This window comes from Nycticebus coucang, chromosome 9 (assembly GCF_027406575.1).
Source record: "Nycticebus coucang isolate mNycCou1 chromosome 9, mNycCou1.pri, whole genome shotgun sequence".
NCBI lineage: Eukaryota > Metazoa > Chordata > Mammalia > Primates > Lorisidae > Nycticebus > Nycticebus coucang.
Window position 1 is genome coordinate 43340368 of NC_069788.1, and position 71774 is coordinate 43412141.

The 71774-nt window shown below is 44.5% G+C and overlaps 1 protein-coding gene across 1 annotated transcript; it reads right to left on the minus strand.

Annotated features, from left to right (window-relative positions):
• Nucleotides 1-20010: 20010 nt before the first annotated feature.
• On the minus strand, nucleotides 20011-58011 carry BRPF3 (bromodomain and PHD finger containing 3). The gene is made up of 13 exons (XM_053602397.1): nucleotides 57673-58011; nucleotides 52693-54166; nucleotides 49750-49906; nucleotides 46863-46994; nucleotides 44611-44739; nucleotides 44001-44313; nucleotides 42971-43273; nucleotides 40123-40629; nucleotides 36716-36809; nucleotides 32660-32757; nucleotides 28509-28606; nucleotides 24090-24244; nucleotides 20011-22384 (listed from the first exon to the last, which is right to left on the minus strand). The coding sequence occupies exons 2-13, from the start codon at nucleotides 54138-54140 to the stop codon at nucleotides 22201-22203; spliced, it is 3618 nt and encodes a 1205-aa protein (XP_053458372.1). The 5' UTR covers nucleotides 54141-54166; nucleotides 57673-58011; the 3' UTR covers nucleotides 20011-22200.
• Between the last annotated feature and the right edge of the window lie 13763 nt (nucleotides 58012-71774).

Sequence of the window (71774 nt, forward strand, 5' to 3'; positions counted from 1 at the left end):
GTTCCAGTTCTAAGAGGAAAAGCTTTCAGTTTTACTCCATTCAGTAAAATATTGGCTGTGGGTTTGTCATAGATAGCTTCAATCAGTTTTAGAAATGTGCCACCTATGCCTATACTCTTCAGAGTTCTAATTAGAAAAGGATGCTGGATTTTATCAAATGCTTTTTCTGCATCTATTGAGAGGATCATGTGATCTTTATTTTTGCCTCTGTTAATATGGTGGATAACGTTTATAGACTTGCGTATGTTAAACCAGCCTTGCATCCCTGGGATGAAGCCTACTTGATCATGATGAATGACTTTTTTGATGATAAGCTGTAATCTATTGGCTAGGATTTTGTTGAGAATTTTTGCGTCTATGTTCATGAGTGAGATTGGTCTGAAATTCTCCTTTTTGTTTGGGTCTTTTCCTGGTTTTGGTATCAGGGTGATGTTTGCTTCATAGAATGTGTTGGGGAAGATTCCTTCTTCCTCAATTTTTTGGAATAATTTCTGCAGTACAGGAATAAGCTCTTCCTTGAAGATTTGATAGAATTCTGGAGTGAAGCCATCTGGACCAGGGCATTTTTTGGTTGGAAGCTTTTTTATTGTTTCTTTGATCTCAGTGCTTGAAATTGGTCTGTTCAGGAGCTCTATTTCTTCCTGGCTGAGTCTAGGGAGAGGGTGTGATTCCAAATATTGATCCATTTCTTTCACATTGTCAAATTTCTGGGCATAGAGTTTCTGGTAGTATTCAGAGATGATCTCTTGTATCTCTGTGGGATCAGTTGTTATTTCCCCTTTATCATTTCTGATTGAGGTTACTAGAGATTTTACTTTTCTATTCCTCGTTAGTCTGGCCAATGGTTTATCTATTTTATTTATTTTTTCAAAAAACCAACTCCTTGTTTCATTAATTTTCTGAATGATTCTTTTGTTTTCAATTTCATTGATCTCTGATTTGATTTTGGATATTTCTTTTCTTCTACTGAGTTTAGGCTTAGATTGTTCTTCCTTTTCCAATTCCATAAGATCTCTTGTGAGATTGTTGATGTGCTCTCTTTCAGTTTTTCGAATGTAGGCATCTAAAGCGATGAATTTTCCTCTCAAAACTGCTTTTGCAGTATCCCACAGGTTTTGGTAGCTTGTGTCTTCATTGTTGTTATGCTCAAGGAAGTTAATGATTTCCTGTTTTATTTCTTCCTGCACCCATCTGTTATTCAACAGAAGATTGTTTAGTTTCCATGCCTTTGGGTGGGGTCGAGCATTTTTGTTAGAGTTGAGTTCCACCTTTAGTGCCTTATGGTCTGAGAAGATACAAGGTAAAATTTCAATTCTTTTGATTCTGTTGATATTTGTTTTGTGTCCCAGGATATGATCAATTTTGGAGAATGTTCCATGGGGTGATGAGAAGAATGTATATTCTTTATCTTTGGGGTGGAGTGTTCTATATGCGTCTATCAAGCACAGTTGTTCTAGAGTCTCATTTAAGTCTCTTATATCCTTGTTTAATTTCTGTTTAGAGGATCTGTCCAGCTCTGTAAGAGGAGTGTTAAAGTCCCCTGTTATGATGGTATTATCAGATATCATATTGCTCAGACTGAGTAAGGTCTGCTTCAAGAATCTGGGAGCATTTAAATTGGGTGCATAAATATTTAGAATTGAAATGTCTTCTTGTTGTATTTTTCCCTTGACCAATATAAAGTGACCATCTTTGTCTTTTTTGACTTTAGTTGCTTTAAATCCACATGTGTCTGAAAATAAGATTGCAACTCCTCTTTTCTTCTGAATTCCATTTGCCTGAAAAATTGTCTTCCAACCCTTGACTCGGAGCTTTAATTTGTCTTTTGAAGCCAGGTGTGTTTCTTGCAGACAGCAAATGGATGGCTTGTGTTTTTTAATCCAGTCAACCAATCTATGTCTCTTCAGTGGGGAATTCAAGCCATTAACATTTATTGAGATAATTGACAAGTGTGGTAGTATTCTATTCGTCTTATTTTGTGAGAGTCCATTGCTTAGTTTTATCTTTTGCATCAGTGTGGAGGTTAGGTTCTGTCCTTTAATTTCTGAGTTCTTACTTTGCTGCTGATCCATTGTGGTGGTCAGTGTGCAGAACAGGTTGAAGTATTTCCTGTAGAGCTGGTCTTGTTGTGGCGAATTTCCTCAATGTTTGTATATCCGTAAATGATTTGATTTCTCCATCAATTTTGAAGCTTAGCTTAGCAGGGTACAGAATTCTGGGCTGAAAATTGTTCTGTTTAAGTAGATTAAAGGTAGATGACCATTGTCTTCTTGCTTGGAAAGTTTCATTAGAGAAGTCTGCGGTCAATCTGATGGATTTGCCCCTGTAGGTCAACTGGCGCTTACTCCTGGCAGCTTGCAGAATCTTTTCTTTGGTCTTGACTTTGGAGAGGTTCATCACAATGTGTCTTGGAGAAGCTCGGTTAGAGTTGAGGCGACCTGGGGTCCGATATCCCTCTGAAAGCAGTGTGTCAGAATCTTTGGTGATATTTGGGAAATTTTCTTTTATAATATTCTCTAGTATGGCTTCCATTCCTCTGGGGCATTCTTCTTCCCCTTCTGGAATTCCTATAACTCGTATGTTGGAACGCTTCATAAAGTCCCATAATTCTGACAGTGAACGTTCTGCTTTCTCTCTCTTCTTTTCTGCCTCTTTTACTATCTGAGTTATCTCAAAAACTTTGTCTTCTACCTCTGAAATTCTTTCTTCTGCATGGTCTAACCTGTTGCTGATACTTTCCATTGCATCTTTAAGTTCCCTGATTGACTGTTTCATTTCCTTCAGCTCTGCTATATCCTTTTTATATTCTTCATATCGTTCATCTCTTATTTGATTCTGTTTTTGAATTTCCTTTTGGTTATTTTCCACTTTATTAACAGTTTCCTTCATTGTTTCCATCATTTCCTTCATTGTTTTCAACATGTGTATTCTAAATTCCCTTTCTGTCATTCCTAACATTTCTGTATAGGTGGAATCCTCTGCAGTAGCTACCTCATTGTCCCTTGGCGGGGTAGTTCTGGACTGGTTCTTCATGTTGCCTGGAGTTTTCTGCTGATTCTTCCTCATGGGTGATTTCTTTTATCTGTTTACTTGCCCTAATTTTCCTTTCAATTCCTCTTGCTCTTTAAGTTCTTGTGCCTGTGGACTAAGGGTTACAGGACCAGAAGGGTGAGAAGGTTTAAGAGCAAAAAAGCGATGAAGGAAATGAGGACCGAGTGATAAGAAAAAAAAAAATGAAAAAAAAGAAAAATAGAGAAAGGAGAGTGGTTGGGTGAAAGGAATATTGACAAAAAGAAGAGAGGCACAGAAAGAGGGAGACAGAGCAATATAGGTGTACAGTAGGGTACTTTGATACAACCTTAAAAAAAAAAAAAAAACACCTTCTGGGGGTGCCAAGTGGGGTGGTTCCCTTGAGGTCAGCAGCTCTTTGCTAACCTGATCAGACATAGTACCCCACCTCCACCAAGTAGAGAGGAAAGACAAAAATGCTATAAATCAAACCAAAACAAGCAAACAGAAAACTTTACGGGATAAAATTGGCTGGAAAAACCAAATAATAGTGGTAGAAACACTAACAAAAATGAAGTTCTGATTATTGAAATAGGCAGCAATGGGAAATTATAATTAAACTAGAAAAATTGAGAAAGAAAAAGGATCTGTATGGAAAAGGTTGAACTTAAAAAACAAAACAACAATCTATAACGTCAAAATAAACAAAAAAAACAACCAAACCAAAAAAAAACCAAACAAAGAAACAAAAAAAAACACACACGCAACCAAAAACAAAGCAGTATGTATATGGAATTGAATATTGTCTGGGCAACACGTGGTCTTCTGGGGTATGAGATGTTAATCACAGTTCTGATATGACTGGAGGCTGCTAGTTTCTCGAACCCCAGCAGGTAGACACCCTAAATCTCTCTTCAGCCCACTTAAAAGGCACTTTGAACTTGTTCACTTACTGAGCAGAAGCTTTCTCAGGGAAGTGCTTGTTGCTGGAATCACTGCTGAAGTGGCTATCCACTTACCCTGTGTGTCAAAACTCTCTGTGTTTGGTTTTATAGTAGCCATCTTAGCCCATCAGGGGAAACATAGCAGACATGTTAAGTGTATTGGTTATGTATTGCTGTGTAACACATAGCCTCCAAATTTAGCACTTTCAAACAACAAACACATCTCACACAATTTCTGAAGGCCAGGAACCTGAAAATGACTTAGCTGGGTGGTTCTGGCTTCTCTCGTGAGACTGCATTCAAGCTGACAGTCAGGGAGGGTTGCAGTCATCTTAAGGCTCATTGGAGCTGAAGGACTCACTTGCAAGCTCACTGTCATGGTTGTTGGCAGGCGTCTGTTCTTAGTTGGCTATTGGTAGAGACCCTCAGTGCCTCACCACGTGGGCCTCTCCATTGGGCTGCTCATGAGTTGGCAGCTCGCTTTCCCCCAAGTAATGAATGTAAGAGGACACGTTTATCATTCTACTGATGAACGTTTGGTTGTTTACAGTGTTTTGCTGTAACCAACACTGCTGCAGTGAGCGCTTCTGTATACATCTCCCTTTGCATTGTACAGGAATTTCTCGGGTCACAGTGTGGGTGTATCAGTCCTACACACAGGATTTCCAATTATGGGGGTGACTGAGTTGTGACATGGAGAGGCTAATTAGCCATTGAAAGAAAAATTGTGTTACAGGTACTTACATTTCTTGCCAGGCAGGGCCACATAGGGAAACATCAAATTTATTCAGGTGAGAGACGGGGTGAGGGAAGAGCAGGGCACACAGCCTTTGTTGTGAGACAGGCAGGGAAGCAGCTAGGGGTTGGCTAGTTTAAGTAATGTGGGCAGGTTCGAGGTGACTGGTGCCTGGCTCTGGGCGATTAGGGGAGGACTATTGCCTCCTGGAATGTAAGAGTCAGATAAAGGAGGTGGTTCAGAGTAGGGCTCAGGGTTGGTTTATTTGCTCTCAGGGGGCCCTTTCCTGTCTCTAAGAATTAGCTGGCCCTGGGAGGGGCACTCTCTCTCTCACACACACAGTGAGGCCACACATGCCAAGGCATCAAGAACACACAAAATAAGAAAATACGGCTAATACAGAGGGCACTTCAATCTCACTAGGTGTTGCCTAGTTACTCTCTAGAGCCGTCACGCGGGTTTGTACTCCCTCAGAGCGTTTATAAGAGATCCAATTGCCTCATGTCTCTGGTATTACCAGATAAAAAAATGTTGCCAGTCTGAGAGATGTGAAATGATATCTCGCTGTTACTTAATGTGTGTCTTCCTGATTAGTTGTGAAGCCAGCCATCACTTCGTATATTCATTGGTTATTCCAGTTTCCCGTTCTCTGAATTGTAGTTCTCAGCCTTTTCCCATTTGGGGTGGGAGAGTATTTGTCTTTTTGTTAATGATATGTAGACTTTGGTACTAATATTAGCTCCACTGAAGGCATTGTAAATATCCTCTCCCAGTTGGTGGCTTTTCTTTTAACTTTTTATTTATTTATTTATTTATTTTTTTAGACAGAGCCTCAAGCTGTTGCCCTGGGTAGAGTGCTGTGGCATCACAGCTCACAGCAACCTCCAACTCCTGGGCTCAAGTGATTCTCCTGCCTCCACCTCCCAAGTAGCTGGGACTACAGGTGCCCACCACAATGCCCGGCTATTTTTTGGTTGTAGTTGTCATTGTTGTTTGGCAGGCCCAGGCTGGTTTTGAACCCACCAGCTCTGGTGTATGTGGCTGGCACCTTAGCCGCTTGAGCCACAGTTGTCGAGCCTCTTTTAACTTTTTAATGATGTCTTCTACGTTACTAAAGTTTTAAATTTTAATGTAACAAAATGTATCATTATTTCCCTTGTGCGGTTTATATTTTGTGTTTTAAATGCATTAAAATGCTTTCCCATATACAACACAGTTTTGGTTAGTTTAAATGATTTAACTATCAAGTCAGAGCTATTCATTCAGCCTCCACTGAAAAGCTGCAGTTTGGTGGACACTGTTTAAAAATTGATGCTTCCAGGAATTTATCCTGCAGAAATACTCATAGGAGTCTCGAAAAAATATAGTCACAGGGTTGTTAAATACAACATCAGTTGTAATAGCAAAGATCTAGAAATAACCTAAATATCTATCAGTGGCAAGCTAGTTAAATGAATTATAGTCTAGCCACATAACACAATTTTCTATGGCTATTACAAAGAATATTGTTGATCTGGCCGTGCTCATAGGGAACATTCTCTAAGCTACATTGATAAAGAAGAAAAATAAAAACAAGAATCCAAACAGTAAGTATTGTATGCTACCCATTTATGTCTAAAAGGAAAAATAATAGATTCTCTATGTATATATGCACGTACAGTTTCAGAAATACAACTGCCGAGGGTGGTTACTGTGAGGAGGGGACCGGGGTTTGAGGGTGGAGAGAAACTCAATTTTCCACGCCAATTGCTTGTCCTGTTTCCATTGTTACTGCCATTATGGCAAACAAAGAAGGATTGCTGTGGATGGCCACATTTTCTGTGTGTTACTATTTGTTTTGGCATTTGGAATATTCCGAGGTGAGGGGGCTTTTTGTTGCAGTAGCTAAGGAGAAATTGAGGTATTAGAAGTGGGGCAGGAGGTGGCCTCACATATGCTGTGGAGCTAGGTTGAGAGCCAGGCCCGCTGCTGTCTGTGAACAGAGGTCGGGTGGGAGATGTAGGGGAGGTCGTCTGTGGGAGGTAAGTTGGGGCACAGGGGAAAGTGGATAGAAGGTGGGACGGTGGGAGCCAAGAGAACCCAACTATGTTTGAGTCTGGAGACCTGGCCACCCCAAGTGTCTCAGGCTCCTCAGCCTTGGCCATCTGGCTGTGGGGTTGGAAGAGGCTGTGTCCCTGCCCCAGTAGAGGAGGGAGTCCCAACCTCAAAGGTTCTGGAAGGTAATTCTTACAGGGAAGAAAAGCTGTGTTCAACCTAGGAAAATGCCCACTCGGGAAATGAAAGTTAAAGGCACCCAGGGTTACCTTTGTTGAGATTTAAAAAAGAAAGGGATGGGCCCAGCAAACATAGAGCAAGGACAAAATCTGCCGCCAGGGGCAAGTCCAGGGCGTTGCCGCACAGCGGGTAGAGAGTGGGGCTGTCTGGTTCGCGTCACACCTGTGTTAGCTGCACATCTGGCAGGAGATTTAGTATCTCTGTGCCTTAGTTTCCTCTTCTAGAAAATAAGAAAATAATAAAACCTTGTAGAGGGCCGCCCTGGCACATGGTAAGTGCTCACAAAGCGTTAACCACTTTTATTCTTTATTGATTTATCACCTTTGTGAATTCAACACAGCTGGATGCACGTTAGCTAGGCTCACAAGCCTGATGAATAAGCTGTAACCCAACTTGTGAAGATAAATCCATCAACACTTTTCTCTCTTTTCCTCATGTGGGACCCCAGGCTGTACACGGAGGCTCCTTGGGGGTGGTGGGAACACTTCTGTGCCTTATTTATCCCCCTGGCTGTTCCTGCTGCTGGGCTGTAAGCCCCTGAGGAGAAGACACTTTGGTACATAGGAGGATCTCAATTTACAGTTGTCAAATAAACACCTACTGAATGGTACACGGTCATCAGTGTTCTCTGTGACAGCAAAACACTGGAAAAGACTTAAATGTTCAACAGGGAGTTATTAAATTGTCGTCCTGTCACATCACAAATCAAACAGCCATTGAAAAGGATAATTAAAACAATTATATAGAAAGAGAAATGCTTATAATGGAATCTCAGAAAAACAAAAGAAATCAAAATGGTCGGGACATGATGTGGATCTGTCTTTATCTTTTAAGTGAAAAGGCAAGGTTCAGAAGAGGACCTATAATGTGTTACCATTTGTGTGAAAAGGAGGGGCAAAGAACATGACTTTGTTCGCAGATATAAGCACAAACTACCTCTGAAAGGTACAGAAGAGACTGGCAACACTGGGGGCCTCCAGGTAGGGCAGCAGGGAACAAGTCGCTGAAAATACTTCTGTGCCATCTGAATGTTAAACCACATGAATGTGTTTCTGATTCAAAATGAAATAATTTAAAGCACTTTCTGGTACATAGCAAAGTAAAATGTGTTTTTTCAGTATGCTCCTCAATTCTAGGCCACATATCTTTTTCACCCACATTATAAAGTTTCGGATATTGGGATGTACCTTGTAAGCAATGATCATTCTTAACAGGTTCTTGTGGTATATATTTTTTCCTCCTTAAAAACTTTTACCAAATCAATGCCGAGTCTTAAAACTGATAGTTTTTATAATCAAGGAAATATAGGACATAAAATTGTGGGCATAGGGACTGTACAATGAAAACCATTGTGTGGTGGGATTGTGGAGATTTTTCTTTTTCCAAAATAGTCTTTACTAGTGTATTTATATCATATTTTCAACAGTTTTTAAAAATATGTATTTTTAAGATGGGGTCTCACTCTTTTGCCCATGCTGGTCTTGAACTCCTGGACTCCAGGGATCCTTACACTTCCCCCTTCTGAGCAGCTGAGACTATAGGCACGCCACCATGCTTGGCAATAGTTTTTTCTTTAAATATAGTTGTAACTGTTTCTGGAGATAATCAATGGTTTGGGGGAAGTTCCCTAGCACTGGGGTACAGATAATGTACAAAGTAACCCCCATGAAGGTCACCACTTCCTCAGCTTAGTTTAGCTTGAATAATTGACAGAACAAAGGCCCAAGTCCTAAGTGCAGTTGTGACAAGGAAAGGCCTTTGTCCTTGGATTTTTCATGAAATGCTCACCTTCTGAGAACAGATTGTTAAAAACTAAGACAATGTTCACTTGGCTACTAGGAGTGTCTGTTCCAGCCATTGGTTCACCTTGAGTATGGGAGTATGGTCCAAACCACTGCTGTGGTTCACAAAACAAGTGTTGAGTTGGGAACACTGACAGAACCCAGAGCCTGCTGGCCAGATGGCCAGGGTGGTGAAGCTCACTGAGTGTTGTGACCAAGAAGGTGACCTTGAAACCTTGCTGCTTCCAGAAGTTCTGACCAGTCCTGACGCATGCTTTGTGGGTAAAGGCCTTTTCTTTTTTTTTTTTTGTAGAGACAGAGTTTTACTTTATTGCCCTCGGTAGAGTGCCATGGCATCACACAGCTCACAGCAACCTCCAACTCCTGGGCTTAGGCGATTCTCCTGCCTCAGCCTCCTGAGTAGCTGGGACTACAGGCGCCCGCCACAACATCTGGCTATTTTTTTTGTTGTTGCAGTTTGGCCAGGGCTGGGTTTGAACCCGCCGCCCTCGGTATATGGGGCCGGTGCCCTGCTCACTGAGCCACAGGCGCCGCCCAGGACTTTTCTTAATTAAATAAATACATGGTACATTTAAGAAATATTACAGGTTGGGCGGCACCTATGGCTCAAGGAGTAGGGTGCCAGCCCCATATACTGGAGGTGGTGGGTTCAAACCTGGCCCTGGCCAAAAAACTGCAAAAAAAAAAAAAAAAAAAGAAAGAAAAAAAGGAATATTACAGGTGAGATGGGGACAAAGACTTTTGAGAATCACAATGCAAACCTTCATATGAAAGGCACTGAAAAGTCCTCCATAGCAAGTTCCATTGATTTCTGGCCCGGTAGCTTTTTTCAGGGCAACCAAGTCCCTCAGGTCAAGAAGACCCCTAACCAAAGGAGATTAAGAAAGAACAGATGAAAACAATTCTGGCCAATAAAACAAAGAAGAAATCTGCTGGGGACATTCTGAGAAAGATATCTTTGCTCTTTAAAAAGGGATTAATAAAATTTTGCATCTATTAAAGACTAAGTATCTCCCATCTGACCACCAGCCTCCTAAAAGACCAAATTATAAGCGACTATGAAAATACTAAAAAGTGAGCAAAAGACATGAATATTGAAAGAAAGCACTTGAATATTGAAGGGAATAGCACTTCATTTCATTTTTTGTAGGTTTTTTGCCTAAGGGAAGCCCTTCATCAGGTTCACATGAAGTGATTAAAACTAGGTTATAAGCCCACAGTTATACTCTGAAAATCCAGAGTATGGAGTTCTGGTGACCATATAGCTGGAAAGTGAGGAAGGAAATCTTGGAAAGTAGAAGGAGCAATAAATGGGTAGGAGAGAAGAAGGAGCCCACATCTGTGTATAGACTCTGCTCATAACTCTGAATCCTACCTGGGTGGGACAGACTTCAAGCAGCACAGCTAAGGCTAAACGATCTAAGATTTCAGCTCCTATCCCGCAGAGAGATTCAACTGCCTGATAAGACAAATAAATAAAAAGCAATACTTTTTCAGAAGAACAAAAAGAATCTAGAAACTTTGCATCACACGTTCACAAGGTTTGAGATATAATCCAAAGGTTCTTGACATTAGAAGAAATAAGAAACTGTGCCTGCCACAATGCCCAGCTATTCATACAAAAGTCACATCCAAAAAAGGAATCAATGGAAACCAACCTCAAGATAACCTAGATGTAAAAGTTAACAGACAAGGATTTTGTTTTTATTTCATTTTTTTTGAGACGGAGTCTCACTGTGTCACCCTCGGTAGACTGCCATGGCATCACAGCTCACAGCAACCTCAAACTCTTGGACTTAAGCGATTCTCTTGCCTCAGCTTCCCAAGTAGCTGGAATTACAGGCGTCTGCCCCCATGCCTGGCTATTTTGTTGTTGTTGTTGTTATAGTTGTCGTTGTTGTTTGGCAGGCACTGAGCCGGGTTTGAACCCTCCAGCCCTGGGGTACATGGCTGGTGCCCTAGCCACTAAGCTACAGGTGCCGAGCCAAGGATTTTAAAGCAACTATTAGAAACCTGTTCATGAACGTAAGTGAAAATAAGCTCACAATGAGTGAAAAGGTGGGACATCTCAGCAGAGAAACTATAAAAAGACCAGAATGGAAATTCTAACACTGAAAAGTACATCTGAAAGAAAAATACTAACAAGAAGGCTCGGCACCTGTAGCTCAGTGGCTAGGGTGCCAGCCACATACACTGGAACTGGCAGGTTCAAATCCAGCCCGGGCCTGCCAAAAAACAATGACAACTACAACCAAAAAAATAGCTGGGCATTGTGGCAGGCATCTGTATTCCCAACTACTTGGGAGGCTGAGGCAAGAGAATCACTTAAGCCCAATAGTTTGAGGTTGCTGTGAGCTGTGATGCTACAGCACTCTACCGAGGATGACATAGTGAGGCTCTGTCTCAAAAAGAAAAGACTAGCAAGAAGAAATAGCCTATTTTTGCCTTTATTCTTTTCTTTTCTTTTTTGAGACAGAGTCTTACTATGTCACCCTCGGTAGAGTGCACTGGCGTCACAGCTCACAGCAACCTCAAACTCTTAGGCTTAAGCGATTCTCTTGCCTCAGTCTCTCAAGTAGCTGGGACTACAGGTGCCTGCTACAATGCCTAGCTATTCAGTTTTGCTGGGCAACCTTTAACCGTAGTCAGGATATGGTGCTTATTTTTGCCGTATCATCTTCCACTCTTAAGGAAAGTGGACAAGGCATACATGCTGTGCCATATATGGCAGAGCAAGAAGATAGAAAGGATCTGGGTCTTTAAGGATGTCTTTGGCTCGGTGCCTGTAGCACAGTGGTTATGGTGCCAGCCACATGCATCAAGGCTGTAGGGCTCAAGTCCGGCCCAACCAGCTAACCAACAATAACAACTGCAACAAAAAATAGCCAGGCATTATGGCGGGTGCCTGTAGTTCCAGCTACTTGGGAGGCTGAGGCAAGAGAATTGCTTGAGCCTGAGAGTTTGAGGTTGCTGTGAGCTGTGACCCACGGCACTCTATCCAGGGTGACATAGTAAGACTCTGTCTCAAAAAAAAAAAAAGGATGTCTTTGAGCCACTTGATTAACCCAGCAACTTCCTTAGCTGTCAGGCTTCTTATACTGGGAGAAAAATAAAATGTCTTCATTGAAGCAATTTCTGCTTGGATTTTATGTTACTTAGATGAAAAAGAAAGCATTATTAGGGCTCAGAAAATGATGCCTCCAAATGTGCTACTTTGAACTTCAAACTGAGAGAGAACTTTGGGAGCACAAATGTAGGGAGAGGTTTTCTCTGAAGTTGCCCTGTATACCTAAAGCCTGCATCCTCTAGAAGATACTCCACTGTTGTGAATTCCTGCCCCAGATATCTCACCAACTAGGGAAATGATATATATTACAGGAAGGAAGAGGAGACAAATTTTGTCCCAGAATATTATCTGTTCTCGGGGCCCATCCATCTCCCCTAAAGCTCATTTGCTTTTTCTCTAAGATTGCCTACATCTTCCACTTCCCTTGGTTCCTTCTGTCACGTTGGCCTGCCTCTGTTTAGAAACCTTATTTAGTTCACTGATCTTTAAAAAGACAAAATGCCAAACTTGGGGTCTTATGAACAGTTAGGTTAAAAAAAAATGGTATTTGACAGAAGGTTTGGTGAGTTAGAACAGGTTGTTTCTGGTGATAAGTTGCTTCAAACTCTTCACCCATCTCAGTAGACACTCTAGTCTGTATAACGTTTTTCAGTTCTCAGGTAATAAGAGAAAGAATGTAATGGTCAGAGCCTCAGCTGGGAGGTGAGGCATACACTCACTTCACGCCCCAGAAACGCCTTATCTGTGGTGTTTAATCACGTCCCACATAACAAAAGCCTCTTGATGGAGTGGAGAATGTGTGGGTTCCAATCCTACTTTTTCCACGTCCCGGCCGTGGGACTCTGTGAAAACTATGCAGAGGTGACGGGCAAAAGTGCCAGCACCAAACAGACTCAAAGTGTTAGTTCCTGTCCCCTTGTCCCTACTCCTCCTCTGGCCAGCACCAAAGGCAACAGCAATGCCCACCTTGTCCGTGCCTTGTCCTGTGTCAGCATGTCCAGTTCTTGACAGGACTCAAACCTTTGGGGGAAAAATTTTGCTTAAATCGAAAACCCATTGAGTGTAGCATTTAAGACACCTGGAGAGTAAAGATTATAATCAGGAGCTCAATTGAGTCTGTCATTTCCTAGTCACGTGTAACCTCCTTGGATCTCAGCATGATGGGGGACATAACAATAGCGCCTCTCTTCTGGGGCAGCTGGAGGATGAGGCCAGGTGCTGCATGGCCCCGAGAGCTGAGCTGCACACCAGGGAAGCCTGCTGGAGCCTTGTGGGAGCCTCCATCCCTTCCTCAGCATTTCTCAGCTGAATGCCCAGTGTGGGGGTAGGCTAAGCATTTCCTCTGCTTCTCTTAAGGGTGAGGACAATTGCGCAGAAGATTGCATGTACCCGCAGGGTGAGGTGCGAGCAAATGCTCCCAGGACTGCAGGCAGGAGGGCGGCTTCCATCCTGGATCTACCTCCACATCTATGTGGGCCTTAATTCCCTGCTTGTAAAATCCAACATTGAAAGAGGTGATCAGTAATCACAGCCATCCAAACATCTGCTCAAAAACCTTGAGTAAGCAAGGTTGCAGAAAGCAACATCGAGAGAAGGTTCAGAATCCTGTCATTAGGGTTCGGGAGTGAGGACCTGGTCCAAGATCTTCTCCCAAACCAAGAGGAGCTAATGAGGAAGGGAGGGCGGTGTTCTTCTGGGCACATGAGAGGAACCCTGGGCTTGTGTTCCTCCTGCCTCCTGGGCCCTCCTCCAGCTTTTTGGACACAATGAGTCTTCTTCCCTCCACTTTCCCCCAGATACTAACATAGATTTGCTCTCAGATCCTTCTCCACATCCAGAAGGAAATTCGCTCATCAAATATACACGTTCAACAAATGTGCACCCACTGCACGCTAGGCACTCTTGTGGGTGCCACGACAGAGCCATGGAGAAGGACACAGTTCCTGTCCTTGAGAGGCTGGCATTCTCATGTAGGCAGAGAGAAGTAAGAAAATAAGCAAGCACTGGGAGGCAGAGGCAAGAGGATTGCTTGGGGTCACCTGAGTAAGAGCAAAACTCCATCTCTACTAAAAATAGAAAAAGTCAGTCAGGCGTGGTGGCATGCACCTGAAGTCTCAGCTATTTGGGAGGCTGAGGCAGGAGGATCGCTCAGCCCAGGAATTTGAGATGGCAGTGAGCTGTGATGATATCACTGCACTGTAGGTGGGGTGCCAGAGGGAGACACTGTCTCAAAATAAATAAATAAAAAAGAAAGAAAAGAAAAGAAGCAAGCAAGGCAGACAGGAGAGCAGGGGGAGCTGGCAGAGAGCTGGATTTAACCGGGTTGGGGTTTGGTCAGGTGAATACAAGCCAGCAAGCTCACGGGTTGGGGGAGGGTGTAGAAAAGGAATTTAGCCTGGGGAATGGGAGAGTGAGGATTGAAAGGGGCTGTGACCGGGTGGTGAGGTCGGTGTACTGTGGATCACGGAGGGGGTGGAGGATTGACGGAATGAGCTGGAAAGAGAGTTGTTTGTTTTGCTTTTCTTTTCTTCTTTTTGAGTGAGTGTAGTCAAGTGCAGTAGTGAGAAGGGAGAAATGGAGTGTGATGTTAACTGTGAGCAATCAGTTGAGATAACTCACCACCTGTGGAAGAGCATGGAAAAGAGGGATTAGCCTTGATGGTGACACTGAGTAGCTACACCAGGGAGAGGCCTGGGCACCATCAGCCAGTTGGGTAAGTGGAGGGTGAAGCCACCAGGCATCATGTTGAGGCAGGCAGTGTTGGACAGAGGACAGTGAAGTGGCAGCTAAAAATCCTCAGGGAACACAGAGAGCAGTGTCGGCAGTGAGTGTGGCAAGGCTGGCCCTGGGTCTGTGGTGCCGAGGTAGAATTTGTAAAGACGCATTTGAGAGTACAATTTAATTTCACATTTAGAGAGGGAGAGAGCTGGTTGTGTCATGAACAGTAGGCCTGAGCATTTAAAGATTGAGCAGCACCTGGGAGGATCCTGTTTCAATGGGGATCAAAGCTGGAGAGAGCGCCAATTGTGCAACTGAGAGTTATCCTTGGCTGTGGGAGCGTATCTAGCCTTTTATAAGTGAAGGACTTTCCTGTCATCTCTGAAATAATGCCCAGTAGATAACTAGCACTTCAACCAAGGCTTGAAATTATGCTGATGATAATAACTTATCAGCATCTTACACTGAATGCCATAGATTGAGAGGCAATGCAGCAGAGGAGTAAGTCCCAGCTCTGCCCCTTGCTGCTCATTTAACCTCATCTGTGTCACAGAGTAACAATAATAACCCACCCTTCTGTTGCTGGCAAGTCAGTGAGCTCTTACGTGCACAGAGGGTTGCCTGCAGTAGTTCTTAGGACTCAGAAAATGTTGGGTAGATATTCCAATCTTTCTAACATTCGTTGGCAAACTAACAAAAACAGGCTTCCATGGCCTTGTGCCATTAGTATTTCTGTGTGTGTAGAGTAACAAAGTTGAAAGGCGGGTCCTTCCTTGGCTAATTGTCTTTCCACAACCACAGGGAGGCAGTGTGGCTGGGGCAGGTGGTGAGACAGTGCTGGGAGTCAGGGGTCCTGGGTTCCCCCCTCAGCCTGTGAGGTGAAGGGCAAGTATGGCAAAGGGAAAATCAGGAAGTCCCTGAGCCTCAGCTTGCCCGCCTGTACAGTGGGGATGATCATCCTGCCAGGCTCCTGGAAGGCTGTTTTGAGGACCAAATGAGGAAATGTTCCCTGAAGGTAAGTGGCAGCTCTCCTGAAAAGTGTATGCACCTCACCTAAGGTGAGTGCCTACCTTCTGTGCTGGGCACAGGGGAAATGCCACCTGCTGCCCCCTGGAGCAGTACCCAGAAGGCAGGACTGGACACAGATAGCCAGAGTCTGGGGGAGAAAGTGCTGTCGAGGAGTCAGAGCATAGGAAAAAGAAGGATTTTTATGGTTAAGGCTATGAGCAGATTTGAGGAGAGCATAATGAGCAGTTGCCCTTCTAGGGTATTCTGATAGATGTACCTGCTCCTGCACAGGGACCTGAGGTCAAGGCTGTTCACAGAGAGTGGTTTGAAACATTCACCAAATAGGGGATGAGTTGAATATGCAGGGATAAAGCAGAATAAGGAAAAGCTCTTTGTGAACTGACATGGAAAGACTTCCAAGGTGTACTAAATGAAGGAAAGGAAAAGCTAGGTGCAGAACAGTAGATATAGGATGCCACCATTTTTTGGTCCAAAATAGTGAAGAAGAATATCTATGGAATATATGTAAGTATACAGCTTTAGGATATTCTAAATCTATAGCTCGGCGCCTATGGTACAGTGGTTGGTGCCAGCCACATACACGGAGGGTGGTGGGTTCGAACCTGGCCCAGGCCAGCTAAACAACTCCAACAAAAAAATAGCAGGCATTGTGGCAGGTACCTGCAGTCCCAGCTACTTGGGAGGCTGAGGCAAGAGAACTCTCAGGTTTACACTCTCAATCATGTAGACCTGAGAGTTTGAGGTTGTTATGAGCTGTGACGCCATGGCACTCTACCAAGGGTAACATAGTTAGACTCTGTCTCAAAAAAAAAAAAAAAGAAAAAGAAAAGAAAAGAAAAAAGAAAAAAAGAATATTCTAAAACTAGTTATAAGAAAGTAGTATCCGGGCTCGGCGCCTGTAGCACAGAGGTTATGGTACCAGCCCCATACACCGAGCCTGGCAGGTTCGAACCCGGCCCAGGTCTGCTAAACAATGACAACTGCAACAAAAAATAACCGGGCATTGTGGCGGGCACCTGTAGTCCCAGCTACTTGGGAGGCTGAGGCAAGAGAACTCTCAGGTTTACACTCTCAATCATGTAGACCTGAGAGTTTGAGGTTGTTATGAGCTGTGACGCCATGGCACTCTACCAAGGGTAACATAGTTAGACTCTGTCTCAAAAAAAAAAAAAAAGAAAAAGAAAAGAAAAGAAAAAAGAAAAAAAGAATATTCTAAAACTAGTTATAAGAAAGTAGTATCCGGGCTCGGCGCCTGTAGCACAGAGGTTATGGTACCAGCCCCATACACCGAGCCTGGCAGGTTCAAACCCGGCCCAGGTCTGCTAAACAATGACAACTGCAACAAAAAATAACCGGGCATTGTGGCGGGCACCTGTAGTCCCAGCTACTTGGGAGGCTGAGGCAAGAGAATCGCTTAAGCCCAGGAGTTTGAGGTTGCTGTGAGCTGTGACCCCACTTCACTCTACCAAGGGTGACAAAGTGAGATTCGGTCTCAAAAAAAAAAAAAAAAAAAGAAAGGAAGAAAGGAAGTAGTTCCCTTTGTTTCTTTTAGGAAGGAAAACTGGGAAACGGGGGTAGAAAGGAAAATTCACTGTATATATCCTTTTGCACCCTTTGATTTGGGGACCCTGTAAATGTAGTCTAAGAGAGAGGAGGAGGAGGAGCAGAAGAGGGAAAGACAGAGAAACACCGTGTGTGGGCTTTAGAATTCAGACAGCCTGTGAATTCCAGCTCCACTACTTCCCAGCTGTGTGGCCATGCCCATGTCACTCAACCTCTCAGAGGCTCAATGTGGCCTACAAAGGGCATGACATTACATAATGCCCGCAATCTACCTGGACTAGTGGGAGATTGAGACTAATGAATTTAAAGTATTTAACTGAAAATGGCTACTGTAGCCCTGGCTTTCCAATCCCCAGACCAGCTTCCAGACCTCCTGGAGGGCACAAGCAATTCATCTTTTCATTTTACATGTGATGCCCCAGGCACCTGGCCCATGGCAGTCCCTGTGCCGGCAGGACACCAGGTCAAAGCAGAGTACAGGTCAAAGCAGAGTAAAGAGAGGGAGGTGTCCGAGTCAAAGGCAGTACCACCTCCGTGCCCTTTCCCAGAGCAATGGTCCCCAAGATTAGCTGCTGGGCTTTCCGGTAAGGGGGTCCTGTCTACTGAACCCCCAATCCATTTACCCTGGGACACACTTCCTTACTCATATGAAAACAGCAAGTCTCAAACCTGAGTGTGTATCTGAATTGCTGGTGCAGTACAGACTCCTGGGCCCACCCTGGGACCTCAGTTTGTCCACTTAGTTCTCTAAGATGGAGCTCTAACCACATCTAGGGCTCCAAGTCCCACACCCTGTATGTGCCAAGTCTCTCCCCAGATACGGGTTTCAAAACACATCCAAACCTTTCCACTTTCCCCCTCCACTCTTCTGATTTTGTGGATCTCTCCTTTAAGAATGCCTGCCCACCCCCATACATTCATGCACATTTTTCCACTTGCCTGAATGATGTCTATTTTGGCAGAAGCAGCTCAAACATTATCTCCCTAAGGAAGCCCTCCAATTTGGGTGACCTTGCTCCTCCCCCAGGGGCTCTCAGGCTTCTTTGAGTTCAAATTATCCCTGATAACAATGAAAGCTTTGACCAGCAAGTGCACAAATGTGAGCAGTTTGTTAACATTGGCCTTCATCCTCCTCAAGCCCCAGAAAAGTGTTACTGTCCTCAGGAGAGTGCTGTGACAATCACAGTTCACGGCAACCTCCAACTCCTGAGCTTAGGCGATTCGCTGTACACTCCCCTGGATGGTGGTCAGCTTCTTTTTCTCTATTTCAGGGCCAGGCCAAGGCGTCTCAGTGAATACTAATTTGAGTTCTTGAGATGGGGATGTTCATAACAGAGATACCAGGGTAGAGACAAGCCCTTTGGAGTCTATGTGGAGGTAGGAGTGGGGGTAAGGGGCTGACAGGTTGGTTCTGGGCTGACTCATTGGGAAGAGGGAGGAGATGAACACTATTATCTGAAAGAAAAGATGGTGCCACACCTACAGGACAGGGTGGCCCATCTGAGGACAAAGTGGATATGGTTCTCCGGGGCACTAGGGAATTAAGGGAATTTCCTAAAACAGGCAGACACGGCCAGAGAGAAGCAAATGCCATCTTCCATTTTCATCTAAACATGAAACTTCAGGAAGTTCTGTGCAAAACTCTACGTATTTCCCTCCACCCCAGTGCAGATGCCCTTTGCCATCTATACACAGTTACTCCCTGCAGATCTGACTGTAAAAGATGGGTGCCCACTCTGTCTATCCGTAAGGAACTGGTTAAACCAATTAGGAGATTTTCTTTTTTTGTAGAGACAGAGTCTCACTGTACCGCCCTCGGGTAGAGTGCCGTGGCATCACACGGCTCACAGCAACCTCTAACTCTTGGGCTTCCGTGATTCTCCTGCCTCAGCCTCCCAAGCAGCTGGGACTACAGGCGCCCGCCACAACGCCCGGCTATCAATTAGGAGATTTTCATACAATGGAGCACTCCCCAGCCAAGAATGGTATTTCGTATCATTGCCCTGATATGAAATAATTTCCAAGATATATTTTAAGTAAAAAATAACAACATGCATAACCAGGGAAATGAAAATTAAAACCACAGTGAGTTACGATTTACTGTGGAAATTCCAGTTTCCAAAGTAAAATGTTTACATGGAACAGTGTAGAAAATTCAAAAACTGATAATTCCAAGTGCTGGTGAGGAAGTGGGGCAAGGGAACTCTCACATCATTGGTAGGCACGTGAATGGTTTGGCATAATCTACCCAGGTTGACAATGTAATTCCCAAGGGTCCTGTAAACACTCTAGAGAGGTTCTTGCCCAATCTGCCATACACACGCTGGAAGACACAGCTAAAAACATTCACCCCATAGCTGGGTGTTGTGGCGGGTGCCTGTTGTCCCAGCTACTTGAGAGGCTGAGGCAAGAGAATCGCCTAAGCCCAAGAGCTGGAGGTTGCTGTGAGCTGTGACACCATAGTACTCTACTGAGGGTGACAAAGTGAGACTCTATCTCTAAAAAAAAATAATTCACCCCAGTGTTCTTCCTAGAAGCCGAAAATGGAAAGCAACACAACTGTCCTTAGACCAATGAAAAATAAATTGGGGTGTGTCCAAGCAATGAAATTCTACACAATAGTGAAAATGAAGTACCGCTGCGCGTAGCGCCCGCCACAACGCCTGGCTATTTTTTGTTGCAGCCGTCATTGTTGTTTGACAGCCCGGGCTGGATTTGAACCCGCCAGCTCAGTTGTATGTGGCTGGCACTTTAGCTGTTTGAGCCACAGGCGCCCAGCCAGCAACTCCATTCTCAATGGCCCTCGGCCTTTTGAGGAGATGGGCTGTAGGACTTAAGAGATTACACCAAACACAGCACAGCAACTGCTGCCCATTAGAACATTTATTTCTCAGAGAGAAAATAAGTTTCAGACAGTCATTTTATAGTAGGTAAAATTAACTTTTGTATTCTTTACAAGCATAGATTTTTCTCTGTTTATTACCTCTCTTATACCATCTGTTATAAACAATTCTAGAAAGCAAATAAAGTCACTTTCTACAATAAATAGAGCATCATGTGCTTCACAGCAGACGCGACAGAGACACGTAGGCCCCATGCCACAGCAGGATCTGAGCCGTTTCCCATTCTAAAAGAGCATTTTAAAAAATGAGACTCAGAGAAAGACTGATTTGAAGAGATTGAAAAACAAAGAGATTAAGAAGAGAAAGTGGTGGAGGGGGTAGAAAGAGATAGACAAAAAAGAGAGAGAGGGAGAAAGCCTCAAGATCTTACAACACAGGTTTAGACAAAGGTCACAGAGTCCACACTGACCAACTACCTGGGGAGAGGGAAGCATTGGCTCCTTTAAATAAAACACACTGTGTGGCCACACAATGGAGGGCTCTGATAATGGAAACTATAGGCCTGAATAATTTAGAACAGTATTTTACAATTATATACACTGTGTCCTTCTCTAGCCATATGCTGTATTGTGTTTTGTTACTGTACAAAATCCAAAACCCCATCCTTTATGTTATAGTGTTTTGTTGGTTCCCTTTTAAACTCTGGCTCATGTCCCAAATGTATAAGAAATAGTGGTGGTTGGTTGGTTGTATTTTTAAAAAGTTGAGTGTGTAAAAATGGCAGTGATCTCCCCAGTGACTTTGTTTTGTCCAAAACTCCCCTATGAAAATTTAAAACAATTAAAAAGAACATCAGGTTAAAAATCAACATGGCAATCAGTAGCCTGCAACCTGGCCCTGCGACTTTGGTGCTTAGAAGTTTAACAAGCAACGTCCAGGAAACAGACACTGAAGCCTCTGAAAGTTGTGTTGGTTTGTCAGTCAGCATTCCCCATTCACAGTTTTTTTCCTTCCATTTTTGTGAAGGCGAAGGTGGGGAGGGAGTTAAAGAGAAAGAGGGAAGGAGACAGAGAATTTCAAATAAAAGTGTTACATTCCCTGGAGTGGGGAAGTGGGAGCAGCAGAGGCTGGGCAGGTCAGAACACAGACCAGGAAGATGTTTGGCAGCAGGGGCCACACTGTCCACATGGTGGAGAGTAAGATTTTAAGACTGCAATTGCAGAAAAAGCTCTCAAGGAGAGGATAGATGGGGGAAGGAGACAGACCCAGCTGGGCACAGCTCCATTTCAACTACCCTCAACAGCAGATGGACAGATGGGACACTCTCATACCTGGCCTGGTCAGCTGACAGGAATCCACCCTCAAGCCTTGGCCCACCTTGTGGCTACATAGGAACAGGGCAAGAGGGGCCCTGCCTCAACCCACGGGGCACATTCACAAAGCAGGGCCTCAGCTGTGTTGGCAGCAGAAGTGAGTCTGTATGTGTGGGTGTCCTTGGGTAGGAGTCACTGGGTGGTGGGCTGGCCTCTGTCTGGGCCCTGAGGAGCCTGGCGGAGATACCCACCTGGCATAGCAGCTGGCCTCAAGGGGAATGAGACATTAAAGAAAAAGAGCAGTTTGGTGATAGTTTCTGTCAGTTTGGCACAAGAGAAAAAGTAAGAAAAGGATCATGGGAAAGAGAAAGCTAGACTGGGCATGGGTGCAGAAGATAGGACAAAGAAGTGTGAGAATGGGAGATGAGTGGGAGAGAGTGAGCTTGAGGAAATGCCCCTCGGGACCCTGGTGTATCCACAGCATCTCTGGGATCAGTGTCAGAACCTCACCCGCCCTGAGGTGTAGTTAGTGAGAGTGGGATGCAGGGGGCCAGACAGGGAGCTCGAGAAGGAGCCCAGGCCTTCTTGCCTTCTAGGCCATATCCATCTCCTTGGCTGGGCCCAATCCCCACAGCTGTTTCTACTTCTAACTGGTTCTTCAGTGGAATATCCCCTGAGGGACCCTGGGTGGGAGTTTTTGGCACACAGCAGGCCCTCCAGGGGAACCATGCAATTGGTCAAAATTGGGACTTTTCCCTTGGTAGGGACACAGACCAGTAGTTAGCCTGCCATGAGAAGGGGAAGCTGACAGCCATACATCTGGCTAGGGCAGAAGAGGCTTCTCTTTGCCCCATGGGATGGAGGCAGGGCGAGAAAACGTAGGCCTGGCCTTAGCCTCACCCTCATAGGTAGCTGGAGGTGACAAAGGAATGGGGCCCCCGGACTCGGCTCAGGTGAATCATTGCACGATCATAGGCCACCTGCACTGACTTGCGGATGCTGGTCTTGCGGCCTTCCAGCATCTTCAGCTTGTCCACAGTGTCTTCTACACCCAGGGGCAGGACTTTGTCCCTCGGAAGCCACTGCCTGAAATGCAAGCACAGTAAGAGGCTGTGCTGTGGTAGGTCCCACAGGGGACTTCTCTGGGCCCACTTCCCCTGGACCAGCAAGACCAGCAGAAGGAGACACTCCATTCAGGAGACCACAAATAACCTGACAGGTTAGGGCAGTAGGGTGTGCAGGGCTAGGGAAGTAACATGGGGCTACGCAGCTAGGTCCTTTCCTGGACCTTCACTTGGCTTGGAGGGTTCTCAGGGCCCATGAGCCAAGAGAAGTCCATCTGCTGCTTTTTGAGACCAAATGAGCCACCCAGGAGGGCTCTGAAGCTCACAGCCTTGGGCAATTAGAGAGCTATGGCTGGGAAGCAGAGCTGGTGCAGGAATTGATGAACTCATCTCTGGTGGGGCCTGTACCCTGTGTTTTTTTTGTTTGTTTGTTTTTGGCCGGGGCTGGGCTTGAACCTGCCACCTCCAGCATATGGGCCGGCACCCTACTCCTTTGAGCCACAGGCGCCGCCCCACCCTGTGTGTTTTTAAAGTTCCCCAGGTGACTTTAACACATGGCTAAAAGCATAGTGTTCAGAGCCAGATCTTAGTTTGTATCCCAATTCTGGTGATAGGGTCTTGGCTTTCTGAGGCTCACCTTCCTCACCTGCAAAATGGATTGTGAGGAGATTAGTGAAGATTTAAATGAAGATTAAATGAGATCATATATGTAAATCCATCTGCATAAGTACACTGAGTAAGCACTCAACAAATGGCAGCTATTATTATCACTATTTTTACTAGCTAGTTTTACCTCTTCATTACACAGAAATAAGGTTGAAAGCACTCCGCTGCTAGTGCTAAGATAAACCTTAGGGCAGGGATGTCCAACCTATAGCCTATGGGCCACATGCTGATTTTGTGAGGACTCTGTTGCTTATCTGTGGTGTCAGATATCATGAAAAGTATGCATGGACTTTCTTTTTTTTTGCTAATCAGCTTTCATAACTGTTTGTATATTTAATATGTGGCTCAAGACAGCACTTATTTTTCCAATGTGCAGCAGGAAATAAAAAAGTTTGGACACCCCTGCCTTAAAGTGTTACAAAGCCAAAACTGTCCACAGGACTGAGACGGGCTTCCCCACAGCTACTAGGGTGTTGGCAGCCAATAGGCTCTCAGTTGAGTTCTTCTATGGGAATCACCCTCCACCAAAAAATGCCTGGCCCAAGGTAAGAGCCATCCCCAGGGGCTGTGGCATTCAATGACTAGCTGGTATACAAGTACAAAGGCATACCCCAATTTACTTCTGACAGCTTTATTAAGCCACCTAGCTCCAGTTCTCCCCAGATAATGAGCTGAGGTCTCTCTTGCAAGTATGCGGCGGTTTTAACTTCCTTCCCCACCCAATGCTGCACCATTCACCTCCACAGCTCTCCTCAGTAACCTCATGATACAACTCTCCATCTCAGAGTGTTTCCCAGGGAATCTGATCTGCAACACCCTTCATTACTATTAACACTATTCATCTGTATTATTAGTAACACTAAGTTACTATTAACATGGCAAATGCAGGCCAGCTGCTGGCAGGTAATGACTCCCCTTCATAGGCAGAGCCCTGGGTAGCTGAGTTCATAGCCCCTCTCTATGCTTTATGAACACAGCAACAGAGGCACAGCCCCTTGGCAGCCTCCCTATCCCTGGCAGCAGCACCCTGGAGTGGGCACTCTGCAGCAGCAGTCACTCACCAGGTGCGCTTGTTGTCAAAGAAGAGGACAAGGAAGAGCTTCTCTCCAGCCTCTGCCTGTTTCTGCTCTCCCAGCTTCAGCACGTCCAGTGGAGGGACAGGGATTGGAACGCCATTGTGTAGGAGGCCTTCCCGGGGCATCTTGGGATCGATGATCTAGAGGCAGAATAAAAGACAGGCATTCAGTGGGAGAGGGTGAGCAGGACCTCCTGCCATGGGACCAACTGAAGTCCCCCCTCACCCCCATTACCAAAATCATGCAAAGGCTTGGCCTTGCCCACAACCAAGTGATGGAGGGGCTAAACTCTCCCACGACCCCCAGCAGTCCAAAAACTAGAAATCTTGATTCTGTTTCCCTAGTTCATTGTCTTAATCTCTGGTCCTGCCCAACTAGTTCTTCTAATGAGGGAATTTGCTCCATGAACTTTTAGGCCCCAGAGCTGAAACAGCAGTGGGAAGCCTATATGTGGGGTGTCAGCCCTGAGTGGGGTATCTTTGATGTCCAGGCCAGATAAGGCAACACCTTCCTCCCAATGTTCCTTCAGGGAGAAGAGTAGAGGCCATGTTTTTCCTGATAATTTATCTAGGCACGATGGCCATGAAGAAGGCACTGCATCAGCAGGAGGGCCGTCCCTTCCATTCACTGTAACAGAGCCCCTGGTTGCCACCACTTTCCTGTGTGACTACAATCCTTCCTTGTGTGTGGACCTGATACATTTTTGACATTCCATGGTAAGATTGGAGAGGAGGCTCTAGGCATAGCTAGAACACTGAGCTTGGAGGGTCATTAGGGAGGGGTGAATGATATAGTTGGAAACAAGGGCCACTGGAGGCACTAATCCTTAAGCAGCTAGCTCCACATGGCAGGGACTAGGCCTGTCTTGTTCAGGTTTGTTTCTGGCACCCAGTCCCCACCCTGCCTAGCTCAGAGCAGGTGCTCAGCAAAATGCCTGGCGGCACCAACACAACAATAACTCTCCAGGTCTGTGCAGCACTTTCAAAGTTTCTAAAGCTCTTAATTATTCACAATTACCACATTTCAATCCTTTGCTGACAGGTTTAAGCAGACACAGAAAAACACCAAGCACAGAAGGAGTATGCAGCTGCTTGCAGCCATGGTGGAATTAAAACCAGATGCCCAGACAAGGCTTGGGTCTCTCTGCCACCCACTGCCTCTTACACAGCACCTGCTTCCAGGGCAGTTGCTAGCATTGCCATGCACACAGGCCAGATAGACTTGGAAACTTACTGAAGAAGCAGCCTTCTCCAGAAACAGAGTAATCTTAATTCCTATGTCCTGTCCCAGTGGACTCTTCATAATAAACTGTTCTCATTATTTACCGTTGGGTTTCTGCCAGCTTCCCTGCATCACTCTCAAGATAAGCAGCTGAAAGCAGGTGTTCTGGTTAGGAGTTTACTCCAAGGATGAACCACTTCTACTCCTACCCATCAGGTGTGTAACTTGATCAAAACTCTAATTCCCAGCTTGTCTGTCCGTCTGTGGTTTCCCCCATCATTGAAGCTAAAGGTATGAGAACTACCACACAATCCCTTCTCAGCTTCCTTGATTACCAAATGAGACAGAGTGGCTACTCTAATGTTGCCTCTTAACTAAGGCATGCTGGTTCCTGCCTTGGAACCTAGTGTGCTTGCACAGGGTAGACTGTGAAAAATTTCCCCTGAGGGCAAAGGCAAGGTGGGTAAGTCAGCCATCTAAGGAGAGCTTGTGTCCCAAAATAATAAATAATGGTCTATTCACTCAATGAATGCTCTGAGATGTAAAACAGCATGGCAATAAAGCTTATGATAACATATAATAAATGTGTATATACACTGTGATTACAATTATAATATGTGAATAATAAACAGAGGAATGATACAAAATACTTGGAGTCAACATATTAGAATAGTAAGATTTTTTCTCTATTTTTCCAAAACTCTTATAATGTGGTATATTAATTGTACAAAAACACAAGCAAAAACATTTGTTTAAAAGAGTCAAAAAAAGATGAGAAATTGTTTATTTACAATAGATGCCAATACATATTGAAGTATGCATAGGAGAAAGATTAGGAGAACATACACCAAAATTAAAATAAAGGTTGTGTTTAGGTGGTGGCTGAATTTCTTTAATCATAAGAGAAAATGTATGGTTAAAAAGAAAACTGGGGCTCAGCACCTGTAGCTCAAGCAGCTAAGGTGCCAGCTACATACACTGGAGCTGGCGGGTTCGAATCCAGCTTGTGCCCGCCAAACAACAACTACAAACAAAAAATAGCCGAGTGTTGTGGCGGGAGCCTGTAATCCCAGCTACTTGGGAGGGTGAGGCAAGAGAATCGCTTAAGCTCAAGAGTTTGAGTTTGTTCAAGAGTTTGAGGTTGTTGTGAGCTGTGATGCCACAGCACTCTACCCAGGGTGACAGCTTAAGGCTCTGTCTAAAAAAAAAAAAACTGGAAAAAAAAGACTAGTTTTAGATTGGCTTTTTTTGTGTTGTGGGTTTAAAACTCCCCAAACCTATACAGCTTAATCACTTCTTTGATAACTAAGCTGGGGGTCCCCCAGTTTCTCTGCTAGCAGGGCAGAGCTCTTTGTGAAGGCAGCCCCAGGCCCAAGCTCTTTGACTACTAGATCACAGTGTGGATTTTCCATACTTGCCACTGGCTAGGAAAGAATAAGGTAGGCAATGTGGGTTCCAATGTGGCTCTGGCAAAATTTATAACCTCTTTGAGTTATAGTTTCCCTATAGAATCAGAATCCCTATCCTCTTTATCTTAAGAGTCTACTGACAGATATGAAAGGACTAGGAGAAGCCCAGAGCCTCCCCTATATGCATGTAAAAGCCCGTGTGCACGTAAGAAGCCTGGCTACACATCACCAGAAAGACTTGGAAACTTACTAAGGAAGCAGCCTTCTCCAGAGACAGAGTAATCTTAATTCCTACGTCCTCCCTGTCCCTTTTTAAAAAGGAACCTTTTTAACCAGGAGAAAGTGTCATGACAAAAAAAGAAAAGGGAACCTTTTTAAAAAATATTCATGCCTTGAGCCAGCCTCAGAGAGTCTAATTTGGTGGTACTGGTGTGGGAGCTCTGCATTGTTTTAAAAAATTACCCCTGATGGTTCTGACATACCCCAAAGATACCACTGATGTATTAGTGGTATCTTCCAGGACCAGGAAGACATTACCTCCCCAACTGAGAAAGAGCTCTAAGAAATAACTGGGTCACTACAAAAGCTTTGAGACAGACTATGTTATGGTCCATTATTTCACTTCCAAGAAACACAGTCAACAGCATCCTTCCTGATTCGCCTGTGCAAGTTTCACCTTGCTCAGCTTACCAATGTTGCCAGGAAGGCTTCATTTGTTCCCATCCAAACAGATGTTACATTTCTTGATTTTTATGTATCTCAAAACTTTCATAATGACCCACAAAAATCAAGGTGGTAAAACTATTGCTACTATGAAAGAAATGGAAATTTTAGCTACTGCTAGGGGGAGTGTAAATTGAACTAACTTTCTGGACACTTATGTCAGAATTTTTGTATAGATTTTGCCCCAAGAAGGCATTCCTAAGAATTTAATGCAAGGAAATAATCATGGATATGCACAAAGGTAATGCTACAATGGTGTTTATTGCCAACTGTTTATCATAGTGAAAAATTCAAAACAATCTAAATGACCAACTAGGGAATGGTTAAAATATGGGACATGCATACAACTGAAGACAATACAATCATTAAAAGTGATGTTGACAAAGAATGTTTAATGGCATAAGACACTCACATTCATGATATACTATTAAGTGTAAGGGAGGTTAAAAACAGTTATGTTCTCATATATAGACATATTCACGAATTTTAAAAAAAGGTTGAGCGGATATACACCAAGGTATTCCTGAATAGACAGGATTGTGGATGATCCTGAACTCAGTGGCTTAGAACACAGGCTTTACATCACACATTTTGAGCCCTGGGCTCAGAGTCCAACCCTGTTACTTATTAGCTGGATGACCATGGGTAACAATCCTCAGTTTTCTTCCCTACAAAATGGAATGACCATACCTTCCTCAGTATTTTAAAGACTCGGTATGACAAATGTTTAAAAAACATATAAGCATTTTTATCTAAAATAGACACGTTACTTTTATGCATAAACAAATAACAAATGCTACTAAGGCCCTAAGAATGCTACTCTTAGTCTGCATACTTTTAGCCTATTTTAAGTGCTTTAAGCTGGGATCTTACTGGTTTGACCCACTCAGGCTGGGGTAAAACCCTCCATCCCTTCTGCAGCTAAAGGCACCGTGACTCCCACTGGATTCTGTTGGCTTAATCCAATCAGATAAGCCCCCAAGGCAAGGCAGGGGCCAGAATAGTCCAGGTTAGGGTGTAGGTAGGAGGGTGGTGTCTGGGGCAGACTCACCAAGGCAGGGTAGGAAGGGTAGCCTCGGCACTTGGCCCACACCAGCTCCAGGGGCTCCAGGTCTCCGCGATCTTCAAAGGGCATCAGGAGGCTTCTGCCTGGGGGTGGGGGAGGGGAGGAGACAGTGCCCAAGGGGACTTGGAATGATGCCCACAAGGCCTGCCTATGGCTTCCAGTTGACTAGGGCAGCCCAAGAATGAGTCAGCAACATCCCCTCCACCCTTCCTTTCCCTGCCCTTTCCTTAGAAGTTCTTAGGCAGGATCAGGGGTCAGTAAACTAATTCTGTAAAGGGCCAAATAGTAAACATTTTACATTTTGTGAGCTATGTGGTATCTGTTACAAATATTCAATTCTGCCATTGTAGCATGAAAGTAGCCAATCTATAAATGAATGACCATGGCTGTGTCCCAATAAAACTTTATTTTTAGACACTGAAATTTGAATTTCATATAATTTTCACACATTATAGAATATCATTCTTTTGATTTTCTTTTCAATCATTTAAAAATGTATAAACCATTCTTGACTCTGGGGCCATTCAAAATTAGGCAGCAATCCATAGTTTACTGACCTCTGAACTAGAATCCTAAAATGGCTTTCCCTGGAAAAATGTAACTACTTCATCCCCAGTGCCTCAGGTAGAAGGACTATAACTCAGCTCAGGCCAAAGCCATATACTGCTCTCTGGGCCTCCTTGCATGGGGAGTCCTTATGATAGAGGCTTCATGCAAAAAAGATCTTGGGAAAGACATTCGAGTTAAAGCACTTGCTAAAGTTATTTTCTGACAGGGTCACATCTGGCCATCCAGTTCACCTGGATGCACTGCACTCAGCAGAGCCAAGTAGGTCTGCAAGTTCTTCCCTTGACTACTTCTGTCAGAACCTTATACATGGACTGGGTGTCCCAGAGCCGGCACATCTCTTCATCTTACTTTGTTCTGTACCCAATGCACTAGCACATGGGAGCTTCACAGATGCTTTTCAACACACAAAGAAACCTCTTTCCCTCCTCACATCTATAAACTGTAAGGGGAACGTAACCATACTCAACCAAGGAAAAAAGTACAAATTTAATAGAGTGAAAATTATATTTCTAAGGAAACATTACCAACTTCACTTACAATTTTTAAAACGTACTAAAATAATAGGTACTTTTTGAGGTACTTATTGAGGGAATAGTAATAACTATAAAAAGATAAACTTCAATACTAAAGCGGTAGGCTGAGTGGAAACTGGTACAATCATTCTCCGCTGATGTAATTGCAGATCAGTCCAATCCTTTTGGAATGTAATTTGGCAAGATGTCTCAAGAGCCATTTAAAAAACTTATGAACCACCTGCTCCAGTAAAATTCCCTCCTTGGGAATTTATTCTTCTATAACACTGGGTACAGAAGAAAAATAACTTTGAATATGAATAAAAGAATTTTGAACAAAAACGTGAGCGCATAGTATGTATAATATTAAAAGTTGGAAACAGCTCAAATGTATAATAGAATGGTTAAGTAAATTATAATTTAGGTACATTGTTCTAATAATATGAGATATATAAAGATTATGTATCAACATGAAAAAAGTGTAACACTGAAAAAAATAGAATGCAAAAGTACATGTGTTTTGGACTAGCATTGTGTTAATGCGTGTAAAATAAACAGAAGGCAACACAGAGAAATGAAGACAATTGTGTTACAATGATGGAACTATGGGAGGTTAATTTCCTTTTTAAATTTCCTATAATTTTAGCAAGTACATGGTTTTTAAAGTAATAATAAAATGCCATCACTAGAAGCACAAAAAGTGCCAATATACATCTGTGTTAGATGCTATACAAATTCACATAGACACAAGCCCTGACATCTGGGTGTTGACAGTTACAGAAAGTAATGAAACACACAGGCATGCATTCATCAACACACATACAGGAAAGAAACTGATGCTAAGGGAAAATAAAGCAGTTGGGAAAGGAAATAGGGGAAGAGAAGCCCTGCAGCCTGTGTGTTAGATGGAAATGTCAAAGATCCAGAGAATGTATACCCCACTACTACAGAGTTGGTCAGGCCTGTAAGCTCAGAAAACAACCTGCTCTGTACCTGCTCCATCAGAGCACCACCCCTCAGTCTCTCATGTTGGCCCTGCACTGGCCTTTATTCTCTTGGTCCAAGGAAACAAGACCCATAAAACTATACGATTATGTGTGAAATTCAGCGATAAAGGTCATCATCACTGAAAAGTGAGCAAAGACAATGCCCATCAAAATTATAAATGCACACTTTCCTTCAATTCAGCAATCCCACTTCTATAGATATGCTCTCCAAGGATATGAAATGATCTATGCACAAGGTTGCTCACTGCAACACTGATTATGATTACGATAACAAATAAGTGAAAACAATCATTCTCTACCTTTTGAGAGCTGGCTAAGCCAGTGATGGCCCTCCTATACAATGGGACACTAGGCAACCAGTGAAAAGCACAGTAAGATCTTCAAGATCATTATAAACTGGAAAAAAAGAATGATTGCAGGGGCATCCAATTGTTGAGGATTGTTTTGCTTATCTATAGTGTTGGATATCATGAAACATATACATGGGCTTTGTCTTTGCCAATCAGCTTTAATTAGTGTTTGTGCATTTAATGTGTGGCCCAAGACAACTTTTTTTTTTGAGACAGTTTTACTTTGTCACCCTCAGTAGAGTGCCATGGTGTCATATCTCACAGCAACCTCAAACTCTTGGGCTCAAGTGATCCTTTTGCCTCAGCCTCCCAAGTAGCTGAGACTACAGGCATCCTCCACATGCCCAACTATTTTTAAAGACAGGGGTCTTACTTTTGCTCAGGCTGGTCTCAAACTCCTGAGCTTAAGCAATCCACCTGGCTCAGCCTCCCAAAGTGGTAAGATTACAGGTGTGAGACACAGTGCCCAGTCACCAAGACAACTCTTATTCTTCTAAAGTGCAGCACAGAGAAAAATGCTTGGATACCCATGGTTTGGAGCAGTGATTTTCAATCGTGTGCCACCATGAGAAGATCTTAGGTGTGCCATGAAAATTTTTAAAGATCATTAATTAGGCCAGGTGCAATGGCTTACCCCTGTAATCCTAGCTGGAAACCAGCCTAAGCAAAAAAAAAAAAGACCCCATCTCTACTAAAAATAGAAAAACTAGCCAGGTGTTGTGGTGGGTGCCTGTAGTCCCAGCTACTCAGAAGGCTGAGGCAAGAGGACTGCTTGAGCCTAAAAGTTTGAGGTTGCTGTGAGCTATGACCTGAGGTGACAAAGTAAGTCTGTCTCAAAACAAACAAAAAGATCATTTATTAGATTATTTTTGAAAGAAGTTCAAAACATAGTAAGTATATTCTTTTTTTTATTCTCGAGAGAGTCTCATTTTGTCATCTTCAGTAGTGTTGTGGCGTCACAGCTCACAGCAACCTCCAGCTCTTGGGCTTAGGCGATTCTCTTGCCTCAGCCTCCTGAGTAGCTGGGACCACAGGCACCCACCATAACCCCAGCTATTTTTTGTTGCAGTTTGGCTGGGGCCGGGTTTGAACCCGCCACCCTTGGTATATGGGGCCAGCGCCCTACTCACTGAGCCACAGGTGCCGCCCCCTTTACTCTCTCTTTTGATCAACATAATTTAAGTGTGCCGTGGAAGTTTAACTATAAGTTCAAGTGTGCCTGAGATTAAAAAGGTTGAAAACACTAGTTTAGAGGAACATGTACATACTAAGCTTCTCTACTCACGCTTTTAAATATAGACGCAAATTTTGGCTTGTGTGTGTGTATATATATATATAATCCATATATATGTATATGGATTACATCTGGAAAGATCAAACGAAACTCGCTAACAGTGGATGTTCCAAGGAAGGGAGTAAGAGTTTTCATTACATACCCTTTGTACCATTTTCATTTTTGTTACCATGGGCATGTGTTACCTATTTAAATATAAGATGATTTAAAAAACAAAACAAAAACGAAGAGTCTGATTACCCTGGGAACAAGGACCATTTTGCTGCCCAGGGCCTGAGGGTTTAGGGGGAGCTCAGGGACTGGCTGCCAGGTTCTAAGCCCCAACAGTGCAGCAGCCTAAAGAGCTGACTCTTCCTCAGAAGACCTTCCCCCCCACTCCTGTGCCTGAACACTTTCTTCTCACCTGAGCCATTGTAGTCAGAATCTCCATTCACACCTTCCAAGAAGGGCACTCGAGAGAGGGCTGGTTTCCCACGGCTCCGTTTTGGGGGCGTCAGACCACTGCATACAGAGAAGGTAGAGGGGGTGAAATGAGCAACTTCAATGACTGACATGTCCACTCCCCTCCCACCTCTGATAATAGTAGAGTTATAAAAACCCTCTGGAAGAATGTTTTCTCACCTGTCCCTAAACGCTCACATTAACCCATGACACTGAACCTGTATGGAGATGCCTATACTTCTTTACTCTGTGGTTCATACAGCTTCTTCTTTATAAACCAATTTATATTTGACATAAAAAAATTGCCCCTTTCCTAAATTTTCAATAATGGACATGTCATACCTCCTTAATTAGAAAAGACATTTTTAACTTGGAAAAAAAATCCACTTCTCACAAATGGTTTATGTATGAAGTTTTTTTTAAAGGGAAATGAATTTTTTTTTTTTTTTTATTGTTAGGGATTCATTGAGGGTACAATAAGCCAGGTGAATTTTTGTTTTTTTTTTAAACTAAAAAGTAGACCAATTTTTTTAAACATGGCTACTGCAAAGAGATAAAATACATATTAGACAAGGTGTGCCTGTGGCTCAGTGGGTAGGGCGCCAGCCCCATATACCGAGAGTGGCAGGTTTGAACCTGGCCCTAGCCAGCTAAAACAGCAATGAGAATTGCAACAAAAAATAGCTGGGCATTGTGGTGGGCACCTGTAGTCCCAGCTACTCGGGAGGCTGAGGTAAGAGAATCACTTAAGTCCAAGAGTTGGAGGTTGCTGTGAGCTGTGATGCCCTGGCACTCTATGGGGGCGACAAAATGAGACTCTGTCTCAAAAAAAGAAAAAAATTATATATATATATATATATATATGTATATATGACAAAGACTAGAAAGTAAAAAGCAAAAATGAGAAAAGCAATCACACAATAGAGGCCTGCCCAGGCATCAGCATTTTTAAAAAGCTCCCCATGTAATTCTAATGTACAACCACAATTGTGACCCTTTGGGCAAAAAAGATGTGGCTAGGGCTATTTTCTATCCACACTTTAAAAAATAATACCATTATGTACTTTTTTCTTTTAACTAAAAAGTGCTTAAAAGATAACAATATACAGAAAAGAAGGAATGCTTAAGAAACTCCTGTTGGGGTTCAGTACCCACAGTCCAGTGGTTAGGGCACCGGCCACATACACTGGGGCTGGTGGGTTCCAACCCGGCCCAGGACTGCTAAACAATGACAACTGCAACAAAAAAAATAGCCAGGTGTTGTGGTGGGCACCTGTAGGCCCAGCTACTTGGGAGGCTGAGGCAAGAGAATTGCTTAAGCCTAAGAGTTTGAGGTTGCTGTGAGCTGTGATGCTACAGCACTCCAAAGGGGGTGACTCTGTCTCAAAAAAAAAAAAAAAAAAAGAAAAGAAAAGAAAAGAAACGAAACTCCTCTTGGGATAAGAAGCAACCACAGGTAGGATCAGTTAGGAGAGTAGGGCACTCCTGTTTTACTCAGTCAGAACTAACTTTATCATGACCTTATACTAAGAAAACTTTGCTTCACTGAAACCCAATGAATCATAATCCTTCAGTAACCAGCAGTTAAGCTGGGTATTTTTTTCTTGCTAGTCAAAATTAGGATCTGTTTGGAAAAAAACAAAAATATCCAGTTCACATTTAGGATTCAGTTCCTACTCACCCAATAAAAATCTGTCAATAGGATTAGAGACCCTGAAGCCTTGTACATATGTAAAGTGCCAGTAATTTTGTTAGGAAAGCCTCTCAAAGTTCATAATCTTGTGTCTGGGGAAACATGGTCAAATTCAACAGAACAGAACAGAACACAGCAAAGTGGTTAAGAGATTAAACCCTGGAGCCAAACTATCTGGGTTCAAAACTCAGCTCTTTTCATTAGTTCTATGACCTTGAACAAGTTATTCAACCTTTCTGAGGCTTGTGTTCCCCATGTGTTTTTATGAGGATTAATGAATGAATAATCATAATATATTCAAAACAGCACATACGACACACTCAGTAAATGGCAACTGGTGGTTATTATCATATGAAGGGAAATAAATTTTAATGTCTTACTTACTTATTAGAAACTACTAAGTTGCACTGGAATGATGAGCTCTGACAAACATGAACTGAATAAAATAGGATACAGCCTCAAAACTAGGTCTGTGCACTTCTGATGCATAGAAAAAAGTACAACTGACTCAATCACAGCCTGCATTTCAGTCCCCTCTCCAAATTACCCAGGCCTAAGCTAACAACTTAATCTATAATTATCTTGTTTACTGGTTTAACATCTCTCTCCCCTTCTAGAAGACAAGCTCCGTAACACATTAGTTACTCAGAACAGTGCCTGGCATATAGTAGGTATCCAATTATCAACAGAAGAATGAGTGACCTACAGAAAGATGACACAGTCCCAATCAGTTCAGAAAATCATCAGAAAAGATAAACCAAGAGGCAGGTTAAGGAAGAGGGAATGGGAGAAGGGTCGGTTCTTTCCAGGTTATTTCTAATTCTGGGATCATATGATTCCAGTCTAATAAATAAGATCTCCCTTTATGTACTTACTACCACAGGAGGGAGAAAGAAAGAAAAAGGAAAAAACCTTGCAGTTAGAACCCCAGAATCTCCTATTTTAAACTTTGAAATTCCACTGAGAATCATTGAGTTAAAGTGGAAATGCCTTCCACAGGCATTGTTCCTACATCGAGCAGGGACAGAAATCAATGACATTAGACTGGAGTTCTGCAGAAAGGCAAACAAACCAAAGCCTGGCTAGCTTGCCCCTTGTGGCTCATAGGTGGGAAGAGCACCCTTCATAGAGAAAGAGATCAACACACTTTCCACCTTTAGTTAAGGACTGGACCAAAGGGACAGTTTGATGACTCTACTCCTACCCCAACCCCAATGAACCAGGCCTTATTTGTGAAGGGGATCAGGAACTTCAACCTGGGAGTAAGAGTTTGAAATCTGTCTCTTCCTTATATCTGGTAACTAAATGTGTTTTCTCCCATCTACTCCCCCCTATATCTCTCGATACTATAATAAAGAGGGGAAAAAAGCTAGGGCAACTTTGAGGTTTGGTGGAAACATCTCAAAGAAATCACAGCAGGGAACCAGTTCAAGGCTGAGGGGTGGTTGGGGAGCCTCCAAAGCCTCACAAGGAGCTCAGCAGCCCAGGGAGAGTGAGTACCTAACAGAACACACACCTAACCTACCTTGGAAGTGCTTCAAACACAGATATGCAGTCTTTTGGTACTGACATGGGACTTTACCTCCCCTACTCTGAATCTAGGATCCATTCAGCAGCCATGTGATGGGGCCACAATGTCAGCCTTCAGGACAAGTCCTTTTTCGTGTGTGGCACTAAGGGTTTCTCATTTCCAACACTCTCCCTGGAGTCTTGTAGAACACAGAACACAGAGCAGTGGCTAAATAAATGCCTGAATTTGGAAGAAACTTTGAGGTTCTGGTTTCAGAAATCCTCCTTTCGGGTAAAAGAAACACATGCCCTTTCAGCTCAAGGATAGTGAAAGAGCTGAGACTTTTGACTGAATAAAAGCAATTCCAAATTTCCTACCTGTTCACATTACCTCTCTAAAGAGGCCATTGCTACAATGCCCTAAAAGGCAAAGGGCAAAACCATGTTTGTAACAAGCTGGATTATGCAAGTATGTGTGTAGGGGCAGTGTGAGGGTGATGGGGGACATTGGCTCAAATGTTAATCTTACTGGGCAATAGGAGATTAAGTTCTCCCCACCTGTAGAGCCCAAATTTAGCCCCACAAACCCCATAAGGATCAGCATCCCTCCTCCTCTCTTAGATTCTCAGACCTGAAAATCAAGGGTCACTCCATTTCCCAGGAGCTCTCCGAGTTATAGACCAAAGGCCTCAGGAAATAGCAGGGGTGAGGTTAGAAACTGAGATAAGCAGGAGGAGGTTCAATTCATAACTGAATGGAGAATAAAAGGAGAGGAGGCAGAGGTGCTGACAAAGCTCTGGGGACAAGTGTTCTTACCTGCAAGCTTCAAATGCCAGTCCACCACTGAGACCCAAACTACACTCGGAGTCAGACCCACTTTCAGTGTGTTTTCCAAAGCCGTTGGTCATGCCTGCCAAGGATACACAGAGTGAGGCTGAGCACAGAAGCCCCCTTTCCCCTGACACATGCTGCAGCATGAGGCAGCTGCCTCAGGGGGAGCTCAGTGAGGAGGAGTGGAGAGGATGGCTGTTCCTTCTCCTATGAGAAATGGGTCTGGAGTGGTAAAGAAAACCTAATAAAGACAAAAGTTTAGGGGGAAATACTGTTGGCTGAGGCAAAAAGCAGACACTGTATTTTCCTTCCCATCCTTCTGTTTTTACTAAGGAAAACAGCAAACACAGCTTACTCTGCCACTGTCATCTGGCTACAATGGGATATACCAAGACTTCCCCACCCTGGCTGGCTCCCTAAATCCCTGGATCTGCTTCTAATTCCAAACTTCATTTAACAGGGAGTCTTCTGTGCCTCTTGAGGAGCCCACCAACCTTGCCTCTTCAGATACTTACACACCCTATCCATCGCATGCTGGCAACAGCTAGCTTCAATATTTGGGGACAATGTCAGGACAGGCTGGAGAAGGATAAGGACTCTTTGGGAATCGCACCCTGAGATAACTAGTAGGGCTAGTCAGAAATAAGGATGGAGGGTACTTTTCAGCAGAACTAATGCAGTCCAGACCTTCCTGGAATGAGGAGTCAGAATCCTGGGAAAAGGGTTCATTTTCTTCTTCTTTGAGGTTGCTTAACCTCTCTTATGTGAAAATAATGCGTTCTCTCTTTTTTTTAGACATGGGTCTCAACTCTGTCACTCAGAGTGAAGGGGCATGATCATAGCTCACTGTAGCCTCGAACTCCTGGTCTGTGGAGATTATCACACCTCAGCCTCTCTAGTAGCTAGGACTATAGTTGTACACCACCACAGCCCGCTAAATTTTTAATTTTTTGTAGAGATGAGGTTTCACTATTTTGCCCAACCTGGTCTTAAACTCCTGGCCTCAAGTGATCCTCCTGCCTCAGCCTCCCAAAGTGGTGGGATTACAGGCATGAGCCACCACACTCTTCTTCCTCATAGAGGATGTTTTTCGTTATGAATGAGAGGTCAGTTTACAGCAAAGAGCCTTTCAGAGGCAAATGAAGACTGGCCATCCAAGGGACATGATCTTGCTGTGAAGGCTTCAATTCTCCTGTCAGTCCAATTTCTAACCACACTCCAGAGTCCTATAACTCTAACAGCTGAGCCAAGAGAGGTGTAGAGATGGACTAGGCACCTGATTTGAGAGCTGTTAAGTTATAGACACCAGAACTGTGAGGCAAGTCACACCTATAAAAGCAGGTATCTGAGCCGAGATATCTATATTCTGACATGCCTTTGCCTCCATCATGACCTCAACTTAAATCACCAAAGTCAGCTCTGCCTCATGTAGTACTGCCTCACCTATTACAGATCAAAACCTGTATTTGTGAGATTCCACTAAGGCTGCGTATAAGTAAGTATTCCTGGATGCCAGGCACCTGAGACGGTAGGGGAGGACCAGATTCTAGCAGTATCACCAATTAGCTGGCCTTCTCAGGCTGGATGAGCTTGAGGTCCAGAGCTACTTCCCAGTACGAGACTCTTTCACTCCTAGTGCAGTGTTTGGAGCTGAGCGTGACAGAGCTGAGAGGATGATAACAATAACTGCTACCATCTACTGTTATATACCAAGTGCATACTTTTAGAGCTCTACAAGGCAAATATCAGAAGGCTCATATTAGAAATAAGGAAATACAGGCGGCGCCTGTGGCTCAGGGTGCCAGTCCCATATACGGAGGGTGGCGGGTTTGAACCTGGCCCCGGCCAAAACTAGAAAAAAATAAAATAAATAAATAAAAATAGAAATAAGGAAATACACTCAAAGGGGTTAATGCATTTTCTCCATGTTATAAGCTGGTAAGAAGTCTGGGGATTTGCATTCAGGGATGCCTAACTCCATGCCTCAAGCTTTAGCTACTATATACCAACCTATTGTCCAAACTTAAGAAAGCCTAGACCAGACAGGATGGGAAGGTATTGTTGAAATAAAATGTTAAGCAACAAGAAAGAAAAGCAGAAAAGAGTATTGGCCATACAGTCTAAAGCCACCACATGAAAGGACACGACAAACACAAACAGCAAAAGCCAAGAGCAGCCCCTTCCTGCCAAGCAAGCCAGTCTTCCCTATCCCACTGAGACCTACTAACTATGTCTGGCATTCCAGGCCCTCCACGTCCATGCCCACCTCATCCATACAGTCTTGGTTCCAGATGCTCTCCAAATTGTCCCTCACAGACTCTGTCCTCCTTGTTGCCACATACCCAGGCATGAGCCCTTCACCCCATCTATTTCTTTCCATTCAGCCCTGATCCCTTGGGGCCAGCTGAGGTACCACTTCCTCAGGAAGCTTCCAACTTCCTCAGTTCAAATTCCCTGACACGTCTGGCAGTACCTTTCACCTGACATACAGCCACATACTATTCAGCACTGTGATTTCTCTGTACCTTGAGAGACTACTTCACTTCCCCATTGGAATGTAAACATTTCCAGAGCTGGAACTGAGTCTGACTTATTTTATTAACCTCCTCCCCTCTAATAACCAACTCATGGTAAACATGTATTAAGAACTCTTCAGTGATGGGGCCCCCATTACCTATCTCTGGGACCTCATCTCTTACCACCCCATCCCCACCCACATTTGCTACAGCCACACTGATTCCCTCACTGTTCCTCAAACACTCAGGCATGTTCCCACCTCCAGGGCCTGTGCCCTTACTTATGTATCTTTTTAGGATAGATACACAAATAGTATATGCCTTTGACTCCTTTAGATCTTAACTCAACTGTCATTCCCTGGAGAAGACCTCCTGGCTACCTTCTTCACTATCACCCCAGCATTTCCTATCCCCTTTCCCTGCTGAGTCTTTCTCCAAAGTTTCTAATACAAGATACAATTTACTTACTTGCTTTGAGTCTATGTTATTTCCCCTATAAGGAGAATTTTGATTATCTTGTTCAATGATTTCCACACACCCCCTCCCCCAGTGCTTAGAATAGTAGCTGATACAAATACTTAATGAATGAACTGAAATGAAGGTAGGAATCATTTTACCTTATACAACTTTGCATCCCCCTTGGGGCCAAAGACAGCCTCAGACACAATCTGGCCCTCTAAAAATACTTGCTCAAAGCCTGTTTCCCCAGGCCACTACTCATGTGCCGGGCCCAACGGTGAGCTAGGGAGTCCTCAATGCTACTATTGGCATCTACAGAGGCTATTAAGGAGAAGGCCAACTGGGGAAGGTGCTGGCTGGCAAAGCAAAGCAGGAAAGCAGGTGAGAAGTAGCGAGAGAAGTCACAGGCAGTGTCACCTGTCTCTTCCTCCTGCTGGGGGGACCTCTCCCCTTCACTCTCACTACAGCTCCTGCTCCTTGGCCGCTTCCGAGAGTGGCGCTCATCCTCAATGCTGGCTGGAGAGGCAGGAGAGCCTGTCAAACCATGGTCCTCGCCATTCTCCAAGGACCTGTCTGGGCTCCTCTGTGGCTTAACCCCATTCTTGGCCTTCTTGAAGAGGACTGATGTGCGGCGCCCCACACCACTAAATGGGGCACCAGCAGGGGTGTCGGGGGCTGTGTGGGACAGTCTATTAATGCCATTGTCACCAAGCAGGCGTTGGAAGGGCTCATTCCCTAGCTGCATAGGAGATTTTTCCAAGAGCTCATCTTCTTCCACCTTTCTAGGCTTTAGTAATCGGCTTGGAGGTTTGCTATCATCGATGGGTTTCAGAGTAGGGGGATCCGGGGGGGTTTCTTGCTCAGACAAGGAAGGTGCAGGCCCAGTGGGCTCCAGAGTTGGTGGGGGAGGCAGTTTGGAGTCATCTGTTAGAAAAAAAGAGAACCTGCTTGAACATTTAGAAAAAGTCTCCCTCTAGAAGTTATACACTGACACAGATAACCAATAACCAAAAAGCATGGGCTATTATAAGGCTTGAGATGCATCCCAGGTCTTGGACCTGAGGCAAAAAGAAGGAATAAGTTTTACCTGTACTAGTAGTTCACAACCCTGGCTATGTAGTCACCTAAGAAGTTTCTTAAAAATTCTAGTGCCCCCCCCTCCCCAAAAATCAAAAAACAAAAAAACAAAACAAAACAAGACAGGCACGGTGGCTCATGCCTGCAATCCTAGCACTTGGGTTTGCGCTCACAAGTTCAAGACCAGCCTGAGCCAGATCGAGACTTCATCTCTAAAAATTGTCAAGCCCTGGAGCAGCGCCTGTGGCTCAGTGGGTAAGGCGCCAGTCCCATTGACTGAGGGTGGCAGGTTTAAACCTGGCCCCAGCCAAACTGCAAGAAAAAAAATAGCCAAGCCTTGTGATGGGTGCCTGTAGTCCCAGCTATTTGGGAAGCTGAAGCAAGAGAATCACTTGAGCCCAAGAGTTTGAAGTTGCTGTGAGCTGTGACACCATGGCATTCTACCGAGGGCGACAAAGTGAAACTCAGACTCAAAAAATAAATAAATAAATAAATAAATTCCATTGCTCAGGCCCCATCCCAGACCAACTGAAACTAAATATAAGATGGGGTATTTAAAAAAAAAAAAAGAAAAGCTTACCAGGTGAATCTAATGAAGTAAGGGTTGGTTGCAAACCATTGCTCTAAGAAAGCCAATCAACAATTAGGTTAAGTCTCAGTTTGGGAGACTGGAGTACAATTCCCACTGGACTCAAGTATTTTCTCACCTGTCAATTGATTTTATTTCACATCACCCAAGTGACAGCAACTACAGCGGGCAGAAAGAATAAGTTTACAGACGAAAAAAACTGAGACCAAGTAAATCAAATCAGTGGTTCCCAAATATGTCTGCTCACTTACCCCCTTTAAACTTAAAAATTGGGACTTCCAAGCCAAAGCCCAGACCACCCTAGTTGAATCTACAGGAAGTGAAGCTGGAAATTTTTTTTTTTTAAAAATCCTCTAGGTGATGCTGTTGCAGCTGGTCCACTGGGCACAACTATACTGCCAGAGCCCAGGAGTAGGAAACAAGCGGCTTCTGACTGCCACATGGGGAGTCAGGAAGAGTCACAATGGACACCGAGCCCTCTAATGCCAATGTGATGTTTCAGTCATGTCCCACTCTCTGCCAGCCTAAAATAAAATGGGTCATTTCCTGCAATTTGGGCCCCTACCCAACCTTTTAGACTGTGTGAGTGACAGCCCTTCCCAGGGTATAGGCTCAGATCCAAGGGCAGGTATGAGGAAGGCACTTCGGTACCCAGTAAAAAGGAAGAATGGGGAAGCAGCTCAGCTTATAAGGCTCCTAGGTTTCTGAAAATTACTTCCCCAGCTTCTTTTATAATCTGACTTCTCTGCTAGAATAGGCCTACACACTCAGCCAGCTGGGATCAAAACCATAAGGTAGTTTAAGAGCCCAGACTCTTTTCTTTGCTGCTATCCCCTCAAACTACAACTTAACCTGTTCTAAGCCCTCTCTGCACGATAGTATAAAGTAGGCTGATTTTTTTTTTTTTTTGAGACAGAGTTTCATTGTGTTGCCCTCGGTAGAGTGCCATGGTGTCACAGCTTATGGCAACCTCCAACTCTTGGGCTCAAGTGATTCTCTTGCCTCAGCCTCCCGAGTAGCTGAGACTACAGGCGCCTGCCACAACACCCGGCTACCCGGCTATTTTTTTGATGCAGTTGTCATTGTTGTTTAGCTGGCTTGGGTTGGGCTCAAACCCACCAGCCTGGGTGCATGTGGCTGGTGCCATAACCACTATGCTACGGGTGCCAAGCCTAAAGTAGGCTGATATTTAATTGGTATGTACAATACAGCCACATTAGCTGATACTAGTATATTAGCAAGATACTAACATACTTCTTAACTGTCTAGTGTACATACAGCTGCTGGGCTCCAGCACCTGAAACTTCCCTAACCTCCCCACAATCCAGTAACAAAATATCCATATCAGGGGCCCTCAGGAGCCATTCCAATATTAAACCCAACATCTATCATAACAGATAAATTTTGGTTTCTACTGATTGTTAAATAAATATTTTGAATACGATTTCTGACTATACATGAAAGTGCGACCCTTCTAAGGGCTTTTGCTTGCCCATAAGGGTCAGATCTAAACTCAGAGAAAGATACTCCTATAAGGAGATTTCAGCTTAGCCCTTGTCCCCACCACCCAACCCTTTCTCACCCATGACTTTCTCTCACCTCTGTCCACATCTTCTTCTGGTTCCTCCTGCAAGGCCTGCTCCAGCACTGCTGCATCCGCCCGAGGCCCTGCTGGCAGGTCCCCATTGGACACTGTCTTGTTCAGTGATGTTGGCTGTAGTGGTGGTGGCTGAGCCAACTTCTGCCGAAGGGCATTGATCTCCCGGCGTAGCAGGCGGACACGGCGAGTGCGGGCCCCGCTAGACCGCATGGCACTCACCAGGTCCAGTTTCTCCAGCAGCTCCTTCAGCTGCACCTCTGGGGACAAATGGGCCCGGTTCTCTGGGATGAGGATGTTGTCCACTGCCAGGAAGAAGGGAGGACAGAAGGGGCTGAAGGATCTGCCCAGCCCAGGGCAAGGGGAAGAGGCCAAATCCTTTGGATGCAAAATACTCTCCTGGAATGCCTGGGCCAGTGGCTTCCAACAGCATCACTGTGGAGCCTTAGCCTTGCAACACTGCTGCTGGGAAGGCAGCCACAGGGACAAAGGTCAAAATCTGGGAAACATCTGCAGGAAGCAGTTCACAGTCATGATTATAGACTCCATGTGGCAGGCACGAGGCACCTTGGCAATTCCCTGGCCTGAATAACTATTTGGCTGCTGCCATTGAGAAGCAGAGAACAGGGACATGCAGAGTACGGGTCTCAGAGGCAATTCCATTTTTCTGGTTCTCCACCTGTGCTCTTCTGAATCAGCCAGAAACACCACCATTGCACGCCCCCTGCCCTACGCTCCAATACCACACATAAGGGATCCAGGAGAGGAAGACCCAGATGAGGCTTTACTTTTTCAAACACCTAGCACCTGATGCTCTTTTCTACCACTCAAGCAGTGCTCAATGCATTACACTTTAACCCTGAGAACTACTCTAGCCACAAGGAGGTATGGCTAGAGTCTGTGTTAACCCCCAGCTTGGCTCCAGGAAATCTATCCTATAGCCCCAAGGCCTACCCTGATCCCTGGCACTGTGTGCTCTGTTCGTGTGCCACCTCCTGGCCCCTCTCCATCCCACCCATCCAGGCTTCTCACCGTCTTCCCAGGAGAAGCGGTAAAAGTCCTCCAACTTGGGTGACTCAGGAAGGTGGGTACCCCTGTCGGGGTCATAGCCGATGTTCTCTGCCTGCCGCCGCGCATGCCGTAGGATGGCCCCTCCCAGGTCCCGCAGGCGGACAGCTGCTCGGTGGAAAATTGTGTCTTTAGCATTATACTTCATGCAGTTGGTAACTATTAGGTTAAAGTCCTCCTCAAACTCCTCCAAGGTGCGATACAGGTGGGATTCCAGCTTCCGCCTCATGGTAGAAAAGTCCATTGGCTTGGATATGAATTCCAGGTAATCTGGAACCTAAACATATAAAGCCTGCACAATTACAACAACCATTTACTAGCCAAGCAGGCGCTCCCTGCACCGGCACTCCTGGCCTCCCCATTTTTTGACTGGGCTACGCTGGGCTCACTCAGAGCCCCAGGGCCTGGTCCATCCTGGCCTGCTGACTCCTCATCACAGATAAGGCTATCAACTTTGCCAGACCCACCTCCCACCTCCAGTTTTGCACACCTGGTGGCCCAACCTCCTACTAGCCTACTCAGGTTCTGTTCCAGTTCAGGAAGGATTACTGTTTGGGAAGTGGGGGGAACTTGCCTCACTTAGGTTGACTGGTTCGGAGAAGATGTGTGCAGGATCCTTCTCCTGCAGCAGGTCCAGTGTTGTCCTCAGCAGAACATTGAATGGCATCAGCTCTAGCTCCATGGCAGCCTGCTGGACCTTGACCTGTGGGAAAGGTGGGGAGAGATTAGGATAGCCCCTACAAAGAGGCACTGAAACTTTTTCTTGGTAACCTGACTTTCACCAATCATGTACAACAAATTCTCATAGGATATTAAGCTGACCAATATATTAAGAGCTATCACCCAGCCCTCAGCCTAGGAATAATGTCAACAACAGCCACCATTTTATGAATGTTTCCTATGTATCAAGCATGATACCAAAACTTACTGACAATAATAATTATTATTACTATAATTATAATAATTAACACTCTATAGTCCTCACTAGGTGCCAGGTAATGTTCTAAGCATTTTATGTAATAAAGATGAGTATAAGTGGTAAGTATAGACAAGGTATTTTACAAAGAGGAAATAAGGCACAGAAAGACTAAGTGACTAGCCTATGGTCACCTAGCTAATAAAGGACAGAACTAGGATCTAGTGCCAGAAGTCTGATTCTACAGTGAGTGCTCTTGACCTTATGCGACACTACTTCAGTGTCTCTTGGTAGGGGCTCTCTACTTGTATTACCTTAATTAATCACCACAATAACCCTTAAGGAGAAATTATTATCTCCATTTTACAAACATAGAATCTGAGGTTTAAAGAGAATATAATGAAAAAGTCACTAGTCTAAGGTCATCTGGCTAGAAAAGAAGAGACAGAGTTTGAACTCAGGGTCTGACTTGGTCTAAGGAGCACAGTGATGATATAAAATGTGTGTTTGACCGAAACTTCTCATTTAGTGTGCTGAGATACTAATCCCCTCAGCCCTTAGGAGCATCTGGATTAGCATGGGATAAACAAAGTCTCTACGCTCACCCCCAAAGTGACAAGCAGCTTCATATACCTACAGTAGTATGCTGTGCAAACATTATTTTCTATGCGTGCTCTAATGTGAAAAGGTTGGGAAGCCACAAATTAAGACCATGGAAAGTTCCTGCCTCTTGGCTAAATCCAACCAGGCCTGCCTGCTTCCCTGAGGGTAGGGCCTCTTCCTCTTCCTCATTTTTTTGAACCAGAGGAGGCAAGAGAAGATCAGTTGTGAGACCAAGCCTGGGATGGCACAGTTTGAACTTGTGCAAAAAGTACTGTGATGCTTTCCATGGCTACTTATGCCAAGTACAGCAAAAACTCCCTAGGCTTCAAGGTGGAAACTCAGGCTATTGGCCTGTTCGAGAAGGGCCTATGCCAGGTTAGAACAGTGATGTAGAGTCTGAAGAAAGAAAAAGGAACATTTTTAACTTAGGCCTCTGAGCCATGTGAGTAACACTGCACGCTACTGCTAGACCAGAAAGAATACTTTTGGTTTGTCATCCATTCAATTAGTACTTGCTCTCTGCCACATGAAGAGAACTGCAATAGACACTTCAGGGAAGCAAAAGACTATCAGTGACAATAATAATGATAGCAGCTGACACTATGTGCCAAGCACTATTCTAAGTTCTTTACATATACTAAGTCATCTAATCTTCACCATAACCTTATGACATAGGCTCTATTATTACCTCCATATTACAGGTTAGGAAACTGAGGTATTAAAGAGATTAAGCAACTGGTTTAATGTCACAAGGTAATAAATATCAGAATGAGGATTTAAACCCAGGCAGTGTATTACTATAGCTTGTGTTCTTTAACCATTATGCTATGCCATCCACCTCAACATTTCCCATGCTAAGGGGCTTAGAATCTCCTTGAATAGAGGAAGAAAATTTAAAAATTTTAAGACCACAAGTGTTTAAGGGCCAATTGAGGACCCTCAAAAGCTCCCAGGCCAGAGGCTCTCAACTGCTAATGTCCCTTAGGATGGCCTGAAAAGCTTTTTAAGATCCTCGAGGCCAGGCTCTCCTGAGATTTCCTGATTCAGAAACTTCAGGGATGGGTCTAGACATATATGAAGCTTATGCTTAAGGCCACCATGAACTGAACCCCAAAGCACAGAAACATCAGTAGCACCACACCAGTACAAAGTAGGCAGATCTTGAAGCCCATAGCACTGGGCAGGAATAAGGAAGAAAAGAAAGAAATCTGGCATCAAGTAGGGGATCCCAGGTCTCCTAATGCCAGATTAATAGTTGGAGAAAAAGATCCTGAAGTAGGGCCCTGAGGCTCAGAGCTCCTCCTTACCTGCTCCCGCTTGAGCTTCTCTCTCTTCCGAATCAACTCAATCAGCAGCCGTGCCCGCTCCAAATCGTGCCGGAGCTTCTGCCAGTATTTCAGTTCTTCCTTTACTGCACTTGTCTTCTCATCCTGTTCTCGCTGTAGGAGAAAAGAGAAGGAGGAGCTGGGAGCCTCCTTCCTGCCCAAAGTCTTCTCCCTATTCAGGCCTCATGGAGCTTCAGAAGTAGGCGTCCTGCCCCCTTTCTTGACTCAGTTTCAAGAGCCCTTTTACCCTTCTCTACCCACTGCCTAACTCAAAGGCTTTCCTGGCCTTATAACAATGTTTTGGCAAGGCACAGTGCTCACGCCTATAATTCTAGTACTCTGGAAGGTTGAGATGGACAGACTGCTTAAGCTCAGGAGTTCAAGACCAGCCTGAGCAAAGTGAGACCCTGTTTCTACTAAAATGAGAAAAATTATCCAGGCTCGGCGCTTGTAGCTCAAGCGGCTATGGCACCAGCCACATACACCAGAGCTGGCAGATTCAAATCCAGCCCAGGCCTGCCAAACAACAATGACAACTACAACCAAAATATAGCCAGGCATTGTGGCAGGTGCTTGTAGTTCCAGCTACTCGGGAGGCTGAGGCAAGAGAATCGCTTAAGCCCAGGAGTTGGAGGTTGCTGTGAGTTGTGAAGTCACAGCACTCTACCTAGGGTGACAGCTTAAGGCTGTCTCAAAAAAACAAAAAAGTGAAATTCTTACTATAAGCGTGAACATACTTTGATAAAACAGCAACAAAAATGTGATTCCTACCCTAGAAGAGATTATAGTTGTAGTTGGGAGAATGAAGAGACCCAAAGTTTAAAGCACAGAGCATATTAACATAATGAAAACAAAAAATAATATAAACTGAATATAAAATGGTGACAGAATACAAATAGAGGATCTGAGTATGTGGGAGTTAGGTTAGGAAAGGCTTCATGGAGCAAGCAATCTGATTACTGTTTCACATATAGTTACGGACATGGATGGGCAAAGCAATAAGGAAGGCCTCTTCCAGAACTGGACCAGAGGGACGGAAATGTGCAATCAGTGATTCCTTGTTTGGTGAGCAAAATGAGACGTCAGAGGAGAGCCACAAAACCCAAGGAAGATCCAAAATCCAGCTTGACATGAAGTCTCAAAAGAGGCTGGACTTGGCCTGCCTGGAGAAATGAATACATATATTCTATAAAGGGAAATAACATAATGCAAAATGGTATGCGAGTGAGACAGTATCAGTTGTAGGGCAAAGAAATATTTACAAACTGGAGACCATGTAGGAAGCCATTACTGAGATTAAAGGGGCATGGGTGAGAAGGATAGCTATAGAATGAAGATAAATGGCCACTAATCGATAAATCTCCTTAAACAGTTTAAAGGATGGTTAACTGTGGCTAGTTATGGGAAAGAGTCAAAGGTAACTCCAACAGGGGGAACTCTTCCCATGAGGTCAGAAGGGAGGAGGGTTCCATGACAATAATGGAAATAAGTTTACAGAGAAGAAAAGGAAAATAGGCTCGGTGCCTGTAGCATAGTGGTCCCCCTAGGCTGGTGGGTTTGGACTCAGCCTGGGCCAGCTAAACGACGACAACTGCAAAAAAAAAATAGTCAGGCATTGTGGTAGGCATCTGTAGTCTCAGCTACTTGGGAGGTTGAGGCAAGAGAATCGCTTAAGCCCAAGAGTTGAGGTTGTTGTGAGCTGTGATGCTACAGCACTCTACCCAGGATGACATAGTGAGACTCTGTCTCAAAAAAAAAAAAAAGAAAGAAAGAAAAGGAAAATAATTCAGCTTCCAATTTTGAGTTACAACACTCACAAGGAAGCATCCCAGAGGGACTGATGACAGAAATAAAGGGATAAGGATAAGAAAAATCTGGAGCTGCTGCCACACAGTTATTTTCAATTACAAGAGTGGACACGTTCTCCAAGCAAACAAGCATGTGGAAGAGCCACTGAGAATGTTACCATTAGAGAGCAAGAAACAGGATCAGCACAGTCAGAGGGTCAAAGAGATGGGAAATGGTGTTACAGAAAGCTCTTAGACAAGGTGATCTGTGGTATCAAATACAGTTTAATGGTCAAATCGGTAAGAAAATAAGGAAACATTTGCTGGAAGAAGGTTGCTTTAAGGGGAGGCTTCAAAGGAGCAGGTAGACCAAAAAGTTGAAAGGAGGCTGGATATAGACTTACACTTCAGGAGTTTGATCACAAAAGGCAATTGTGAGATTAGATAGAATGTGGAAGGTACTAGTCACGCAAAACATTGCTTTCTCTCTAGAGCTACAGCATAGGAATACTGAAAGGCAGAAGTAGTGGAAGAGGTAAAGCAGCCAAGAGAACTACAGATGTTTAGAATGTAAGAGAAATAATGGGCAGAAACATTAAACATGCAGTATCTCCAGTTGTTAACAGTGAACAGCCACCACAATTGGACAGGCTGTGTGCTACAACTTAGATTACAAATCTGTATATTTATTATGAAAGATTTTTTTGGTAGATGGCAGTATAGTCTCTTAAGGAAAAGGCACCTTTTCCTAACTCACACAATGTGGCCACCCTGGGTCTCATTCAGCTCACCTCTTCTCACTTTCTGCCACATCTAGATTTTCTCCACATATACACGTATATGGAAAGTCCAGTTTGCTCGCCACTCTACCCTAGAAATTGCTCTGAAGTCAAGCCTCTCCCAACCAGGAGGGGCTGCTGTCTGGTCTGAAGATCTCTGCAGTACTGGAGAGATCTTACAGGGGTGGTCCCCTTTTGGCAAAGGCTTCATGGAGGGCTAGTGTACCAACCCCACACTAACCACTGTTCCTTCTTCTTCACTCTCACCTCCCTCTACCAGTTTCAAATCACCACTGCACCTACCTGCTCCGCATTTCTTTGGGACTGCAGGTGGGAATGCAGCCGCCGGATAAGGGGGACACCATTCCGCGACTGCCGCTTCAACAGCCAATAGTTGTGAAGCCGCTGCATGAACTGGTTTTTCCTCTGAAAGGAGAGACCACTACAGATCTTGTTCAACCTTGAGTAAAGTCACAGGGAAGTGAAAGACAGGGTCAGTAGGCAGCCCAGATTACAGCCCATGCATCCTATTCAGACCCTGGTTAATTTCTGAACCTTACAGAAGAAGGTTCAACCAAACACCTCACCTCAGAAAAAGACTTGAAAAGATCAGCAGAGTTAAGCAGCTCAGATTTAGCATGAGGTATTTAGCTTGCTTTTCTACCTCTTGCCTTGCAGTCTTGATCCTCCAAAAGAACCATCTCTTACGAACCCTGTTTCCTATAGTCCTGGACTTCTTTGTTTCAGATATGGACTGAGAAATAAGCCTGTGCCTCAACACCCCCACCTTCCTTTTGATAAAAGCAGCAAAAGGGAATAGAAACTTGATCAAGCTATGAGGAATATGGCCACTATTGGCCTCAGCCTCCTGAAGCTGTAGATCTCCCACCAAATCAGGGGGTAGTCCACAACCAAGCTGGAAAGAAAGCCAGTAGGAGTGTATCAAGTTACTGCTTTCTGAGCCCAAATGCAATCCTTTACAGTTGTCTAACCTCTGGTTTTCCATTAAAAAATCTCAGCAGCCAAAAAATGTCTAATTTTGAACCAAATTTTAAAAAAAATGGCTCTAAAGAAGAGAATGGAGAATCTGAAAACTTAGCTGGCTAAACTACTCCAAAGGAGAATCTTATTAACATCTAGGGGTGGGGAGGGGTAGCAAAGGAACTAATGCCCATACCATAGGGGGGTAACTTCATTCCCATGTTACAAAAGATGTTAAGACAGCTTAGCAACAAAGGCTAAATATATTGTCAAAGTAACTAATGCCGCTAATAAGATGGTAGATATGAATGGGATTTGAATTCTCTGCTATTCTGTGGCGTGTACCCACATTGATTATCCACAGGGCCTCAGTGCTCCTGGGGTATTTCCTCTGCTTTTTATCTTCATCCTACTCTACTGAAAGATAAGCATGGCTAAACAAAGGTGAAACCTAAGAAGGATGGACATGTTGGAGAGGACACAGCTCACCTAGGTCTTGCTCCTCTTCGCAGTCAGACATTCCTGCTTATAAAATAAAAACCTAAGCCTTTCCCCAAACGACAGAACCCCACCAATGTCCATGCCAAGCACACCTGCCCAGATGTAGGCAGCACCCTCCCTCCACAACCTCTTGGCTATGGAGGGTCCCAACAGCATTTGTGCAGGTAAGGAAAATAATAATAAAATAGCAACAGCAGCAGCAGCCACCATTTATCGAGCACTTACTATCTGCCAGACACTGTGCTAAGTGCTTTACTTATTATATTATCTCATTTATTTCTCACAATAGTTCTATGGGGTGGGTTCATTTACCAATAAATAAACTATTAGAACAATTAAGCAACTTGCCAAAGGTCACACAGGTGTAGGTCTGTCCAGTTCTTAGCTAGTGTGCTATGCTCGCCCCTGCTAAAGGCATCTAGAAGAACACATCCCAGGGCATTACCACTCTATAATTGGGGACTACCCTCACCTTAGGAAAGAGGGTAGCCTAGAACTCTGTGATAGAAGACATATTCAGAGTAGCTGAAATTCTTACTTGGGCCATGGCTGGCAACAAGAGCCTCCCTTCCTGATCTTGCCCTTAGGACTTCTTCCCAGCCTGGCAAGTCTGGGTGCCTACTCCTTTCACACAATTTATCCCCACTATTCTCCAGTACTCCTTTTTCCCTACCCTCCTCATCAAGACAGATGGGCAGTAGAAACACAACCTAGACGCATCATGAGCCCCAGCTGCGGTCCAGGGTCTGTCACTTTCCACTTGATCCCATCCCTTAGAACAGGACATGGCATGTAGCAAGTGCTCAATAAATAAATATCTCATTAAATAAAAAAGGAGTACAACTTTACCTCCTGTGCCTGCGATTTCTTCATCTGGGGGTATGGGAGAAGGTGCAAGGACTACATTAGATGAACAATCTCCAAGATTCCTTCTTGCTCTAACACTGTACACTTTTTAATGGACATCACCCTTGAGATAAGCCTCTGCTGGAAAATATTCCCTGTTTCTTGCTCTCTGCCAAGCTCCCATCCCTCCAATAGCTCCAGCTATCTCTTTGGCAGTTTAAAACAGGTACAATGGTCTCTCAACATACTTGCGGGGGGGTGAGGGGGGAAGGTAGCTTAGTTACACAGCTGAACTGAGTAATTCTCTTTCCTCTAAATCTAATGCTTCTCAAGAGAAGAAACAGCATGTTCTCCCCACACCACCACCTTCTCATACAAAGTCCCCACCATACCAGGACAGACCTTGCTGGATAATAGACACACACCACTTGAAACAGTAGTTCTTCATAGGGAATAAAATAAACCGTCCAAGGGTTTTTGAAAGCATGCATGGGGAGTGTTTGAGGTTGTCACAAAAACCAGGCAATGAGGAAGGTGAAGCAACTGGTACATACAAAGACCAAGGATACGAAACAGCTAGAAATACTTCGGACAGTTCTAACAATTAAGAATTATCCTGCCCAAAATGCCATTTAGTGGCCCTATTGAAAAATACAGTTTTAGATATCCTGGTCACCTGAGTTTCTAAGCAACGTAAATGTCTCATTTCACTTTTAACCAAAGAAAATACATTACTCTGAGGGCACATTCAAAACCACAAACCAGGCCAGGTGAGCACAGGGTCCAAAGAAGTTTAAATGTGGAGGCACAGAAGAGAACAGATGACTACCCAATGTGTTTGGGGAAGGCCTGATCCATTGCCAACACCAGCCCAAGTAGAACCATGAGTCCCTCAGGAGCCCTTCTGGGCAGGCTCACCTGTAAGAGGGTATCTGTGGGACAGTAACCAGAGGGATGGTGGAGGGTGTATCTCGGCCTGCTTCCTCTGGCTCCTTCTTAATCTTTTGCTTCAAACTCATCTTGTTCTTCTTGGGCACTCCCTTGAGGAGGCCGCCCACCCCACCTTGGACTTCCTGCTCTTCCTCCTCCATTTCTTCTTCTTCTTCTTCCTCCCCACCACCCTCCTTCAGCCCTTCCTCATCTCCAGTCTCACTGAAGCTTCTGGGGGAGTCACCCTTCCTCCTAGCAGTGGCAGCACCTGGCGGTGAGTGGGCCTCACAGTAGGCAGTCTTGCGCACTGTAAAGATGGTGCCATTGAGGCTGGTTTCACGCATAGGCTCAATTTTCATGAAGAGCCCGGCCCGCTGGGCACATGTCACATGGAAGGCTGTGTAGCAATTCACCTTATGGCATTGGATGGCTGCACCCAGACCCTTCTGCTTGCAGATATAGCACGTTAGTTTCCAGCGGGCAGGTGGAATGTTGTCGATGCCCTCGATAGGTTCCAGAAACACAGTGTTAGCAAAACAGACTTCAGGGATCCAGATAGCACACACCACATGGGCCCAGTGCCCATCACTGGTCTGTTTGAAGGCGCCACCCTTATTGGGGCAGAGTGCACAGTCCACAGGCCGGGAGGGAGACTGCAGACAGCAGCGGCATAGCCACTGGCCTTCAGGGATGTAGGGAACACCATAGCACTCCTGGTGTACTGCCAGGTTGCAGATGTCACAGAAGAGAATGACATTGCTGTTGTGGCATTCATCATCTAGGCATACACAACAGAAAGCATCTTCATCAATAAGTGACTGCTGAGCCACACTGCTGCGACTCTCCAAGTATGACTCCTTCTCAAGCCGGTCTACCAGCAGCTCAAAAGTGTCTGCTGACACCAAACTGTGCCCATCTATTCGTCGCTTCTCATTCACCATGTCCAGCCAGGCAAGGTCCTCCTCATCCATGTCATATTCTACCTCGGCATCCAGGTCTTCAGGTGGCTTCTCCATGTAGCGATAGTAGGCAGCAGGCAGTGCGGGTGCTTCAGGCTGGCTGCCTGAGTCCACCACACGGAAGCTGGGCTGTGGGAGGTGGAAGGAGGTGCTAGATGCATGCTTGGAGCAGGACTCCTTCTTTTTGCCCTTGGATGAGGGTTTCTTAGACTTGCCAGGGAACTGAGGCTGCTCACTGTTTTCCTTGTTACTGTTGCATTCAGTGATATCCTGGGCAGTCAGTTCATCCTCAGTAATGATCTTGAGTGGGTCATATATGCTGATACGATGCAGGCGTCCATCAATGTCCACCTCAACAATCCGCTGGGCCTGGGCATATGTCAGGGTTTCCCGGGTTGGTGAGCACTTGAGACTGTAGGGAGATGGGGAACGCCGGCCTTCGGCATTCTGCCGCAACTTCCGACGAGGTTTCCTCATGGCACCTGGGAACCAATGGCACAGGCCTAAGGAAAGAAGCCCAAGAGACTATGAGTTGGATGTTCACACACTCAGACCCCTATTCACACATTCGTTAGATCAAATGGCCACCAAGAGGACCTATAGGTCCCTCTGAATGGCTTACTCCTTCACCTCCTTCAGGTATTTCACTTCAATTCGACTATTTGACTATTCAATCTAAAATTGCCAATCCTTCTCCTCCACCAGCAATCTACCTTTCATCTTGATTTATTTTGCCCTTTAACATTCACCATTTTGTACCATGCTATGTAATGCTATAACTTATTATGCTTACTGTTTGCGTCTTTCCAATATAATGTAAACTACATGGAGGGGAGATTTTGCCTGTCTTGTTCCTTGTTTTATCTCCAGTGTTTGGAGCAGTGTCTACCTCCCAAGTAAGCACTCAATTAAGTATTAGTTGAATGAAAGCAGAAATCAAACACTCATGATCCCTGCCTTCAAAGACCTCTGTCTGAAAGGACAGAAAAGCAAACAGATCATTACAACATGACATGGGGAAAGATCTAATGTTTTAGTGATGTACATAGGCTGTAAGACCACTAACTGTGGAAAAGGAGAAGGTAATTAAGGGTTTAGAAAAGAAAAAAACAATAGCATCCATGTAAGTAAGGTCGAGGGCACAACACTCTAGCCCGAAACAGAGTGAGACTCTGTCTCAAAAAAAAAAAAAAAAAAAAAAGAATAGCATCTATCTTCAACCTCTGTATAAGAACACCGGGCCTTAACAAAAGATCAAAACTTCATAGAGCTCTCTCCCAAACCACCTTACCATGATCAGAAACCCTATTCCTTGACCCACAGGTGAAGAGAAAGCATCCAAAATGCGTATCACATGTAGTCTAAGAACTACAGTATAAAAGGTATTCTCTACAAACCCAGGGTATTCTTTGCAAAAGACAGCATCCAAAATATACGGGCTAATATATTTCCAAGCAGAAACCCTGGAAGCTCTGGGAGTGGCTCCCAGAGAACTCTGACATTTTAAGTGACCTATCTGGGACCATTCTTGTACTCAAGGAGAAGTGATCTGGGCAGTAGCTAAGGTAAACTCTCCATGCAGTGTTACTTTAAAAGTCCTTCTCTCCCAAATTACTGCTATCTAGTTTGCCTTTGTATAGCAAAGAGAAAGCTTTAGGTTTCCAGCATCATGCTCTGGATGGAGGGAACAGCGACAAGCTCATAAAGAGCTATAGTAGTCAGTTATTGAGGCCATCACTACCAGGAAAGCCCTTTGGGGATATGGTGTTCCACTGAATGGGCAGACTTGGAAAGATATAAACAGGGAGATTTCAAGGAAGAAAAGATGGTGATAATTTAGCACATTTTTAGACTGCAAAGCCCTCTTACTTTTAACATACCTCACAACTACCTTGGGAGACAGGAGATAGAAAGATGTCACTCAAGCAAAAGCTAGTAAGTGATAAACTCCAATCTGAACCCAGATTCTGATCTGTTCACCTCATCTCACTGGGAGGTAAGAACACCAAAGAGATACAATGGTCTGGTACAAAAAGAGGCTCTGGGACAATCTTGGCCCTACATGACCTGGAAAAAGTCAATCTCTTTGTGCCTCCACACTCCATCAGTAAAATAGGGGCAAACTACCTATTAAGGGTTGCTATTTATTTTATTTTTTTTAGAGACACAGTCTCACTTTCTCCCCCTTGATAGAGTACCGCGGTGTCATAGCTCACAGCAACCTCCAGTTCTTGTGCTTAGGCGATTCTCTTGCCTCAGCCTCCTGAGTTGCTGGGACTACAGGCGCCTGCCACAACACCCAGCTATTTTTTGCTGCAGTTTGGCAGGGGCCGGGTTTGAACCACCACTCTCCGTACATGGGGCCGGCGCCCTACTCACTGAGCCACAGGTACTGCTCAGGTTGCTATTTATTAATAAAGTATTATTAATTAATTAATAAAGTATTAAAAAGGCCTTCCAGGTCAGTGCCTGTGGCTCAAGTGGCTAAGGCGCCAGCCACATACACCTGAGCTGGCGGGTTCAAATTCAGCCTGGGCCCGCCAAACAAAAGGACAGCTGCAACCAAAAAATAGCCGGGTGTTGTGGCGGGCGCCTGTAGTCCCAGCTACTTGGGAGGCTGAGGCAGGAGAATCGCTTGAGCCCAGGAGTTGGAAGGTTGCTGTGAGCTGTGATGTCACGGCACTCTACCCAGGGTGACAGCTTGAAGCTCTGTCTCAAAAAAAAAAAAAAGAAAAGGCCTTCCAATCCCAAAATGTAACTGAACCAACAAAACAAAACGAATATGGCTGAGGAACAGTGCCAGCCAGGCAGGCATACACCCCATTTGGAGCCAAAGGAAACAGTATCATCATAGCAACTCACCATCTTCTACCCTGGGTTCCAGAGGCCCTTGGCCGCTAAATTCCTAACAAAGTTGAGTCCCTAGGGTCAGCAGGGACCCAAAGACCTGCTTTATAACCCACTTTCCAAAGGTATGGAGGCCATAGGAAAGGTGAGGCTATCTACCTCAGTATAACTTGAACGCGGTGCGGCCCCTGCTTTCATTAAAGCCGCTTTGTAGTCTTCCTCCCCACCCGCTGCCTTCTCTGCAGCTCAGGTATCTCAACTAAGCAGCAAGTACCTATTGTAGAGGCGCCTAGACACCAGAGAGAAACCCGAGGGAGGAAGGGCTGCTGCTGAGGAAGATGAAGAGAGTTTCGCCCACAAAGAGCTTACAGTCTTCTACAAAGAGATTTTTGGCGGGAGTTTCTCAACCTACACAGCCCTTCCCCACATAGTCCACCTTCAAGGTATCTCCGACACCCACCCCCTCCTCCGAGACTCCCTCAGCGCTCGGAGCCCCGACCCGCCCACCCCACTCCACCCCCCAGGTCCCCGAAGAATGAGGCGTTTCTGCAATTAGAGCGTATCCCCTGCGACCCACACGAGATGCTCGTAAGACAAGGGAGGACCCCAGCCAATGCTCCTGCCCCTTTAAGGGGGCACCTCTTCCAGAAGAATCTTGACCCCACGAAGAAAGGAGGCAAATAACATCTCCTCAGAGAAAAAGGGGCAAGCACACCGGAGACAGACTGACGCGGAGTCCGACCCTCAGACAGAGAAAGCAAGCGCCGCGAAGGAGCGGGGCAGAGAAGCGAGAGCCCATTGGCCGCCTCACCTGCCCGTCAGGAACAGAAGGGGGGCGAAGCGATGCCCTGAGGGCGGAACGCTCCTCTACCCTGGCCAATTGGAAGGCGTGGAGGGGGTGGGGCTTAGCGGCTCGTCTTCCACAGCCGGGGGGAGACAAGATGGCGGCTGCGGGAGGGGGTCCTCGCTTTTCAGCTCCCCCCTCACCCGCCTTCTCCTTCCCTGCCGCCGCCTCCGCTCCAGGGGACAGTTTTCGCACGGTCCCCGCCCCGCTCAAGAAGCCCCCAGCTTCTTCGGTTCCTCCCCCGTGTAGTCCGTGGTCCCCGTAGGCCCCGCTGCCCCCGCCCCCGCTCTGTCCGGCCCCGCTGCCGCCCCCCATTACCTCAGCCGCCGGCCCGGCCCCACCGTTCGGGGCCCCTGGCGCGGGCGGGCCGGCCGCCGAGTAGGTCAGCGCGGACCGGAGAGCAGAGCGCGGTCTCCTCCCGCGCCGGCCTCCGCGGCTTCTGCCGTGCCCCTCCCGGCCCGCGCTGGGGCCCCAGCCCGGCCGCCGCCGCCGCTCCCGGGGGAGGAGGGGGAATGGAGCCGCCGCCGCTGCCGCTGCCGCCACGGAGCCGGCCGAGGGGAGGGAGGGATCAGCCCCCAGGCAGGATCCGCCCCTCCGGCCTCCCCCCGCCACCTCCACCCCTTCCCTCGCTCCCTCCCTGGCTCCGCGGGCTCTCCCGCTGAACAGGAGAGAGAGCGCGAAAGGGGGAAACGGGAAAAAAATCCCCCCGCCCGTGCCCGGCGCGGCGGCGGCCGGGGCGGTGCGAAGAACGCGGAGCCGCCGCCGCCGCCGCCGCCACAGGGCACCGTCCCCGGCTCGGCCTCACGGTGGCGGTGCGGGCCCGGCGGGGGCGCCGAGCAGCGACCGGCTCTGCGCTCGCCGTGGCTCCGGCTCCCCACGGCCGTTCCCGCCCCGGGACGAGCCTTGCGAGAGAGCTGGGGTCGTTTGGGTCTGGTTAGGAGACGCGAGTCCCCGACTCTTTAGAGTGGTCACTCATGGCCTCCCCGCATCTCTGTGGGGGGAGGTGGCTGATTTTGGGGCCGGCAAGCCCCCTCCCTGAGCTGGAGGGCCAGTCCAAAGGGTAAGCTAGGACGGTCCTCGGGATCAAAAGCGGTCTGTAGTTTCTTAGGTTCGGGTGCCTACGATGCTTTCAGAAAGTCGCCCCCCACCCCTTATGCCCAGGTCCCAAGGACAAAGGTACACCAATGTCCATCCCTTCCCCCAGTGAGGACAGCCTGGAAGGACGTGCCTTTGTTGTGTACAGGTGAGCTTCTTGCTCTGCACAAGACATCCTTTTTAAGAAACGGACCTGACTTTTCGTTAGGTGTCATCCTTTCCTTTTTAAAAAGAGTAAACATAAAAGTTTAACAGTCTGCTTAAGTACATCTGATAACTCATCTGTCTCTGGAGGCATGGGAAACACTTTCTCCTTAAACCTGATTTGGCTACGAGTTGGCTAATTTATTGCGCTAGGCAGCTTTGTAAAAGATGCTTGAGAAATGGCCACCTCAGACTTTAAGATGTAATCAAATTGGCTGCTGCTGCTGCTTTTTTTTTTTTTTTTTTTGAGACAGAGCCTCACTTTCTCGCCCTTGGTAGAGTAGAGTGCGGTGGCATCACAGCTCACAGCAACCTCAAACTCTTGCGCTTAGGCGATTCTCTTGCCTCAGCCTCCTGAGTAGCTGGGACTACAGGCACCTGCCACAAGGGCCGGCTATTTTTTTTTTGTTGTTGCAGTTTGGCGGGGGCCGGGTTTGAACCTGCCACCCTCGGTATATGGGGCCTGCGCCCTACTCACTGAGCCACAGGCACCGCCCTTGGCTTTCGTTTTGATTTAAAAAATAAATTTAAGAAGAGAAAAGGGCTCCTTTGCGACAATCCTTTGCCTGTAATTTAGAAAGCTTACCTCATTTGACTGAAGTCTTAAGCAGCAATATTTAATGATTTTTATAAAGGATGTATAGATAAGCTGCCTTTAAATGTGAAGATGAATGGCATATTTTGAAAATGTTTCTTCTGCCAGTACTTGTGGTGTAGATGGTGAGACACAAAAAATTTCTTACTTCCTTCTGATTAACAAGGAAATGGACTCTGGAATCAGGAAGATGAAGATAAAGTGTTAGAATGCTAGTCTATCAAACATCTGAACTGAACATATTGCTATTTTCGAAGTATAGATGTTTGTTATCCTAAGGAATTTAAATTATATAGGGTTTTAAATTTAAACATTTGATTAAAGTGAGGAAGCTAATTTGTTTAGACATTTTCCCAGTAGATAGGAAAACTACTGTGGCAAAGAAGTAGTGCAGAAATACTGTTAACCAATTTTTTAAAAGAAAGGGGACTGGCTTGTGGAGCTAAGCAAGGAACAGGGCAATGTTTTGAAAGCTATAAAGATGAAATAGCATGAATTAATGTCAAATGTTCTAAAGCTAAGGGGAATAATCATTTGGAGGGAAGGTGTAGAAGAAAAAGTGATTAATTGTGGAAGAGAAAGCCCCAGAGGCAAGGGAATTGCAATAACAGTACTTTCAGTTAAGGGAAAAATAACATTTGAAGACTAACAGAAATAAGAATGCTGAATTTTTTCTTCTTTTAAAACATGAAATATAATAACCATTTATGCATATGACTAGTAATTTACTTCTTGATGGATGTTCTCAAATTTTGTTTACCACAATTCCCATCTGTGTGATTGTGAGCTATTTTTTTTTTTCACTGAAATGAATGAATAAATACCTTGAGAAAAATGCATTGGTCTCCACTTGTAAGTAAAATAAGAATTTAAATGCTGTTGAAAATGCATTAAATCAACCTAATGTATGTGATTTTTTTCAGGTTTTTCTATTCAAAGCTTTCCTGTTAAGATCTTATTCAACCTAGTATTTCTCTTTCATTTTCAACTTCTGCTTTTTAATGGTAAGATTACAGTTGTCCTCACTTTCATTTTTGACATTTGGAATTGGTTTCTGTTGGTGTAACTGCACACATAACCAGTTTCCTATGATGTAATCTTAATGTAACATGGAACAATTATGTCATTAAAAACAAATTTGGAACATGTATCAAAAATCCCAGAGGCACTAAATTTAATTCACTTTAATCTTTAGCTCTTTTAAAGAGCTTAAATTCAGCAGCTCTTGCCCTTTCCATTAAACCGTACAACAATAAAGTTCAAAATACAGGGGCATGGACCTTTGAGCCCAAATGGTTGTTTTTAAAAACCATCCATCTCTAAGTAGAAACTAACCTGTTTGAAATAAGAAAATGTTTTACCATTTAAAACTAAGAGGATATGGAAACAAAAAAGCTCCATTCCATCCCCCAACACATTTTTTTTTTTTTTTTTTTTTAGCATCTCAATATACCTTTGTTGGCAGCACCCATGGCTCAGTGGGTAGGGCACTGGCCACATACACTGGGGCTGGTGGGTTCAAGCTCCATCTCAGCCTGCTAAACAACAATGACAACTGCAACCAAAAAATTGCCGGGCGTTGTGGTGGGCACCTGTCGTCCCAGCTACTTGGGAAGCTGAGGCAAGAGAATCTCTTAAGCCCAAAGGTTTGAGGTTGCTGTGAGCTGTGATGCCACAGCACTCTACTGAGGGCAACATAGTGAGACTCCGTCTCAAAAAAAAAAAAAGATACCTTTGTTAATACTTTACTATTATTATTAGTTTACCAAGCCAAGAAACCTCTGAAGGGTCAGATGGAATATCTACTGGATTAATAAAATATGTATGATAAGAAAAAAATAGGCCTTGGCTGATTGTTAAATTATTTTAAATAAAATATTCCTCCCTTAGGTGGTTGACTAAAAGAATTCTGAAACCACAGTTGGGAGGAATGGCAGAGGTCAGAATCATTGTGATATTTTTATGCTGTAGTGAAAATGGTTTAAGACTATAAAGTTTTCAGGGTGGTGCCTGCGGCTCAAAGGAGGAGGGTGCCAGCCCCATAACTAGAGGTGGCAGATTCAAACCCAGCCCTGGCCAAAAACTGCAAAAAAAAAAAAAAAAATTATAAAGTTTTCTTAGAAAATGGAGAAGGGGGCGGTGCCTGTGGCTCAGTCGGTAAGGCGCTGGCCCCATATACTGAGGGTGACGGGTTCAAACCCGGCCCCGGCCAAACTGCAACCAAAAAAAATAGCCGGGTGTTGTGGCGGGCGCCTATAGTCCCAGCTACTCTGGAGGCTGAGGCAGGAGAATCGCTTAAGCCCAGGAGTTGGAGGTTGCTGTGAGCTGTGTGAGGCCACAGCACTCTACCAAGGGCCATAAAGTGAGACTCTGTCTCTACAAAAAAAAAAGGAAATGGAGGTTTAGGTTAACAACAGGTCTTAAGGTCAGGCAGTGGTTCATGCCTGTAATCCTACCACTTGGGAGGCTGAGGCAGGTGGATTGCCTGAACTCACAGATTTGAGACCAGCCTGAGCCAGAGCTAGACCTCTTTTCAGGAAAAAAAAAAAAAGAAATAGCCGGACATTGTGGTGGGTGCCTGTAGTCCCAGCTACTTGGGAGGCTGAGACAAGAGAATCGCTTGAGCCCAAGAGTTTGAGATTTCTGTGAGCTGTGATGCCACAGCATGCTATGGAGGGTGACAAGTGAGACTCCGTCTCAAAAAAAAGGAAAAAGTCGGCTCGGCACCTGTGGCTCAAATGGCTAAGGCGCCAGCCACATACACCTGAGCTGGTGAGTTCAAATCCAGCCCGGGCCCAGCAAACAACAATGACTGCTGCAACCAAAAAATAGCAGGGCGTTGTGGCGGGCACCTGTAGTCCCAGCTACTTGGGAGGTGGAGGCAGGAGAATGGCTTAAGCCCAGAAGTTGGAGGTTGCTGTGAGCTGTGATGTCATAGCACTCTACCCAGGGCGACAGCTTGAGGGCTCTGTCTCAAAAAAAAAAAAAAAAAAAGGAAAAAGTCTTAACTGAAATACCACACCCTCTAAATTTTAATTCCATTCATTTATTCCTAAAACAAATACTTATTGTCCACTTAGTGTATGTCTAACACTGTTCAAGTTTCTTTGGAAAATAATGCCAAAATCTCAAACTACAAAGAACAATTCCAAATAATTGTGTGTAAAGGCTCAGCGCCTGTGGCTCAAGCGGCTAAGGCGCTAGCCACATACACCCAACTGGTGGGTTCGAATCCAGCTGGGGCCTGCCAAACAACAATGACGGCTGCAACCAAAAAATAGCCGGGCATTGTGGGGGGATGCCTATAGTCCCAGCTACTTGGGAGATGGAGACAGGAGAATCACTTAAGCCCAGGAGTTGGAGGTTGCTGTGAGCTGTGATGCCACAGCACTCTACCCAGAGCGACAGCTTGAGGCTGTGTCTCAAAAAAAAAAAAAATTGTATGTAAAGATAAAATTTATTTTTCCCTGCCTTGAGTAGTGAGCAATCAAGAAGAAAGGTAGAAATAAGTAGAAAATACATACGGGAGAAATTAGGGTAGTGAAAAGGATAGAGCCATCATTATTCAAGGAAATCTTCTCAAAGAATGGGAGGCTTCTTTAGCCACGTTCTAAATAGTGATGGATGTGAATTGATGAAGAAAGTATAGAATGACATTAGTGGGTTGGTGACTGGGCAGCCCAGGCCAAGGAACAATATGTAAAGAATCAGAATGAAAGTATCTTAGCTGGTGAATGGACAGACAATAAAAAAGAAAAGGTTGAAGGTGGCGTCTATGGCTCAGTGAGTAGGGTGCCAGCCCCATATACCTAGGGTGGCGGGTTCGAACCCAGCCCCAGCCAAACCGCAACAAAAAAATAGTTGGGCATTGTGGCAGGCACCTGCAGTCCCAGCTACTTGGGAGGCTGAGGGAAGAAAATTGCTTACGCCCAAGAGTTTGAGGTTGCTATGAGCTGTGATATCATGGCACTCTACCCAGGGCGATATAGAGAGACTCTGTCTCAAAAAAAAAAAAAAAAAAGAAAAAGAAAAGGTTGAATTGCTTGGGAGTAATGGCAAGGGGACAGAGATAGTAAAAATAATACCTGACACATGCAAGGCACTATGCTTAGTGGGTTTTTTGTTTGTTTTTTGAGACAGAGTCTCATTCAGTCGCCTGGGATAGAGTGCTAAGAGTACCATGGCATCACAGCTTACAGCAACCTCAAACTCTTGGCCTCAAGAGATCTTCATGCCTCAGCCTCCTGAGTTGCTGGAACTACAGGTGCCTGCCACAATGCCTGGCTTTTTTTTTTTTTTTAGTGATAGGGTCTTACTCTGGCTCAGGCTAGTCTTGAACTCCTGAGCTCAGGCAATCCGCCTGCCTCCGCCTCCAATATGCTTAGTGTTTTACATACCATTTATCAAAGATCTTTGTGGGACTTAACAGAAAGGCAACTCAAATTAGTTTAATGAAGGAAGTCAACTCTGACAACCAGGAAGTCCAGGGGTACAACTGGCTATAGGTAAGATCAAATCAAGGGACTCAAATTATGTCATCAAAACATTGTATCTTCCAGCCTCTCAGCCATCCTGAACTAAGCTAAGGCCAGAGGGTCATGCTACTGTGGTGAAGTCTGGTCATGTATTCACTTCTAGAACCAGAAGACATGGGCAGGAGGTGATTCTCCAAACAGAGTGTATGTATATACCAAATAGGTCCAATATGCATACTATATCTCATTTATCAGTTTATTAGCTCCATGAAATAAGTATTATTGTTATCCCCATTATGTATTGGATAAAGTAGAGTGAGAGATCTGGTAAACCAGTAAGAATTTACTATTGGTAAATTGGTTAGACATTAACCAGCATGTTGGAAGAGGTTGTAGAAAACAAGGGACAAATTAGAAATCAGAAGACAAAGTGGGGCGGTGCCTGTGGCTTAGTGAGTAGGGTGCCAGCCCCATATGCCGAGGGTGGCTGGTTCAAACCCAGCCCCGGCCAAACTGCAACAAAAAAATAGCCGGGCGTTGTGGCAGGCGCCTGTAGTCCCAGCTGCTCAGGAGGCTGAGGCAAGAGAATCACGTAAGTCCAAGAGTTAGAGGTTGCTGTGAGCCGTGTGACGTCATGGCACTCTACCCCAGGGTGGTACAGTGAGACTCTGTCTCTACAAAAAAAAAAAAAAAGAAGAAGAGGACAAAGCAACACTTTGATGACTGCTTGGACATAATAAAGGAGAAGATTGGAGATGGATCTAAGTCAAACTTGGGAGGTTTTCACAATGCTAGTACAATCATTGCAAATTATTAGGTGACCAAGGATTACTTAGGAGCGCCTCAGAGCTTGGGGTCCTAAAGATTATGGAAATGATATCAGCTCCAGTTCTCTGGAGCCTGCTTTAGCCACACTAACTTGTTACTTATTAAGTAATGAATTTTGAGCTGCTGGTAAGTTTCTATTTTACTTCTGTAAAGGCCACAAAAGTGAAAGGGGTATGTTCTCAGACTTGAAGGCACTTACAATGTAACTACAGAGTAAAACAAGTCTATTAATGACTAGAACATGACACAAAATATAAGCACCTCAAGCAAGATGCAAACAAAGTAGCAAAGTTTGGCGAACAGGGAAGGCTCTGTGAAGAAGGCCTCTGAACTCCACCTTAAAGCTCAGGGAGGCTGTCAGCTAGAAACATGGTAGGTACCCACTAACATGAGCAAAGAGAAATATGTGTCAAATTTACAAATTCAATTCCAAAGATACAACTGTCTTTTATTATAGTAACAGTTTACAAACTGGGCAGCATCCAGGCTGCAAAATAGAAAGGAGCATCACCATTAACTAAGATAGACTCACACTGGATTAACGATTTAAACTTAAGACATGAAACTATAAAAATACTAGAAGAAAGTGCAGGGGAAACTCTTGAAGAAATTGGCCTGGGTGAATATTTTATGAGGATGCCCCAGGCAATTGAAGCAGCATCAAATTTTTACACTACTGGGACCTGATCAAACTAAAAAGCTTCTGCATAGCCAAGAATAAGTAAAGCAAGCAGACGGCATCCAGAATGGGAGAAGATATTTGCAGGTTATGTCTCTGACAAAGGTTTAATAGCCAGAATCCACAGAGAACTCAAACGTATTAGCAAGAAAAGAACAAGTGATTCCATCTTAGGGTGGGCAAGGGACATGAAGAGAAACTTCTCTGAACTTCTTCAGAGAAGAAGCCTACAGATATATGGAAAAATGCTCATCATCCTTAATCATCAGAGAAATACAAATCAAAGCTACTTTGAGATATCATCTAACTCCAGTAAGATTAGCCCACACCACAAAATCCCAAGACCAGAGATGTTGGTGTGGATGTGGAGAAAAGGGAACACTTCTACACTGCTGGTGGGAATGCAAACTAATACGTTCCTTTTGGAAAGATGTTGGGAGAAAACTTAGAGATCAAAAAATAGACCTGCCATTCAATCCTACAATTCCTTTACAAAGTATATACCCAGAAGACCAAAAATCACATAACTAAGATATTTGTACTAGAATGTTTATTGCAGCCCAATTCATAATTGCTAAGTCATGGAAGAAGCCCAAGTGCCCATTGACCCACTAATGGATTAATAAATTGTGGTATATGTATACCATGGAATATTATGCAGCCTTAAAGAAAGATGGAGACTTTACCTCTTTAATGTTTACACGGATGGAGCTGGAACATCTTCTTCTTAGCAAAGTATCTCCAGAATGGAAGAAAAAGTATCCAGTGTACTCAGCCTACTATGAAACTAATTTATAGCTTTAATATGAAAGCTATAACCCAATTATAGCCCAAGAATATGGGGAAAAGGGAAAGGGAGGATGGGTGGAGGGAGGGTAATTGGTGGGACCACACCTATGGTGCATCTTACAAGGGTACATGTGAAATTTACTAAATGTAGAATATAAATGTCTTTTTTTTTTTTGGCCGGGGCTGGGTTTGAACCCGCCATGTCTGGCATATGGGGCTGGCACCCTACCCCTTTGAGCCACAGGCGCCACCAGAATATAAATGAAATGATGGCAGACTTAATCACAATTTATAATCTACATTCTGCACTATAAGAAAAGTAGTCCACAATGGGAGGGACGTTTTCCTGGAAAAGTTTAACAATACATGTTTAAAATATATATGTGGCTTGAGCACATGAATTTGTTCCCACTTCTTCCCCAACTTCACTTGTATGTTAGTAAAGGATAAGAAATCCACAAGAACAAAGAGAATGAAGAAAAGTAACAACAGATGAAATTCACCAACTTAAGAAGATGAACTAAAGAGGTTCTGGACTTGGGGACACCAGGCAATGAGGGCAGAGAGAACATACCAGACTGAGAAAGGAAAAATTTTTGAATTTTTGACACAGAGTCTCAAGCTGTTGCCCTGGATAGGGTGTTGTGGCATCATAACTCCCAGCAACCTCCAAATCTTGGGTTCAAGCGATCCTCTTACTTCAGTTTTTCTGTTTTTAGTAGAGATGGAGGTCTCCCTTTTGCTTAGGCTGGTCTCGAACTCATGAGCTCAAGCTATCTACCCGTCTTGGCCTCCCAGAGCGCTAGAATTACAGGCGTGAGCCACTACGCCTAGCCAAAAATGGAAATTTAAGTGAAACTCTGCTTATCTGCTTCTTCCCCCACCTTCCTCACCCCCAACATTACCATCATATTTCCCTTCCCAGCCTGATAAGGAGGGATAAGAAGACTGATACAAAGTGCTGGGATCTGATAGTCTCTATGAACTGAGAGAAAATACCATGAAAATATTTCTAGTCCATTCTTTTAGCGGAGAGTTGGAAAAAAAAATGTTTTTATGGATCAAAATCCCTGATGGTCCTGTGCATTTCCTCAATCACAGAACACTGGAAGCCAGGCTTCTATTAGAAAGTTGCTGCTCAGGCTTGGTGCCTGTGGCTCAAGCGGCTAAGGCACCAGCCACCCGCCCCTGAGGTGGCGGGTTCGAATCCAGCCCAGGGCCTGCCAAACAACGACGGCTGTAACCAAAAAAAATAAGCGGGCGTTGTGGCGGGTGCCTGTAGTCCCAGCTACTTGGGAGGCTGAGGCAAGAGAATCGCTTAAGCCCAGGAGTTGGAGGTTCTGTGAGCTAAGATGCCATGGCACTCTACCCAGGGTGACAGCTTGAGGCTCTGTCTCAAAAAAAGAAAAAAAAAAAGAAAGTTGCTGCTCAGATTGTTGTCCAAGAACCAGAACATTAGTATCTGAGAATTGCTTAAAAAACGCAGAATCACCAGGTACTACCCTTGACCTCCCAAACCAGAATCTGCACTTTAACAAGCTCTCCCTAGGTGATTCATTTGCATATTAAAGTTTGAGAAGCAATGGATTAATGGATGTTATAGAATACAAGGATTCCTCTCTGAAGATAGGGAAAAGACCTGTTTATGAATACCAATGATGGAAATGTTCAATAAAAAAATCCACTTTGGCCTGATATGGTGGTTCACGACTGTAATCCTAGCATTTTGGTAGGCTTGAAAATTGCTTGAAGCCAGAACTTTGAGACCAGCTTAAGCAACATAGTCGACAGACCCAGTCTCTACAAAAATTTTAAAAAATTAGTTGGGCATAGAGGCATGCTGCATCTGTAGTCCCAGCTACTCAGGAGGGTGAGGCAGGAGGATCTCTTGAGCCCTCCTGCCTCAGCTGCCTGAGTAGCTCCTCCTCATTAAGTGAGAGACGAAGGAGTTTGAGATTATAGTGAGCTATGATGATGCCCCTGCACTCTAGCATGCAACAGAGCACTGTCTTAAAAAAAAAAAATCCAACTTGTTACTTTTTGTCTTATACAGAATGAGAAGGGACACTAAGAAAGGGTCTATAAAAGGAGGTGGGGAGGAACCTACAGGCCTGCAGGACCAGGAAATCTAGAAGGCCCATAAGAATGCAGCAAATTTTTCTATTTTTAGTAGAGACAGGGTCTCACTCTTGCTCAGGCTAGTCTGCAACTCCTGAGCTCAAGGGATCCACCCGCCTCAGCCTCCTAGAGTGCTAGGTCTACAGGCCTGAGCCACCACACCCAGCCCAGTAAACATTTTCTGTAAATAATCACACTTAATCCTCATAAGCTAGGTTCACAACCCACTAGCCCCAGAGCATGCAGCCAGTACCCTAACCACTGAGTATGGGCACCCAATAATTTATCTTTATTATACTGAAGTTTATGCAAGTTACTTTGCTGTCCATTCACGCTGCCTGCGCTGCTCCAGTTTTATTTCCAGTTTCCATTCATTTTTTACTTTCCATTACCACAGTGCCTCTGTTGAACTTTCTAGCTCAGATGGGTAATCCAATGAGGTCAAATGGGTTCAGGGAACTAGGACAACTAACCCCCAACATTGACACCCACCAGATATCAAGCATTTCTTATCTCTTCCCCCAACACAGAGATTTTTAAACAAGTTTTTTTTTTTTTTTTTTTTAAGACGAAGTCTTACTATGCTGCCCTTGGTAGAGTGCTGTAGTGACACAGCTCACAGCAACCTCAAACTCTTGGGCTTAAGCGATTCTCTTGCCTCAGCCTCCCAAGTAGCTGGGACTACAGGTGTCCGCCACAATGCCCTGCTATTTTTTTTGTTGCTATTGTCATTGTTGTTTAGCAGACCCAGACTGGGTTTGAACCCACCAGCCCCAGTGCATGTGGCCAGTGCCCTAACCACTTAGCTAGGAGCACCGAATCTTAAACAGCTTTTAAAAAGAAATTACGTCTGGGCAGCGCCTGTGGCTCAAGGAGTAGGACGCCAGCCCCATATACCACAGGTGGCGGGTTCAAACCTGGCACCGACAAAAACTGCAAAAAAAAAAAATTACTGGGTGGCACCTGTGGCTCCAAGTGGTGGGGCACCGATCCCATATGCTGGAGGTGGTGGGTTCAAACCCAGCCCTGGCCAAAAACCACACACACACACACACACACACACACACACACACACACACACACACACACTAAATAAATAAATAAATAATCAATTATATATAAAAAAATTACCTCTTAACATTAAATATTCAAACAAGAACAAAAAAATACATGAGAAACATATCATTAAGTTCGGAGCCCAAAACAATAGAATGAAAACAGGCAATACAGAGAACCAAAAAGTTCTTAACAAACAAAAATCTTCAATAGCCTCACAAAGTAGCATTTATAAAATAGGAACATGATATCATTACAAAAAAGAGAGAAGGAAAGGAGAGAAAGTGAGAGAAGAAAAAAGAAAGGAAGGAAGGGAAAGGAGTTAGAAAAGAACAAAGTCTGAAAAATTAAAAATATGAAAAATTTAAAAAGTCTATAATGGAAAAGTTAGAAGGTGATGTTGAAGAAATCTCCTAGAAAGAAAAGGAGATGAAAAATAGGACAAAAAAGAGAAGAAAGGCTCGGCGCTTGTAGCTCAGCAGCTAGGGCACCAGCCAGATACACCAGAGCTGGTGGGTTTGAATGCAGCCCGGGCCTGCCAAACAATGACAACTACAACCAAAAAATAGCTGGCGTTGTAGCAGGTGCCTGTAGTCCCAGCTACTTGGGAGGCTGCGGCAAGAGAATTGCTTAAGCTCAAGAGTTTGAGGTTGCTGTGAGCTGTGACGCCATAGCACTCTACCGAGGGTGACATAGTGAGACTCTGTCTCAAAAAAAAAGAGAGAGAGAGAGAGAAGAAAGAAGAGAATTTGAGGATGAATTTAAGAAGCTCAACATCCCATATATAGGAGTTCTAGAAAGAGAAATAAGAATTTTTCCTAAAAGTGAAGGTAGTGAGTTTCCAGAATGAAAGCCTCTGGTACAATGAATGCAAAAAGACCTAAACCAAGAACACTGGTGATAGTAAAAGAGAATCCTAAAAGCTTCTGGAGCGGAAAAAAACAGTTCAGATACAAAGGATTAGGGATCAGAAGGATATCGAGAAGCTGTAAGACAATAGGAAAACCCCTTCAAATGCTGAGAGAATGATGATTCAGATGTAGAAGTTTATGATCAGCCAAAATATTGAGCAAATATGAAAATAGTATAAAGACATTTTCAGATGTGCAAGATCTATACTCTTTAAGGAGGTAACTGGATAATATTTTTCACAAAGTGAAGGAGGAAAAAAAACAGGAAAAATAAAACGCATGGGATCCAAGAAATGGGATTCAATTCAAGAAAGAAGCAAAAGATATCACCAGGATTATGGTAAAGGGAAGTTACAGAAAGAGAGTTGTGTGGCAGGCCTAGAGTGAAACCATTAGGATAAGAGGACAAAGAACTCCAGAAACAATTGGAATGGATAGATTACCAGATATATTTGACCATATGAAAGGAGGTTTTTCCATACTGATGGAGAATTTGGAGATGGATTTAATAATATGTACATAGAACATAAAATTTTTCAAACAAGCAGTTGTTAATTCCAGGAAAGACAACAACTCACTTGGAAAAGAAATGTAATTATGGTGCCTGTAGCTCATTCATAAGCACTTACATAATCATAATGATGAAAAATAGAATAGGGATTCAATTAAAAGTTGTTGTTGTTGTTGTTGTTGTTGTTTTTTGAGACAGAGTCTCAAGTTGTAACCCTGGGTAGAGTGCTGTGGCATTCATAGCTCACAACAACCTCCAACTCCCGGGCTCAAGTAATCCTCTTGCCTCAGTTTTTCTATTTTTAGTAGCAACAGGGGTTTTTCTTTTTTGCTCAGGCTGCTCTGGAACCCATCCACTCGCCTTAGCCTCCCAGAGTGCTAGGATTATGGACATCAGGTAACTTATTATACAAAAATATTTGGGCCAGATGTGGTGGCTTACACTTGCAATCCCATCACTTTGGGAGGCTGAAGTAGGAGGATTGCTTGAGGCCAGGAGTTTGAGACAAGCCTGGGCAACGTAGTAAGACCCTGACTCTACAAAAAGAAAAATAGTAGCCAAACCTGGTGGTATGCATCTGTAGTCCCAGCTACTCAGGAGGCTGAGGCAGGAAGATCACTTAAGCCTGGGAGTTCAGGGGTTGCAGTAAACTATGATCATGCCCCTGTAATCCAGCCTGGGCAACAGAGCAAGATCTTGTAACTTAACAAAATTAAAAAATAAAATAAACAATATTGGGACTATGAGGTGAGTGGTAGAAGATATAAGACTTAAACCTTCATTGCCTATAGTTAAAAGGTAACGTATATTGGGTGGCACCTGTGGCTCAGTGAGTAGGGCGCCGGCCCCATATACCGAGGGTGTCGGGTTGGAACCCAGGCCCTGCCAAACTGCAACAACAACAAAAAATAGCTTGGCATTGTGGCAGGCACCTGTGGTTCCAGCTAACTCGGGAGGCTGAGGCAGGAGAATCACCTAAGCCCAAGAGCTGGAGATTGCTGTGAGCTGTGACACCACAGCACTCTACCCAGGGCAACAAAATGAGACTCTGTCTCTAAAAGGAAAAAAAAAAAAAAGGTAATGTATAAAATGGAAAAGTCAAGAACTAACAGTAAATTCACATTGTTTGGAGTAAAAGACATATACACTGAAAGAAACT

What these genes read in the sequence shown, in the direction of transcription:
- BRPF3 (XM_053602397.1), bottom strand. Translation starts at nt 54,140, where the DNA reads ATGAGGAAACCTCGTCGGAAGTTGCGGCAGAATGCCGAAGGCCGGCGT. An exon ending in AACCAGTCAACCTAAGTGAG is followed by an intron (nt 44,314 to 44,610) that starts GCAAGTTCCCCC and finishes TTATATGTTTAG; the next exon opens with GTTCCAGATTACCTGGAATT. An exon ending in CCGCTTCTCCTGGGAAGACG is followed by an intron (nt 43,274 to 44,000) that starts GTGAGAAGCCTG and finishes TCTTCCTGGCAG; the next exon opens with TGGACAACATCCTCATCCCA.